The 70733-nt window shown below is 40.1% G+C and overlaps 6 protein-coding genes across 9 annotated transcripts in view; 3 read left to right on the forward strand and 3 right to left on the reverse strand.

Moving 5' to 3' along the window:
- Positions 1 to 6617: 6617 nt before the first annotated feature.
- stk16 (serine/threonine kinase 16) lies at positions 6618 to 12309 on the reverse strand. Its single transcript, XM_029498427.1, has 8 exons — positions 12247 to 12309; positions 11816 to 11938; positions 11153 to 11372; positions 10929 to 11062; positions 10143 to 10230; positions 9838 to 9966; positions 9582 to 9703; positions 6618 to 8332 (listed from the first exon to the last, which is right to left on the reverse strand). The coding sequence occupies exons 2-8, from the start codon at positions 11899 to 11901 to the stop codon at positions 8194 to 8196; spliced, it is 918 nt and encodes a 305-aa protein (XP_029354287.1). The 5' UTR covers positions 11902 to 11938; positions 12247 to 12309; the 3' UTR covers positions 6618 to 8193.
- Positions 12310 to 13450: 1141 nt separating this feature from the next.
- Positions 13451 to 21866, reverse strand: LOC115040696 (ATP synthase F(0) complex subunit C3, mitochondrial-like). 3 transcript variants are annotated; one of them, XM_029497647.1, is made up of 5 exons: positions 21857 to 21866; positions 16523 to 16572; positions 15554 to 15622; positions 14617 to 14816; positions 13451 to 13821 (listed from the first exon to the last, which is right to left on the reverse strand). In XM_029497647.1, exons 2-5 carry the CDS (start codon positions 16559 to 16561, stop codon positions 13707 to 13709), a joined length of 423 nt encoding a protein of 140 aa, XP_029353507.1. In that variant the 5' UTR covers positions 16562 to 16572; positions 21857 to 21866; the 3' UTR covers positions 13451 to 13706. The 3 variants fall into 3 exon arrangements, with proteins under 3 accessions (XP_029353507.1, XP_029353505.1, XP_029353506.1); XM_029497645.1 differs by lacking the exon at positions 21857 to 21866 and adding an exon at positions 16903 to 16955 and having other exon boundaries at positions 16523 to 16616; XM_029497646.1 differs by lacking the exon at positions 21857 to 21866 and adding an exon at positions 16775 to 16917 and having other exon boundaries at positions 16523 to 16616.
- rrad (Ras-related associated with diabetes) lies at positions 18809 to 22048 on the forward strand. Its single transcript, XM_029497644.1, has 5 exons — positions 18809 to 18944; positions 19167 to 19557; positions 20263 to 20336; positions 20446 to 20650; positions 21104 to 22048. Exons 2-5 carry the CDS (start codon positions 19185 to 19187, stop codon positions 21379 to 21381), a joined length of 930 nt encoding a protein of 309 aa, XP_029353504.1. The 5' UTR covers positions 18809 to 18944; positions 19167 to 19184; the 3' UTR covers positions 21382 to 22048.
- A 779-nt stretch (positions 22049 to 22827) lies between these two features.
- cdh16 (cadherin 16, KSP-cadherin) lies at positions 22828 to 45590 on the forward strand. The gene is made up of 17 exons (XM_029498495.1): positions 22828 to 22872; positions 22975 to 23073; positions 24157 to 24291; positions 24502 to 24631; positions 25159 to 25317; positions 27333 to 27529; positions 31595 to 31720; positions 34320 to 34470; positions 35148 to 35360; positions 35952 to 36028; positions 38407 to 38598; positions 41465 to 41706; positions 41805 to 41935; positions 42465 to 42704; positions 44405 to 44521; positions 45085 to 45201; positions 45490 to 45590. The coding sequence occupies exons 1-17, from the start codon at positions 22828 to 22830 to the stop codon at positions 45588 to 45590; spliced, it is 2472 nt and encodes an 823-aa protein (XP_029354355.1).
- Positions 45591 to 57596: 12006 nt separating this feature from the next.
- Positions 57597 to 63819, reverse strand: ca7 (carbonic anhydrase VII). Its single transcript, XM_029497974.1, has 7 exons — positions 63703 to 63819; positions 62378 to 62575; positions 60697 to 60815; positions 60298 to 60393; positions 60008 to 60070; positions 59752 to 59907; positions 57597 to 58546 (listed from the first exon to the last, which is right to left on the reverse strand). The coding sequence occupies exons 1-7, from the start codon at positions 63737 to 63739 to the stop codon at positions 58427 to 58429; spliced, it is 789 nt and encodes a 262-aa protein (XP_029353834.1). The 5' UTR covers positions 63740 to 63819; the 3' UTR covers positions 57597 to 58426.
- Positions 63820 to 70322: 6503 nt separating this feature from the next.
- nae1 (nedd8 activating enzyme E1 subunit 1) overlaps positions 70323 to 70733 on the forward strand; it is a 6098-nt gene continuing 5687 nt past the window's right edge. The window contains exon 1 of one of the 2 annotated variants that reach the window (XM_029497920.1): positions 70323 to 70407. In XM_029497920.1, the coding sequence (XP_029353780.1) occupies positions 70358 to 70407 (50 nt within the window). In that variant the 5' untranslated portion in view covers positions 70323 to 70357. The remainder of the gene's footprint in view (positions 70408 to 70733) is intronic. The other variant, XM_029497919.1, reaches the window with a different exon arrangement.

Here is a 70733-nt window from a genome sequence, read left to right on the forward strand (position 1 = left end):
AGGAAGGTAATCTGTTTGTCTGACAGCATCAAAGCAGCTGGCCACGTTGATGCAGTGCCAGACTGAGGCGTAGCCACAGTGGCTCCTTCCACTGTTTGCGAAGGTTTCATATGAACTTGTATGTTGACATGCAGGTACAGGTAAAGAGAAATGTATGCGTATAGAAATATCCACCAATTACAAGAAATGTTTTAATCTTGTCCTTATAATTACATATTGTAATTAATTTCAAAGTCCATTGTGAGTTTGGTAAAAGGTGTAGCAGATGCATCATGGATTGTTTTAAGGAAAAGTGTATTTTGCATGTCTGCCTTTGAAAAATGCTTGTTCAAGTGCGAACAGCACGTGTTATGTTTTATCTCTATCAGCTGATGGTGATGTTTAAGATGGATTGGGTGACTTTGCTTTGATTGCAATAGAGCAATGTCACCATTCACATGTAGTCCTGTTTGTGGGATCCTGGTGAAGTGAAGTTGAATATTCAGCCTTCTTAGAGGGATTCTAGGTACATTTTCACTGCTGCTGAACATAGTTTCTTTTGGTAACTGTTACCAGACATGTTGTTTGACCAATGTTGAATTTACAAGACAGCAGCTTGGCTAGGTAGCAATAGCAGAAATTACAAATAACTCCCATCATCTCTGAATTTGGTGTCCATCAACTCCTGAGGGAAATATCTGTCTCTTGAGCTGATTAAAGTTCTACTAAGTTTACTGGCCAGTTGCCAGAATTGTGCGATGGGCACTGAGAGGAGTCAGGGAAAAGCAGAGGTAAATAAGAGGAACTGAAAGTCATGGTCAAAACTTTCAGTAAGTTCATAGTCACCCCTTTGGGACCCAATGACCCCCAGCCCCCCCCCCCCCCAAAAAAAAACCAAAATATTTGTGGATATTGTAACAGTGTAGGATTGCCATACGAGTAAAGACAGTTACAGCCACTAGGTTTTTACATTCAGCAAGATTGGACAAAAAAAGTTGTGTTGTCTTTCATACACATTCTGAAATCTTTTGGATGCTCCAGTTCCTCATTACCTCCAAAAGAAGGGATTCAGGCCATTTTCTAAATTTGTATTCTATTTACATAAAACTAAACAGACAACAATGTGTCTGAAAGCTTACAGAGGGTCACGTCAACATCTCATTTATGTAATGGCTCCACATTTATTGCACCCTGACATGATTGACAGTTGAAAATAACGCCACTAACATTTAAATTGTTGTCCTTCCCTGTGTAAAGCAATACATCCTAAGTGATGCATATTCCACCAACAAGTTATTTCTACACTAATGTACTTCATCTTTACTTCACCGTTCTCAAAAACGCACACACAAACAGCTTTAATCCCGCTTTCATTCTGCATCTCATTTTACTGTCCCCACAACCTCCCAGTGTCACTGTGCTATCCAATTGGAATAATTGAGGCAGGTCAGATGATAAAGAGACCTATAACAATCGATGCAGGTGAAATAAAAAACAGCTCCCAGTTATTGCTTTTGGCCTTCTCCACCGTCAATCAATGTTATCCCGCCCCATACATATGCACATATGTTTAGCTTGAACTGCGATTGTTATATTCATATGAAGAAAATAAGACAACATTTGACATCTCAGAACAAGTGAAAAGACGCCCGGAGGTGAAGGCAGCAAAGAAAAGCAGTTTCAGCAATATCAGAGCTGAGATAGATCTAATGTGACAGGCTGCCACTCCTCTCATCAGCATGACACAGCTGTCACAGCCCTATTTCAGGAAAATTAAACAGCCTTACGGTAAACTGGTCTTGCCGAGGGGGGAGGGGCCAGAGAAGTGGGGTCTGTGCGTGTTAAAATGAATAAGCTTGTAGTATGCAGATGGGCTTTCTGCTTTCCTCATCCCCCAGTCTGTTCTCCTCCTTTAGCACCATCCTCTGCTTTTGACATGGTAATGGCTCTAAATTGATGAAGACACTTCACTCATTCAGTGACAACTCTACATAAACACTTCTACCACGCCTCCTCATCCATCACTCATGAAGTCCCTCCCTTCTACCTGCCTGACATTGTGTCTCAGTGGGAAATTGTTTAATCAGCTAATTTGCTCTTTTTTGGCCATGGTTAATGACCATGCCACCTCTGGATTATCTTGTCGTCCCATTCTTTTAATCAGTACTGATGAACTGCTCATCAAACTATTATCCTCCTTTTGCTTTTGACACGCTTAGCAAAGGTTAAAGGCTTGTAGTTAAAACTAATCTGTTGGGTCACATTCCTCTCTTTAATTGGCAGAATAGAGGGCGTTTAAGCAGCACTGGCAGTGGCCACTATCTCAATTCTCATGGGGGTGCATGTTCAGATAATACAAGCCAACAAAGAGAAAAAAAGTACTTATAAACAGAAAACATCATGCTCTCAGAAGCAGATAAGGAAATGGTGCATCATCTTTTTGTTTTGATTTTGAGGCTATTTTTCCCAAAATTCTCCCCAACTGTATATGTCTATGTGTATCTTCCTTTTGTGTACAGTGGATACAAACACTTCCTCATAAAGACATTACAAACTGCAGTCATATTCCTTCTGTGCATAAATAAGCTTAGCCAATAAAGCAGGTTCTGATTATGATTTATTTGTGTCTTCTTAAATAGCAGTTTGCTGAGCTCTGTCAGCCACAATATATTTCTGTAAGGAAGGTAAACTGCAGGAAAACAAATCTGTCACAGAGACTGTTTTAAACAGCATAACAGACAGAAATGACATTATCGTTTACTATATTAAATTCTAATTTGGGGTTAGAGGCAGGGAAAATGGCTAGACCTTTATCTGTAACAGTCATGACCATCCAAAGCCCCATTTTCATGTCAGGACAGAGGAAATGGCGAATGTTTTCTCAGTTTTCAAAATATTACCAATGTAAAGTAAAAGAAAATGATGTCATTGCTTTGGGTCAAATGCTATTCATTGATATATAAGCACAAAGGTAATAGTTGTGAGTTATTGCTATTGTATGTCTTCATTTTAGCAACATATGTTTGGATCTGGAGAATTTTACTGTAGCAATTTTATATTAAGTACTTAAAGCATACATCTATAGGTTTTACTAACACGGTTTGTGCACAAAGTAAAAGGGGACGTACTGGTCAGAAACACCAGTTCGGTACCAGTGCCAGTGAAGTCATATGCAAATCAGGTATTGACCATGATGTGTCCAATTCACATTAAACACAGTGTCTTGGGCAATGTCATTGAAGCTGCTGATGTGTGATTTTAGTGATCTCATGTTACCTGAAGTCTAAAAAGGAAAAAGTTGGAATAGTGTCCTTTAATGTACTTGTTTCACTAGGTTGAATTTCCTGTGAGAGTTCATTGAAGAGCTCATTCATGGACATTTTCTTCTAAGAAGAGCCAAACTGTGGAGAACATCTTTATTTCTTTTCCCACTTGAATATCCCCTGAAATTAGTAAACCATTACTATATGGATTTGTTGTCTTTACTGAAAAATATTGGTTGTGGTATCAATTGACTCAGTGGATTCACCATTTATTTTTATATTTGGTGAAATGATTTATAATTGTTGAAGCGGTTGACTTACGCCTTTCTGTGCAGAGTGTGCATGTTCCCCCTGTGCCTGCATGGGTTTCCTCCCACCAAGACATCATGTTGGGTTAACTGGTGACTCTAAATTGTCTGTAGGTCTGAGTGGTTGTTGGTCTCTGTCTCTGTGTGTTGGCCCTGTGATGGACTGGTGACCTATCCAGGGTGACCCCACCATCACACGGTGTGAGCTGGGATGGGTTCCAGTACCCCCCACCACCCGGAAATGGATAAGCGGTAGAAGACAAATTAATGAATGAAGTGATGGAACTTATAGTTTTAAGTGATATAGCTACAACCTTTAATAGAATGTCACTAATACAAAAAATGGAAACATCTCAAGAGTGCGTATCCACACTGGTAGGGAAAAGATTCAACACCTCGCTGAGCTCTGAAAAATCAAGGGAAAAAAGTGGCTGTGAGGGAATGTAGCTCATTGGGTGCTGATTTGTGTAGTTCAAGTAAACTAGATTATGACTCATGAGCTACAGATCTCCTAGATGCCTGTTAACCACCTTTTTGCTGCCTCAGCACAACAATCCAACTATGCTGTAGGTGAAAGAGTTGTGATGCCTTTAAAGAATTCATAACATCCAACCTGTACTGACCTTATACGGCAAATAAAAACTATCGATCCTGCCTCCCCAACTCCCACTTTAAAAGACTTATTGTGGAGCTCCATTTCATCTAATCACTTGGCAAAAGAGTCCAGGGTCTAAATAAAGAAAGAATAAATAAAAAGTCCCTGGGCCAACGTGTTGCTCTCACCTTTGCAGATGAAATTACCCGAAAAGCTGTTACAAATCAATATAATCAATGCAATCAGCTAACTGACACAGGCAATCTCCTGCCAGTAAGTAAAATACCCCCGGTGGAGATCTTTCAATCTCTGGTGCCATAATCACCCCCAAGGGCGACGTTAGGGTGTAGCATTTTGTACACTTAATTAAATTAGTGAGCTCAGTGGACAGGGTGGGTTGCCGATCTCACGGAAAACAGAGAGCTCTGGCCCTGTGCCAGTAATTAAGACAATACCTTTACTGATTACGCCAATCCCCCTTAATGAAGTCATTATGCATTTTAACCCAAACACTCCCATGAATTAATGAGCACAAAGAAAGGTCCTGGATGGAAACACACCAACTCAAGCCATAACTCATCCCTTCAATGGGGTAGACGTAATGTCCATATTTCTCCTGCGTCCAGCTGCAGCCAAGACTAATTTGGACTTGAGTGACAGCAAAAGTTCTGGGTCTGTTCACATAAAGCTTTAAAGAAATAAGATCCCTCGTCTCTTGAGTAACAACAGAAACTTTACTGAGCGACTTTCAAAGGTCTCAATGGAAACAAATCTGAATTCACTATTTAGAAAACTCATTTTGCACAAATAAAAGTTCACACTCACACCAACGTGGGGTGCATATATGTGTAAAATGATTTAAAGAGACCTAGGAGCACTGCCGGGTGGGAGCAGCTCTATGATGACCTATAATGCTTTGCTAATTAAATAATTCACTAATTGATTCATTGCCAAACCAATAAAGACACCCGATGGTTTATGGTGTGAGAGCTCAAGTGTGTTTGGGTTACAAATGAACTCACACATGCATGTAGACAGAGACACACAAATACATACATGAAACGCTAAGATGAGGCAAACATCAAGTTGACCTTGTGCTTGTGTTGTATGACATCATTTCACGCGCTCAAAGGCAAATGATAGCAAATACAAAGAAGTGGGGGGAAATTGTGACAGTTTGTGTGTGGGCAGTTGTTGAACTCATGAACACAGCTCCAGTCTGAGCCAAGTCCCAGGAGAGTCTGGGGTTTGTAGGTGGGCCTGAAGAAGAAAAGAGGCGGTTTATCATTAATTAAAGTGTAATGAATCCTGAGTGTGTTTGGATATAAAAGGCCATCGGCACTGTAAATATGTGGTATGTTGTGTATACTTTATGACTGGTCATTTGAATGTGTGCATTTGTGCCTGGTGAGGTAGAAATTACCTTTGAAAGTAATTGGGACAGCAGTGAAATGTGGCATTTCACTGAGCTGAGTGGTCACATGGGTTGTAAATCTAAAACTACACAAGCAGTTTGATATTTGTTTTCAAGGAAATCTGCACAAACACACACAAACATAAACACACAAAGAAATTTCCACAAGGGCTTTAAACTTTCAGTTGAAGGTTGTGGTTGTCTGCCAATTCAGATGAGACCCAGAAGGCCTTATTAACATATTTCTCATAAAATTTGACACAGTACTTATATAAAAAAAACTAGCTTGTCATTTCAAAAGCTTTGCATTAATAGTGTCTTTCTCAAAAAATTAGACACATTTGTGTCTGAATGCACACTGCATTTCTAAGAAGTGAATGCCACCATTTCTAGTGCCTTGGCTGAATGTTATATATATTTTCTGCAGTGAAAGAATATCCAGATTTGGGCCATTCAGCAAATGATGTCTGACACAGGCATTGGGCAACAGGGATGGGTGTACAGTCGATGGTCCAATTCTTTCTTTCCAAGGTTTTGGGTGGAATGAAGCTTAGGGGTCTTTGTGGACCATTCAAATGAATCAACACTGCACCATTCGTAGAAACATCACCTAGAAAAAACTGGAAAGGGTCTTCCCCAAACTTCTGTTGTAAAGTTGGAAGACACAACTGTATAAAATATTCCCTTATCTGAATGCAAACCTCAACCCAGCTTCCACGACTTGTACTTTATTTGAGTAGCTCCATTTCATGCTATTTAATATTTCTACCTGCTAAATTTGATCATTTAAAGTAGTAAACAAATACCTGGGGAAGATAGAATGGTAGGCGGTAGAATGCATGCTTTGCAGGCAGAGGCCCCAGGTTCAAACCTCAGTCCCTGGATAATTAGGGAAGGTGGGGGCACAAATGACTTCTAGCACTAAAAACTTCGGCCAAATTGAACAGGTAAGTGACAGAGCTGATTTGCTGTAGTGACCCCAAATAGGGGAAAAAGCCAAAGGGGGAAGGAGAGGGGGGGAAAAAAACAAGCCAAAACTTTTTATGTTTTGTATTTCAGGCTGTGTGATTCTTATTTGATGTTTATTTATCCATTCCTGTGCAGAAAACATGATGAGAAATAGTTTCAACAGAACACTCCATAATCAAGTTCCTTGGTTTACCTGCATTAGTTCACCATCAACAGTACACAAAAATTCATTAGCATTTGATGAACCCAAACTTGACATTAAAAGATAATATTTTAAAACTGTATGACAATTACCTTTCAAACAAATAACTGTTTGTGTTAACCATCAAGAATCTCTCAGTTTTAATATGGTCCCACATCACAGCATTACAGAGTCAAAACATTATTAACCGTACCTTAAATACCTACAGTTTTAGTTGCTCAAATAATAGTTTTAAATGTATTGTTATGTCTAGTCAGACAGATCTTCGGACTGTGAGATGTGGGTGAACCCTGAGAACTAAAATGTCAGATAATGTTTTGCCAGGAAATGACAGGAAACCTTATATATATATATATATATATATATATATATATAAGAATAGCCGGAATGGAAAAAAGCATTCAAAAACTATACTGAGAAGTGAAGTAAAAAAGGCAACATCGCAATAGTAAATAGAACAATGACTTCAGCTTACAGTTCATAAAAAACATTTCTTAAATTAATGTTCTATTGATTATGTGTGAAATATATCACCTGACCTTTGTCCTTGATTTTTTTCCCCCTTTTTCTGTAGGCAGATCTTTTTTCTATGTTTTACAAAGAACCCATTCACAACTAAGAGTACAGACAGAAATATGGTCAATCACAACATCTGTATGGGAAATAAGAGTGAGACTGTGATGCTGGAGCACCTCTGTGTGTTCAAATGCAGCACTACAGGAGAAGAAAGCTCAGCCTGTTAGCTTTTCCAGGGAGAGTCGTATGAAAAAAGCTAAAGGCTAAGTAACACAATGAGGATTTCACAAATTCTACTATAACGTGTGGCACACACAAAAGTCAGGGATTGAAATCAAAGGTAAAGGGAATCAGACCATATTTTTTCTAATAAGTGAATGTAATCTGATATGTATTGAACTCAGGTAGTTTGATTCACCAGTGGGTTAAAAAAGCAGGTTTATTATGACCCTTCTTATCAAAACCTATATCTACAGTCAGATGCCCCTCCATTCCAGTCTTTATGTTAAACTAGTGGGCTGCCTTTAGATAAATGCGCTGACATGAGAGTTTCATTTATTTTCTTGTGTAATGAGCAGAGAATGTGAAAATGTGTATTTTTCATAATGCTCCACTGCCCCTTTAAGATTACAGGGTTAAGTCACTTTGTTGTTTGAAGGCATGTTTGACCCTCGCCAAAATCCTCCCAATGCAGGGTCAAACTACACTTAAGCCCTTTCAAATTCTTCTGATCATTCTGTAAGTCTATAAGGAATCCGAGAGTCCAATATGGTTTGCAGGCTGGATCAGATTAGTCATACTAAAAGTGGATATTGTTGCCAAGGTCATCAAGCTGTGTGAAAGTCTATCCATAGGCTATTACATTAATAAATAAAAGAAGTATTTTCAGGTCTGAAAGAGAAAATGTCCATTTTTTTTGTCCAAAACATCCAGTGCACTGTGCAAGGTCAGACCATGTTGATGTGTGTGTTGGGGCTGCGACTCTGCAGGTCCTGTACCTGGTCAAGAACCCAGTTGATGTTTGGTCTCTCTCGAGGGTTAGACACCATTATGGAGCTCAGCAGCATCTGCAGGCCCTCTGAATAACTGAGCACAAGACAGACACCAAATTAGGACAAACTAAATGTGATCCACATTTACTTCTACAAACATAACTGACCTTTAGCACAATCGGGTCAGAAGAACAAATTCAATTATCACTCTTTACTTGAATTGTGTTTGTTTTACACAAATTCAACAACTTAAAAGAAATAACACATTCATGTAACACATTGCAGTCTCAACTTCATTCTATAGTTTGGACAACAATTGCAAGACAAAAAATTGATTTGTGTAAGAATCGCAATTTTCATTTACTATGATTCAGAATCGATTTAAATTGTCCCAAAATCGATTGAAAAAACAAAACAAAACATCCACAGGCTGTCTGACTCTATTTTGTATGCAGGACATCCTGACGTCACCACAGAGCCGGTTCTGAAATATATGCATGCGTGGTAAGCATCAAAACAAGGGTTCTGGTCTATTCTCTGGAGGTCCAGTCTCTGGTCTAGTCTGGTCTGTTCTAGGAGCTGGGGGGTCACCGTTCCTTGCTGTAGCCCAGTCCATTACTCCTCACCAATTAACTTAGATATGTAGACCAGACTTAGACTAGTCTCTGGAGGGTCCGGTCTCTGGTCTAGTCTTCACTCTCTGGAGGGGTGCTGTCACCGGTGTCAGAGCTGGGGGGGGGGGGGGGTCCCCGTTCCTTGCTGTAGCCCAGTCTATTACTCTGGCCGGGAATCAAACCGCGCCCTTTTTATTGTGGGGTGACAGCATTAACCACTACGCCACCATGCTGCTCAGGTCACCACGTACATTTACATCAAGTCACAGAATTAACCTAGACATGTGCAGGTGCCCCTACTGCACCCACTACGCTCAAGTCACCACATTCATTTGTTCGTTCGTTCATTCATTTATGTATTTATTTACTTTATATTGTGGGTGGGGTGGGGGGGAACGTTTATGTAAAATGTTGGCCAGTTCCATGTTGTTCCATGTTTATAATGAATTAACTTTTTTCATGATCACGGATTTTATAGGGCCCTATTTACCAAATGCCCGGGAAGACAGAGCTTGACACGAGCTTCAGTCTGCAACACTTTATTTTATTTTGTTTTTTATAGACACTTTTATTTTTGTAACTTTTATGGAACAATTCCATCTAAGCATGGATAAATGTTTAAAATTTAATAAATGTGAAAAAGACACTTTAACGTCTCCATTTGCAGAGCAAATCAGAGTAGATCATGAAGATCTTGATGAAACTTGATGAAATTGTCTCAAGACTGACCTGCAAGACTGTGGGATAGCAACTGGATTCTGAACAGCAAGGGCAACACTGTCTCCCTTCTGAAATACCAAGTCATATGGCCCCTCCAGCATCATCATGCAGTAAAGCACACAGCCAAGTGACTAGAGTATGGGAAGACAAGATGATAAAGAGAGAGGAATGAGAAAAAGTAGCCAGTGAATGGTTAACAATAACAAAAGAAAACAAGATACACAACATGTATAAGGCAAAGGGGATGAAGAATAAAAGGCTTTACCCAGATGTCTGTGCGCTCATCTATAATGCAATGGCTCTCTACACTGAAAAGTTCAGGAGCTCTGTAAGAAATGGTGCAACGCTGGGCTGCCCAGTCCTGTACAGTCATGGCTTCTCTGGTACCTCTAACCTGTAAGTTACATTTTGTTCAGACTTTTCACAGGGTAAAATTCATTTAGAGGACATAAAATTCAGAAGCATAGGCTTTCACAACACAGAGCAGTGACAAAATCATATATAAAGAAAGAAAGAGACAAAGGAGAAAAAAAACAAAAAAAAAACAAAACATAGTCCCTGGACCCTTACTTCAATCCTGGCACGATTCATAGAGCCCAGATCCATCAGAACTGGCCTGTCATCTTCATCAAGAAGCACATTTGTAGGCTTCAGATCTCTGTGAAATCATAGCAGACACAGCAGACATTGGCAAAAGTGAGTAAATGATCACATGAATATTAAATGACCTGGTCCTGTAAAAAGGATCTCATTGATGGGCCTCGCATTACTGTTCCTAACCATTTGGATTTATTTTTTTATGTGAAATGTTGTTTACAATACACTGTAAATGTATTTTACAACCTGACAAATAAACCACACTTTGTAAGAAACCTTTATTGGGATATCAACTCTAACACAGTATCCTGAACTAATCCTGAGTGGGTGTCCTGTATTAAGTGCCCACTGGCAAGATTTCTTTATAGTACGCATTCATTTTAAAATGATACAAACTGAAGGTCACAAACTTATACACCAACATATATATATATATATATAAAATTTCGGAAAAAAAAATAAGAGGAAAAGGTGGAAAATGTCAAACGTGGGAATGTTTCAGGTTGTATAAAAACCACAATATTGTGCAGTGCATCCACTATAAAATGGAACTTTCAAACCAAACAGCACGTCTTCAACAATGCAACCAAAACCACTGAAGTTCACAGAGTGCAGTCAATACAAGTTAAAAAAAATTGTTTGGGTGAACCCATGGAAAACAAACAATTCCATCATTATGCATTGGCTTCCATTTAAGATTATAGCGATCAACTACAGCCTGCAAGTAAATGTTTATTATGTGTACGTGGGAATGCTCACCTGTGTGCATAGCCTTTCTCATGAATGGATTTCAGTCCAGAGCAGATGCCATGGAAAATTTGCAAAATCAGTTTTTCTGGCATTGAGCTCCCTTTGTCTCTTAGCTTCTCCAGAACAGACCACAGACTACCCTTCTGTTAACACAAATACACCAGCATATCAGAGGAAGAAGCCAAATTCTTCTTAAAGTTATTCTCGTCACATTAATGGCTGCACCAACTCACACTAATATATGGAAGAAGCAACCAGGCTTCACTCTTGCCTCCTCGGTCGACAAAGGTATGTGCAACCAGGCTCAAGATGTTAGGGTGATTAAACATTTGATGCATCTCCACTTCTGTCTGAGCCTCTTGGCGACCTTCACGATCATGGCACAAGATCCTCTTCAGGGCATAGAAGCGCCCATCTTTAACGCCTTCTACCAGATCAACATAACTGAACCCGCTGAAGAGAAGACAAGGAGAGTTCAGAGTGCATTGGTCTACATCAGGCTATAAAAGATATCGCTGGCGACATTCCACATTTTAGATATTGCCGAAAAGGAAAAGACCAATACCAATAGTGAATCAATTCTCTAAATACGTTCCTGTTTTCCAAGTCTGTATGTGCTTCTCAGCCACCAATACAATTTGTCACCGATGACGCAGTCATTTGATAAAAAATGATTGTCAAAGATACAGTCTAAGTATATATGGATTTGTTAGATTGACTCATAGATATACTTAGAAATGAATTTCAGTCACAGGTGGGCACAACGCAGAAGGTTATGGACAATAATGGAGTTCAGAGCAATAAGTCAAAGCATCATTTAGCATGTAGGACTACATTTGCATTGGTTAACGGGATTGGACACGTTTAGCAGAGAACATACAAACATCCCATCTTACCCTTCGTCTAGTTTCTGGATGAAGTAATATTTTTTGTTGTCGATGGTGATGGAGCCACGGGAACATAAACACACGGTCTGCCCCATCCTGACTGGCTCATTGTTCAACAAGCTATTAACGGACCTGGGAGAAAAAGGGACACACGGTTATTCATCAGACAGTCGTGGAAACACACTAGGATATTTAATTATATGTTTGTCTTGAAAGCTAACTTCAAGGCTGTTGTTGGACTAGAAAACAACACACGTTGAGACTCTCCCCAGAGTTGGGGGAAATAAACAGTTAGCTATCTATCGTGTATCTAACATCACGTTTTAACGTCAGGTCAATGTTTAATGGACCGTCCACAGAAACTGGCCACTAAACACAAGTTGCCGATTATACAATGAGTGTCGTAATGGCTTCATAATGCCAATTCGCTCTCTGTTTACCGAGTTAGCTACGTGGAAGAGCCTGCCACCATTTTCCCTTTTCCCTTATCTTCCTCCTCCTCCTGCTTCTTCTTCCTCCTTGTGTTTTTTTTTTTTTTTTTTTTGGTGCGTGCCGCCATCTATCGTATTGGAGTACGTAGGACGTGATTCATATCGATATATATTTCTCTTTTCTTAAAGAAATAAAAAGGAAAAGAAAACTTACCTACTGTATACTATTGAACTCAGTCTAATACTCTTTCTGCCGGGCCCGCCTTGCTCCACAGACATCAACAAGCCTGGGACCAGTCAAAAATGAATATTTATATTTCATATATAAAGCGAGTGAACATCATAATCTCTCAGGCCTATTACAATTCTTTTGATTTGAAATAAATCTAAAAGGCAAGTTCATAAAGTAATTTTATTTGACTGCAGCCGAAATACACTAGTGAGAACGGCCCAAAGAACTAGTAAATAAAGGATTCATCCATTATATATTTACTGAACAAACAAGCAATGGCTTTTCATTTGGATTGGTCATAAATAAAATAAAATAAAAACGTTTGTTAATCACATCCGTTTCATGTTGATCCTTCTGTTATAACAATACATGGGCAAAAATTGTAATCTCTTGATCATATATGATCACCAATGGTGATTAATCATGATTACTCCACAGCTACCCCTGAGATTAATCAGATAGAAATAAATCGCTTGACAGCACTAGTTAAAATTTTAGTTTGCTCCTTCATAATAAAATCTGCAGCTCGTTCCGTCTTCTCTATGGTCCGATTGGTCGTGTGCAGCAAGCCCCGCCCCTTTTTATGCGAACGCGCACTGATGTAAATGCGAATATCTGCTTGTAATTAGCTAGTGGACAACCGGCTTCCTGAGATCGCTCATCAGGATTACAGATGTTTGGATAATTGGTGCTAGATAACTAAAATAAATCCCGGGTATGTTAATCCAGCTTCGTGATACAGGCCTCAGGACTCAAACCCAGTTTGGGTCCTGCCTTTCTACCTCCAGACTGGAAACAGGACCCTGCTTATACAAGCTGCTACTCAATGACAGTAAAATCATGTTTCCCTCCTTTTTTTAAGTTGGTTTATTGATTTATTTTAAATAACTTACTGTACTATATCTACATATTTATCTGGAAATGTTGAATGTGCCAGGTCAAAGCTAGAAAAATAAAAATAAAGAAAGATACACACAGAACTGAATTATAGAGAGTTTACTTCTGTTACTGGTCATGTTTTTTTAACAAAAACATTAGATTGAATATACAGTATAATGACAAATTCACCATTTAAAAGAATTTGTATTGGCCAGTTTCATACATCAGTATGCTCACACTGATGCACAATCATGACCAACACAACAGATTGAGATCATTGTACCATTTAAGTACATCTCAAACTAGTAATTTTCATTAACAGTGTATTGTGTCCCTTTACAGTGAATGCCAAACTTGTTTACATGGCGAACAGAATAAGGAACGCAACCATCAGACAGAAGAGACCCATAGCTTCAGACAGAGCAAAACCCAAGATGGCGTAAGAGAACAGCTGCTGCTTCAGTGATGGGTTCCTGTGGACAAAGATAATGGCAGCTCAGACAAGATGGTAGAAAGGTTTTAACACGAAGAACGTGTATTTAGTTTCATGCCCACATAAACATACAAATGGATAGCTGCTCACTCTCATCACAGTTAGTTGTTATGTTTTGCTAATTTCACATTGACTAAATACCTGCAGTTCTTTTAATTTTACACAGGTTCTGCTCAGTCACTCACCTGTGTTCCTGCTATTTTCTCGTTGAGTTATAAGTTGATTGAGATGAACTTGTTACTCAGTCTATGCAGATGGTTCTAGATTCTTTCTCTCTCGTGTGGTGTCTTGGATTAATAAATTAAATATCTCAACACAAAATTGAGATTGTTTTTGTAACTTCATTGTGGAGGATTCTGGCATTTTGCGCTTCAATTATGTTTCTCTTTTCTTTGACCCTCAATTCTGTTCACTAATGGGAGTTAATGTCCATCCATACAAAGCAGGCTAATACTAGCCTAATACTATTAACATGTATCCAGTCAGAGGGTTCTGTGGTGTGCTACTGCATCAGAGTCAATGTAGCCCAGATATAAATTATTAAAATGGTTAAAGCAATAATATCTTAAAAATAATGACTGCTAAATTTCAGAGCCAATATTGGCCAGGCCGATGATAAATTAGTCCCCATACTTGACCAAATCATTATTTATTAAATAACATAAGATTGTATGAAATTGTAGCTTGCCCAGACAAACAAGTCTGGAAAGTTTTATTCTCTCGTTGGTGGAGATTTGAAAACGTCCTAAAATCACAGATGATCTGGTCAATATACCTGGCATATCCAATAATGAGGCTACCGAATACGGTTCCAATTCCAGCACCAGAACCAGCCACTCCCACAGTGGCAGCTCCTGCTCCGATGAACTTGGCAGCAGTGTCGATGTCGCGGCTCACAGCGCTGGTCTGAAAGCCCCGCATGACCAGCTGCTGCTGGGAGGCTGCAATGCTCTGTGGGGCCAGGAGGGAAGCAGTCTGAAATACAGAAATTGACTTAAGTTAATTAAAAAAGACAAACACAAACAAACAAACAAACCAAAAAAAAAAAAAAAAAACAACTGTACAGGCTCACAAAGTTGCACCCTTTTTATTCATCATTTAGAGAAGCTTACATCTAAAACTAATCATTGCTTACATTACACATATTCATATCATCGCAATTATTTTTAAGAATTTCCTATTGCCATTTTTTTTGCTGAAATTTTGTCAGTCAAATCAGATTTGACTGTTCAATATGAAGGTTCAACTGTTTGTTCCCTTTTTTCACATTGACTATCTGACAATCAGAAGATCTGTTGCACTGCTCTTATTTTGAAGTGAATGACCGGAAGCCTTGCAGCTGTTATGGTATGACAGACCGGGTCCTCTTTTAGGACTGTGTTAATGCATAATTGTAATGTGTGTCCAACCAACCAATTTATATTTGTTATAACAATGACAACCTAAGTGCAGCTAACATGTACCCTAAAACCCATCAGACTCAAATTAACATTTAAACATTTAAAGTAAGGCATGCCACGTTTTGCTTTCTAATCCTGTCCTCATCTCAGTTCTGTTTGTGAAAACGAGTTGGAGCAATTTTTGAGTTTGTTGGCTACTCGCTTTTAAACAATAGTATAACATGCAGCCTTGGGTAATAATAATGTTTAATTAATATATAATAATGGAAAGATCAACGAATGTTGATAGAGTTTCAATAAGTTTGTTCTTACCTCTGCTTTCCTGGCATCTAACACTGCTGCTGAGAGGGGTCTGTAGAGTGCCTTGGATCCAGCACGGACCTGCAATATAAAACAAGCAAGGCATGTTAAATATGGCCCAGGTAAGATGATTAACTGACATGTGTCTGTAAAGTTTTAAGTTAGCCATGAACACATCTCATTTTCGTTTACTCAAGAGCATAAAACGTGCAATTTCACCTACTGTGACAATCACCCTGGAGGGCTGGGATGAAAATGACATTCACTCAGCCCTTGACTTAAATGAATCTTACTGCAGTCTTCTCATGCAACTTTTTCCTTCTACTCTGTTTCATTTCAGAAGGAAACATGCTGGTGCATTTTTACCCCACTGCATTTATCTGTGGTTCGTTACTTTTTGCATACAAAGGGCACAGATGTGTGATCCTCTAACAGAAATTAAACTACCCAACAGCATAAACAAGTACATTTGAAACAACCGGTGGTTTTACAGAATATTTGTGGCAACTAATCTGAAGTTGGCAAGTCATTTATAAAACAAATACCAGATGTGTGCTGCTTAGCTGCTGTCACTCTAAATTAAATTATTTATTTAAAAATCTAATCTCTAAAAAAAAAAGTTGTCACTTTGGGCCTTAAGCAATATCTCAGAACACATTCTGGGGATTAGTTGAGAATATAATAAGCGGATCGATAATGCATCTATTTTTTCCAACGTCTCTAACTAAAGGTATTAAACCATATAATTTATCTGATATGAGTACACATTCATTTGTAAAGGTTTGTCCTGATAATGTTCATGACTACAGGACGTCCTTGCAGGTGGGAGCACCAGCTGACTGAGGGTCAAACAGGCCACACAGCTAACACCGGTGTTAGCAGGCTGCATCAAAACTGACTTCTGCAGATTATCCCGAGGTTAGTTATCGTAAAGTCCATGTATTTATTCATTCATTCATTCATTCATTCGATGAAACTCACCAAACAGGGCGTGGAGACGAATTTAGCGCAGGCATACATCACGATGGGACAGATCGGTGTGGTCGACCACAGGAACCGGTTCGGAGTCGGACGTCTGCAGAAAAGAAACACATGCAACAAAGTGTGATGCATGTTAACAAAACCAGCCACAGGTTCGATTCCCCGCTCAAAGTGAAATGGTCATACAGGAATAAGGTCAACTTTAGCTGCAAACCGAGCAATGGCGCTAAAATACAGAAGCCGAGGACAAACCCGCGGAGCTGGGCGGTTAAATGGTCCCGACTAAAGCTTCAAAGTGAGCCCGTTATACGGAAATGTCCAGGTTAGGTCAACAATAGCACACTGAATCACAGTTAAAGCCGGAGAAGGTCTGCTCTCACCGTGTAGCTGTAGAGGTCGAAGCCCAAGAGGTCTACGCATGCGCAGTGGCACATTTAAAAAGGGTTGCTCTTCGGTTTCCTTCCGGGTTTTATTGCTTACTGCTCTCTAGTGGTAAAATGAACAAAGTGATATAATGTCAGTGTGCACACTACATTTGCATCCTAAACTTGATTTTTCCCTTGCATGTTTTGTTGATTTATATAAGCCCTGTAGCAAACAAGCCTTTCTTCAAGTCTGCTCCAACCAAAGACTAAACAGGTAACTCTGAAAGATATCACAGTTTGTAAACATTTTCTGTCGCTAGTCTTTATGCTTTTAGGACTTTGTACCATCTCCTCCCTCACTTTAACTGGTGAAATACCTGATATACTTTTGGTCAGAGTTGTTGCACGTTCAGTAAGTTTAAGAACACATTTGGATGGTTTAACTGAATGTGAAGTGAAGAAAGCTTTCCAAATACAGAATCAAATAAATCTAATGTGTGCTCGATTTTCATTAAATTAATGTAAATTTACTCTCAGAAGTTCTAGAAAGAAAATACACAAAAAATCCCTTCTCTTAAGAGGAACAATAAATATAATTGGTTTTGGTAGGTCAAATTTAATGAAATGTTTTTATCCATCAATCTATCTATATAGAGAGAGGCTCATATTTATTTACTTGTTTATTTAAATAAACTAGGTTTATACATAAACCCGTACACAGTTCCCTCTAGGGACAAAGCAGATACAGGAAGGTATTAAATGCTTGACAACTCCTCTAACACCTGGGCAATGAATGTGGAAAAATTCAAATGAAATCTATCAACTAAAACCACCAGGGGGCAGCAACACACCATGCATGTCAATGATGAACACCGGGAAATTAAAATATGCCTGGTGAGAGCATCCTTCTGAATGTTATCGGCCACACTGTGAAGAAGAAAATAAATGTAAAATATCCTGGACTCACAGTAAAACAATAATTGGAAGCAATGCAGAGGAAACTGGCCTAAAGCCATGAGTTCTTAGAGGTCGACTTTACAAGTCCTTTAAAAATCCTTTTATTCATTTACAGACTAAATCGAGAGCATTTCAACATTTTTCAGCTATGGCATAGATCAGTAAACTTGAACATTATGTCAGGTCAGGACTGTCAGCTCAGCAGGATTACAACTGCAAATGCAAGCAAAAACCTACATGATCTTATACCTTCAGCACTGCCTTCAATTTCTCAAACAGCAATGTAGTGGCTGGAAAACTGGTGATGAATGATAAATGAATGTCACTATGCATAAAATTTTGATGTGCATGTGACATTTTCACTATCAAATTGAAGTATTTTATTTTTGTATTGCATTAATTCATTTATGTACACACACATATATAAAGTATACATTTACACACACACACACACACAAACATTTATTTACACGTATCCTTTTTTTCACCAGTCACAGCGTATAGACCTGAATTTCATTTGTGCATTGAGAATGAAATTTGAATTTGAATGAAATCATCGTGACAGGAGGGCAGCATACTGTAGGACTCCTCTTGGCTGACCGTGACCATGAGGCGAAATGTAATAATCAATTGAAACAAAGGCAAGCGATCATATTTCCATAAAAGCATCAATGCGGTCCAGCCTTTGCACATTTATGTCTTGCATAGCGAGGATATCCCACCACCATCTCTCTAAATCTGCCTTCTAAATGAATATTAAACATTGATATCACTTTAGCTTTAAGTGGGCTTTCCCTCTTCGAGAACTCATCCATGGCCGCCCCCTCGGCGCTCAGCTCCATTTGCTGATGCGGAAGGGAGATTCCTCTGCTCTTCCAGTCATTCGCCCCCTCCTCTGTGTGATGTTACCATTACGCACCCCTGTAATAAGCAGAGACGTGACTCTTCAGGGCAAATCCCTGGCCACGTCACTCCTGCTGCTGTATAAATAAGTTGAGCGGCGACTCTGACCAGACCAAAGCAAAACTGCTCTTCGGGCAACAATCCACAAAACTAAGGATTATAGGATTGCCATCGTTGGATTTAATTCCCAGCACCGGGTGAGTGTCTATGTCATATTTGTCTGAGCTTTATTGGTTTCTCTTTAACGTAGAGTTGAATGTTCATGTTGTCAGTTCAGGTCAACATAAAAAAAACAACAAACATTTGGTTGATATTCGGTCAGATGCAGATCCAGATGACATTAATCTGCACTCACGATTACGCCTTCCACGTGTGGTTTAACCAAAAATTACAAATACGCATGGCGCATCTGTCCACAGATCCTCCGTATCAGGACAATGACATTGAACAAGGGGGACAAACTGCGGAACATGGACAAGAGGAGAGGAAGCATGCCGTTTCCAAAGAATCTCCCCAATCTCCACCGGAGGAGCATGCCCGTGGACGACCGGGATCTGCGCTCGACGATGCCTCAGACTGGACAGACGGACGAGCTGTCCAACCTCCTGCGCTGCACGTCCTACTCTCCCAGCGAGCAGCACCGGGGCAGCTGCGCCTCCGACTCCTCCGACTCAGTCATCTCCACCGGCAGCGAGGCGGACTCCCAGCTGTACAAGGTGGTCCTCCTCGGGGAGCACGGCGTCGGCAAGTCCAGCCTGGCGCGCGTCTTCGGGGGAGTTGAGGATGTTGGTCACGACTGCGATGAAGCAGGTAGGTGCTGATGCTGAGGATGAGTCATCCACCCTGGCAACCCACTCACAGACAGATGCCCTCAGGATGTCCATTGTCTGTGAAGGCATAAACTGTGGGATAACTGAGCCCATTTAGGGTCATTTTAGCCAGCATAATGCATAATTACACGGCTTTGCTTGTAACCTGTGTTTGGGGATTGAGGCAGTTCTGAGATATTAAAAGTCACTTAGATGACTCTCTAATTCCGTCCTTAACCTTTGAAGTACCTCCAAAGATACATTTGTGATTTTACATGCGATTTTTTTTGTCATAACAAAAGTCACACGAGGGCTTCCAAGCTCTCTAATTCAGAATATTTTTCATCCATGAGCCTGGTGATGAAGCCAAACCGATGGATTCGAAAACACAGTGTTCTTATTTTTGCACGCAAGAGTGTCCATGCATTGATTATTGCTATTTCCATCTACAGCGAGACACCAGTCCTGCCCTACAGCTATCAGAAACACACCCAATAGAATATTGTGATGGGAAAATATGAAAGTCCAAAAATGGCTTGATCACAGGCTGTGGTTAACTTTTTTATTCAGTGTGTAGATTACAGAGGAAAACAGATGTACCAAGATCAGAGAAGCAACATCAGAGATTCAGAGCAAATGACTGTTTGGATTGATGATCTCTCCTCTATCAATGTGACACGATATTCCTTTTTTTTTTCTTCCTCAGGAAACACTTATGACAGATCCATTGTGGTGGATGAAGAGGAGGCATCCATTGTGCTATACGACATTTGGGAACAGGTGAGATACATTTCACTTTTAGGGCACATTTCTTCTTGCACTGACACATGAATATTAGATTTGGAAAATGTGAGCTCATCTGAATGTGGTACCTGTTTCTTTTCTGAAGGATAACAGTCAGTGGCTGAAGGAACAGTGCATGAGGATGGGAGATGCATACATCATTGTGTATTCAGTGACAGACAAATTAAGCTTTGAGAAGGCGTCAGAGCTGCGAATTCAGCTACGCCGGGCCAGGCAATCAGAGAACATTCCCATAATCCTCGTGGGCAACAAGAGTGACCTGGTGCGATCCAGAGAGGTGTCTGTGGATGGTAAGTCACTTTAACTAACCTACCGCTGAACTTAAGCATGTTTAAACAGTCGTGGGACATATTAAGCTGATAGGAATGTTCTGGGGGAATGGATTTTAGATACTTTAAAAACACCTAATCATCTGCAGTTTAAAATCTAATCTTGAGGCCTTTTCACGATCACATCTGAGAGAGCTAGTTCAGGTTGACCTGCTTTGCTGGGGTCAGGCCACATTTCTCGCTTGACTACTCAAGCTAAGGCCAAGCAGACATTCAAGAACAACTCCAAACAAAGACTATCTCACCAAGTTCCATGATTACCAAAATAGGACTAAAATATCATCTCTCTGGCTACTTAAGACATAAATTCTCACTTTAAGGCTCAAAATAATTTGAGCGTCTACCTTCATGTTTTCTAAATTGTATACCAGCTCCTCAAGCCCTCTAATTTTCTTCCCCTTTTTTGCATTGCAGAGGGAAGTGCCTGTGCAGTGGTGTTTGACTGTAAATTCATTGAGACGTCTGCATCCCTTCACCACAACGTGCAGGATCTGTTCGAGGGCATTGTCAGACAGATCCGCTTGAGGAAAGACAGCAAGGAGGAGAATGCACGACGCATGGCTAACTGCAGGCGCAGAGAGAGCATCGGTAAGAAGGCCAAGCGGTTCTTGGGCCGCATGGTTGCACGCAAGAACAAGAAGATGGCCTTTAGGCAGAAGTCAAAGTCCTGTCATGACCTCACAGTTCTCTGAGAAGAGATGGGAAAGCTGGACTTTTTATTTTTCTTTGGCCTCTGAAGACCAGATGCTGTGTGTTTTTTTAACACTAACCCTAAAGGACTAATAGAGCTGTATAGAAATATATTTTTATTTTTTAGACACCAACTGAAAGTCAAAGAGGACTGAAAATATGACTGACATTATTGAAGTCATAACGGTGACTCCCTGCATGAATCTTTGCCAACATTTTCTGTTATTTTTGTCTGCCTTAAACATATTGCTGTAATATTATGATCAGTATGTATGAAAACTCCTAAAAGGCTTGTTATTTCTAATAAGTTAGAGAGATTGCCTTGTGTTGGGTTACTGTTGTGCTCCTTTATTGGGAGGGATTGGTGTATATACATATATGAAAGATGCTGAATGCAACATTGATCTCATTATTCTAAAGGACATGGTAAAGGTTTACAGTACTAGGTCATCTGGAGTCATATTTACTAGAAATGTGGTACGCAGGTTCGTGCCTCAGCCAAGTTACTGAAGACAAGTGGAAGATAAGAGAAACCCTGGATTATTGTGTGGTGTTCAATAACATTGACTTCAAATCGCGAATGTATGAGTAAAGCAATAAGTTTAAATCGTGTTGTGATCCATGACATTATTTGGAAATCCTTTTGTTTACGTTGATTCCCTTTTTCAATAAAATATGAACTGAAAACATTAAAGCCTATCTGTTGTTTCTCGTGGAGTAACATGTACAACTGAATGCAAGAGAAAAGAAGTGGCTGTATTTTAGCTGATCTACATCTCCATAAATATTCATTTGATCGTATCAGTGCAATGGAACCTCGCTGGCCATTGGTTTTTCAGGAAGGAAACAAGGTAGTTAGGCATACGTATCTGAAGGTGTTAACCATTAAACCACCAAAGGAGTGTGCAATTTTTCCATCCAATTTATACTCGCCTCACAGCACCCAGAGAGAGCACACACAACTTTCGGAGAAGGTAGGATGTACAGCTTGTTTTGTTTTGTTAGTTATTTGAGAAGTAAAGGCAAAGTTTTCCCTCTCAACACTGTTATGTTTGCTTTGTTGAGCTACATTAGATGTAAAGCTTACTGTTATATTTTAGTGGTTGTGGTCAACGTAAAAGTCAAAGTATTAAAAAACAGATGTGTCTAAAATACATTTTACAGACATTTAAGCCACCAAAGATATTATGTTATTTAGCTTTTACTTCCAAATCAAAGTGGCTTTATTGGTCCCCTGTGCTGTAGTGACTACAATGGAAGCTCATTTGTTACTTTAAACTGTTTTATAGGCTGTAAAGCCTTCAAATCAAAACTAATGTGCATATAACCAATGAAATCTTGTTTTGACATGAAAGCGGTGGTGAATCAAGAACAAGAAATTGTGTTGATTGTGGGGCTGAGCCCATGCCATTTCAAATAAGGCCAATATAACACATTTACAGGGACTAATGGTTGACACAGCAACCACACCAATGCTGATCACAGCCGTCATGGTAAGATGTTACATATTCTTACTGGTGATACTTTTACATTTACAAGAGCAAACTACTGCATGGACGATATCTCAAGACAACACTCAATATCCTGTCTCATAGCTGGTGACTCTCCACACATTTGCACCATGCGCTGGTAAAAATCTTAAAATTGGAGTACCTGAAAACTACAATGGAATTTTCCCATGGTATCTTGCCAAGGTAAGGCATTTCAATTTACTCAAATAAACCAACTATCTTCTCTTGCTTATAACCAAATGTCGGCAGAAAGCAGATGCATGGGTGTTCACACTGGAAATGTCCTTGGCATTAACATTAATCTAAATAAATGTATCTTCTCTGCCTCTTTTAGAGAAAGAGGCACTCGGTATGAAGACCATCATAGCTTTACTGGTAGAAATTGAAGGAGAACAATGAGCCAGAATTGCGTCAGTCCCTTCTTTTGTCTACCTTTTGCACTCAAGGACGAAAATGTATGAACATGCTGCCGTCATCACCAGACTATAATTGGAGTGTTCCCGAAGCTTTTCAGATGTTAGGCACAGCTCCGACAATTAGTCCAGCTGGGTTGCAGGAGGGCTATTCATACATGTCACTCATACAACGTCTGGATTGCGCAAAAGCATGACTATATGGCACATTAATGGGTTTTATTGTAATTTCATCTGTAACATCGTCATTTTGCTGTCTTTGTGTCACACTGAGTGTCATTAAGACTCTTGAAATAGCATGTTAATGCCCTAGGGGTCGGATAATAACACAACTTTTAGGAATTCAGGTCCTATGTGGTCTGAGTATTAATAAGTTTTACATTTCAGCACCTTGATGCATGTATGTACCTTTTGTGGTTGGTTTTGGTCTTCCTCATTTTCTTCTTTAATGCAGGACTAGTCAATATTAGCTGCAGCTAATGTCTGTGCTGCTGTGTGAGACTATAAATGACAAATGTCATAAAAGTCAACATCACCATGAGAGAGTAAATGTTGGCTTGAACATATTACTAATTCAGCTGAAACTAAAAAAAAAAAAAAAAACCTATCGCCCAGGTAAGGTATTTTCAATGTTTAAAAAATATTACTAAAGTCATTTTCTGTTTCTCACATCATTCAATTTATGTATTGTGATTAATCATGTTTTTTTTTTAATGAAGATTAGAAAGTCACTGGTAGCTGCAGCAATTATCCTCCTCTACCTGTCCAGGCCTCTTTTTTGTTTGCGGACATGGTTTGTTTTTAAAAAGGACAATAAACTGAAGCTCAGTGAATTCTGACCTCATCTATACAGCTCCAAGACCTGCCTGGTAATTACAGTGACCTGGTATTAACAGGGGATGATGAGGGGATATTTGGAGTTGATGCTCAGTTTCTGTTTGCCCTTCAACCACTGGACAGAGAGAAGCAGCCGTCTTACTCTCTGCAGGTATTCTGCCACATCATACCAAAGTCATGGTAGCATTTTTCCATATGTGTCTGTTGCTGTCATAAAAACATGATTTTGAGACGTCATTACATGAAGTTTCTGCGCATATTCAACTGTGTTTGAAGTCTCAATAAGTCCTTCAGTTGTCATTTAAGCCATCTTTCTTCAAGCAGATCTGGAGGGTATATGTAGTTTTTGTGTGCACTGCAGGTGTCCTTCAGAGCGTCGGCACACATTCAGAGCTTCACTGTAGAGGTGTGTGTCATTGACAAGAACGACAATGTCCCCACTTTCATAGAGGAGAGCATGAGAGGCAGCGTGCAACTTGGCCTTCTCAAAGGTACACGAAACTTCAGCTCTGTCGCTATCTTGCACAACTAATTATATCTCACACTTGACAGCCCAGAAATACAAGAGCTACAAATATAAATGCCCCTGCGCATTAAAAGACTTGACTAATAAATCTCTGAAAGCTACATTTAAACATTCTCCACAGGATTACAAATGACATAGCAAAATGGAACAGATTCATTTTGCTTTGAAAAAACCAAGGCTTAGCAATGACATTGGATGAGATCCAATATCCCAAATAGAACGTCCTCTGTGCTACAAAGAAAATATTACCATTTTTACTAAAATGTTTCAAGAAAATATGAAAGCAGAGTACATATATGCAAAACCGTAAGCCTAACCCTAACCATGAGTCAAATCCTTCTATTTCTTTTCTGTTATTCCTCCTGATTGTTAGAAGCCATATTCTCACTCTTTTTATGAAAGTATTGAAAGAGTGTGGATTTAGGATCGATTGCTGCAATATATAAACAGTCACATTTCAGATTTCTCCCCATTTGTGTGTCTCTCTGTCAGGGATACCATTCATGCAGGTGGAGGCGCTGGATCGTGATGACCGCAACACAGCCCATGCTGAATTGCGGTTCAGCCTCCTGGAACAGACACCCCGGATTCCCTCCAGTCAGATGTTCTTCATTGACTCCATCACTGGGGAGGTTTCCCTCACTGAGGATGGTCAGTTCCAACTTATGGGAATGGAAATTATTCCTTTGTTTTTCCCCAGAGAAACATTTTGCTATGGATATTTTTAGTGGACAGCTGTGGTATTGGACAGAGGTGGATCATTAGCAGTGAGTTTGAATTTTCATGTCTGATTTCCCCGTGCTCCCGTGTTAGCACAGGTCTTAGCATAGGTTGAGAGACTGCGGAGTCAGATTTTTTTTCTGGGAGGTCAGAATTCAATAAAGGGCAGTACTCTTGACGAAGGAGCGCACGTTCGTTCATTCAATTGCTTATCTGTTTCCGGGTTGTGGTGGTGCTGGAGCCAATCCCAGCTCAAACTGGGCGAGGGTGTGGTCGCCAGGCCATCGCAATGCCAGGAGCACACATTACATTCCAATTTAAGGGTTACCCCCTGCAACTCCACAGTCATGGTCTTTTCATACACTGAAGTTATTGACTCCTCATTTCTTTGGTGGATGCCAATTAACCAACTACACAAACCAGATAACAATATAAAGAGAACCAAACTTCATGCAATTTAAAAACAGTGGGTATCCTTTATTATTAGCAGTGTTAACAGTAAGTCTAAGAGCTTGCGGTGTCCACGTGTCTCAGACATTGGAGACACAACCGACACCTTCACCTGAATCAGGAAAGGCATTGTGGTGCTGAATGACAGCCAGAAAATACAGCGAAGGTATACACAGCAGGAGAACACAATAAAACAGAGCGAGAAAGGAGGGAGCCTTGAAAGATCACAGCTTAATTACACAACCCGACTGGTAACCACATCCAAGTGAGTCTCTGGTGGAGCAGTCCGTCCACCCCAGAACCAGCAGTCTGCCTTTCTGGGTGACAGGGTTTGTGTAACTCGACAGCTGCCATCCTAAACAAAGTCTCAGCTTACACCAATTGAGTCTGCATGCCAGAGACACCCGTGGAGATTAGAGGGGAGAGACGGGTATGGCCACACCTGTAAATGAGTATGCAAAGCCATGACCATCAGTTAGCACATCAGGAAAGTCAACACGGTGCCAAACAGTAGCTGGGAGCAAACGGGGCCCTCTGCCAACCATGTCAGTTTTGCACATATATCAACATCAGCAGAAAGAGCAGCAGAAACGGAAATTGCGATACAGAAATATTCAAAATGTATCTCAGTATTCCTGCTTGCCACATTTTTTAAAGAAACTTATTTGAGGTATTCTAATCATTGTTGGTTTATGTAATTATAAAAAAAAATAGTCAATTATCAGATTTCTTGAAATACATAATGTCCAAATTCCAGCATTTGTCAGGCTCAGATAATAAGTGCACTGCTAATTTGGAAAACTCTGAAGCAGACATGTTTATTGTGTGTCAGGAGTAATCTGTGGTCCTGCTAGAAGTAGTCAGGTTCTGTGTGCCAATGCTCTTTCTGGTGCTGCCCTCGTTTATTTTGGTTTGGCTGGAGGTGGAAGACTTACTGACACATGCTAGTTCCATCCAGCCATCATTGCTGTTGGTTTCCACACAGCTTCATAAGAGCAGTGAAAATCCAAAATTACCTCCTTGATTTTCCCTTTTTTCCTAAAGCCAGCTGCAACTAAACATTACAATTGGCGTCATAGAGGATGCTTATATAATTTCTAATCTAATCCAAGCATTCATTCATTCATTCATTCATCTTCTACTGCTCATCTATTTCAGAGTCACGGCCATTTAAGCATTTCATTTGGAAATTAAATTGATGAGACACTGAAGTGTCTTGGGAAAACTTGTAGATGTTACATTTAGCATTTGAGTGTGTCATTTTTAATTCACTTCAGGGAAAATACAGCTGTAGATGTGGTTCCATATGCATTCACAATATTATTTTGTTTGCAATTTTTTTATTTCCTTTCCTTTCATGACAATGCAGTGTTATGTCATAGCAAGCACAAAATGGTTGAGTATAGATATTTTTGCAAAAGTGATTAATTCTGAAATTAAATTGAAAGAGTGATTCTTGAAACGATATTTTCTTGCATTATGTATCCCAACAACAGGGGCCATTACTCTGGACCCAGAGATGTGTGGCCGTTATAAGCTCTCGGTGATGGTGAGGGACATGGCCGGGAAGGCGGACGCCTTCTTCACCACTGGCATTGTTACTGTTGAGGTGACTGGCAACACCTGGGCATCACCCGACCCTGTAAGACTTCAGGAGAACCTCCCAGGCCCCTACCCCATCCCCATCTCACAGGTGAGGAAGCAAAACCGTGGTCAACCTGTAGTCAAGTGGGAACACAAATCCACAGCTTGAAGTATTTTTAGCTACCAGCATTAAATCCACTTTTACTATATTAGATTCTTTACCATAAATAGTGCAAATAACTTGGGATAAGTGCTGACTTCACTGCCACTGCAGCTCCAGTTGTTATATCATATTACAATAAAACAAACTCTGTCAATAGCCTGGATTGAGTAAAGTGGCATCACATTGCCAGTTGCTGTTTTTAGTGCCTCTTGGGTTCTTCTAAGTGACCAAATGCTGAATTATTGATGCTGTTCAAATGCCATGGATCCTTTCAGGCTACCTCCTGACTGAGCCACTTTAACTCCCATGATCACTCACTGTCCCACCCACCCATCAACCATCATTACTGCCACCATTCAAAGGGGTATTATACAAATAAATAAATAAAGAATCTAAAAATGCACTTCATATATGCTGTGCTGTTTTTTTATTTTACAATCCCACATCCCCGTCCGCAGGATTAGCTGCCTTTTAGCAATGAAAAGGATTAGATTCATTCCTTCATAGTAATAAAGTTAGTTTGAAATATCTTAAAACTGAACAATGTTACAGGCCCTGGAAATCTGGAAGTCAAAACAGTGGATTCAAATCAAAAGCTAGAAATCCTTTGTTCAACATATTTGTTCAGCTCACAGAGTCAATCATTATTCACTAGGGACCAACTTCAAAGAGTGTCACCTGATGATATCTGATCATTAAACAATGCTCTGAGTTTTGGGTGAAAGAGATATTTTAAGGAGTTAACATGACTTTCCTGCATTATTGTACTGTGGTGTAACATTTCCCTCAGCGTCTGCCGTGCTCTCTCTGTCTATGTCCTTGGTCTTGTCTAACCTTTTCGTTGTTATAATATTAGCCATATCAGCTACGTGTCTATAAATAACTCAAAAGCCCTTAGAGGCTTTGTAACACATGGGGAAAAAAAGAAAACACAGAACTCGCAGTAGCATTCATCTTCTGTGAGGAATCTTTACCTGAATATGCTACTATGGCAAAAAACAAAAACAAAAAAAAATTCTACTGGGTGCTGTGGAAACAAAGAGGCTAGAGCTGATTGTGCAGCTGAATTAAATGTATTGTGCAGGTCCTGAGAGTTACTGCGGCCAGTAGATACATCACAATACCTCCCCCCACTCCCTGTTTTCCCACCTCCCCCTCACTCACCCTCAGCCTCTCATCTCTCCTGTTCTAACAGTCCTTTTCACCCACTGAAAACGTGTGGATTCCCAAGTGTAGGCACTTTAGATTTTTTTTTTTTTTTTTTTTTTCATATTTTCAAAGGCCAGTTCAAATGTACAATAAAATTTGTAATTGTGTCCTGCAGATTAAATATTTATCTATTTGATAGCTTTTGAAGTATATATTTTAATATCAAAGAATACAATTTGTGTCTTTATATTTAAATTAGGTTATGTGGGAATATTTCATTGAAGAGACTCCCTTTCAGTATCTGCTTTCATTTCTGATGAGAAATGCGTTAGGAGATGTTCCACCCATCTGAATACCATTTAGTTACAGTGCTCCGTTGATCCTCCATCCAGACTTTAAATCACACAAAAGTGGATTAGGTGAGCACGGATGTTTACTTGGGGAAAGCCTGTTTCGCCCACACTAAGTTATTGTAGTGCTCTGCTCAGTAGGTGGTGGGACTAACTGCTGTTATGACAAATACAAAAATAGTCATGTTCAAAGACACTCTATAGATCTCTGCCTCCCTCCTGTCTCAGATAAATGGAGCAGTCATGTCCACATTCACTCGTCTATAGCGAATGTGTTGACATTGTCCTTGCTGTGATGACACTTTGACAGATTCTGCCAAGGCTTCTTTGTGATCAACTTCACAGATTTAGCAGTGGGAGAAAGACGAGCTCTGATGGTACTTTTTAAACGCTGAAAAAAAAAAAGAGGATCCCACACACTGCTGTCGTTCAGTTTCACAAGTTATTGATCATCCTAATGTTTTCACTTTTCTAGACCTATGTCAAAAATCCTTTTCTTTTTTGGTACTTTTTGGGCTTTTTTATTCATTTATTTCAGGCAGTAATTGGCAGAGACTCTGAGAGGAAACAGGGAGAGAGGGGGCGGCCAGGATGACTACATGGAATGCCCGCTAACCACTTCACCACCCACATTGCCAGAAATATTTTTTTAAAGAATATTGATCAATAAATTTGGACACTGAGCAAAAGAAGTGTGCAATTTTTTATATATATATATTTTTTTTTTTATTTTTACTTTCTAATGCATGTTTCCAAAGCTTTAAAAGGAAAATTTAACTTGTAACTATGATTTTTTTTGTCAGTACTCTGACAACATTGGGGGTTTTAATTTAATTCTTAAGAACTTTGATTATACAATGTAATCATCAGAATTACTTGAAGACAGTAATGCAATAGATTGAGACTTTGCAGTGAAGGAGAGGCATCAGAGCTTGTACATAAATGAGTGAAAGCTTTTAGCTGCATTGACTTTTCACAATCAAGCGGAATCTGATTGTGAAGAATTGGTTTGAACCCCACATGAGCTTTATCATGTCCTCAAAACCAGCATTTAATATTGAAAATGACACTTGCACCAACATGGTGCGTCATCTAACATTACTCATCAAAGGCGACCCTGCATTGATTGCAGCAGCACAAAATGTAAAAGCTGCCATAGTCGGTATTTTCACATCAACAGATAATTATACAAAATGTGAAAAAGTGTCATTTGTGTTGGTGAGCCCACAGTTTTCCTCAGCTCCACAGAGCCTCTCAGCTTCTTTCCACTTCGGTGTTATTTTGTAATTATGCATGAGCTTTTAATCTCTCCGGTCTCATCAGTTTTCAACGAACAACTTAAAACATGTGGTGTTCTACCTGTCCAGAATGAAACATCAAGGAAATTTACTGTAATAGGAATGTTGCGGCAAAAGTGTAGTATTTCTACGCTACAGAGGAAGATGTGTCCCTCAAAGGTTGGTGCAGCTTAAAGTGTGCTTAATGGGAACAGCAAGGTGGTCGATAATGTAAGTTTGCTGAATGTATTTGTAAACTAGTTTGATACCAGTTATTGTAGGTTTAATGTTTTGAAGCCCATTAAGCTGCAAACAATTAATGTAAACAGACTGCGACAATTTGTTGATTATCTGAATGATTGCAATTTAATTTTCTACCAACAGCCTCGTTGATTAATCAACTAAATAATTAGTTGATTAAGCTGAGCATTTGAAGAGTGTCTGGTTTTGCGTGGGCTTTTTCCTTCAGTTCCTCACCCTGAGTACTGGAGAAAAGCACACACGCACAAGCAACCATCAATCCAGCTCAAACATTCGCTACCAGGAGAGACAGAACATGCAAGCCCAAACACTGATGGAGGCAAAACAGATGACTTCATAGGTGTTGTGTAGAGCTTTATATAGAACAGTCAATGGTAATTAATCAGGTCTTTAAACATATTTAATTTTTTTAAGTTCAGAGATCACGAAAGGCGGCGTAAAACACAGAGCTGTGTGAAGCTGTGTGAAGTGGCTCTGTGTATACAAAAGCATGGTGTCTGAGCAGCCATCTCCAAAACAAGGGAGGAGTGTGTGACAGTGAGTTGAAGAGATACACATGCCCACAGTGTGCATCAGCTGTGCTGTGACTGGGCTCTTCTCCTTGTTGGGTGCTGTTTGATGACTATGAGGGCCCTTTTCAGCTCCACTGCACAGCCCTCTGTTCAGGGCTGTAAAGCAGAGTGGAAAATCCCATTCAGCCTGCAAAGTTAGTTTTGGCTGTGCTCTCTGTTCCACATCATTGGCTACTTATCATGTAAACAAATGGTAACTTAACTTTGTACTTACATATCATGCAGGCCCCATTGCAAAGCTTCCTGGCTTCACAGTATAGGTCTGGTGCACCTCAGGGTTATGTCACTGTCAGGTGGAGACCACTTTGATTTTTCTCATGTTTACTAAACTTAGATGGAGAGATTTTCGCGTTCATATATGTTTTGTTGTTTGTCCGTCTGTGTGTTTGTGTGTTCATCTAGGTCAAATGGAGTGGGAGTCAGGCTGAGTACAGTCTGGAGGGGGAGTTCCCAGAAATGCTCTTCACCGTCAGCAGAGAAGGAGTCATTTATCTCAACGCCCCTTTGGACAGAGAGACACAAGACCAGGTCTGTACAACTGCAAGCTTAACATCTCCTGTTCAAAATGTCAAAACACAAGAGCTGTAGGGGCCATACTGTGACTCAATGAAAGAGGGCTTTACGGTATATTTCAGTTACATTGTGTGACAATAGATGTTTGCATATAACACGATGCAAATAAAGTTTGTGCTGATTTAAAAGCCAGTTGTTTTCTGGTACACACAGGATTCTCCCATTAAAATTAACAGGATGTTATTTCTGTTGGCTTCAATTTTATTTACTTATAAATTATTGTCAGCAACTGCTGCCTGTGACCAACCATGTGAATTCACAATGCTGAAGAAAATCATCACTAAGTAGAAACTTTAATGGCAATAAACAATTTCCCATGTTGTTCCTTTTTCAAATTTTCCTTTCAGCTTTATGACCTTAATGATTTAATTAGAGACCCTGGTACATATTATTCCAACAACATTGAACACAGAGGACAGTCTATTTTTATACAGAGGTAATTAAGGAGACCACCCAAAACCAGAAAAGCACAGCTTTGCTCCCTGAATATGCGCTGCCTGACTGTATTATGGCAAGGATTATGAAGCTAAAGGCTTAAGAGAAGGGTCATCATTTGAGCTATGATTACTAATTAAAGTCCATTTTTGGCATTTTACTTTTGGGTTTTATACAACCTAAACTCCTCAGAGCTTTGAATGGTGCAAATACTCAAGTGGCCTACAAATAACAAAGGAAGGCTGAGTCACATCAGTGGATGTGAATAGTCTTTAAACAAGTGCTTGTAGCACATTGCTCTTTCTGCGTCCTGTAGTGACCATGTAACACAAGGCTGAAAATGAATCATCAGCCTGATAACCAATAGTATTGGTGTTGCTTGTAGCTGAGAGAACATAACTTCAGATTTTTTACTTTATTGCTCTTTAGGACATCAAAGAGGATGAATAGTTTATACAGATCAAATCGAATCAGGTTTATTTATATGGTGCCAAATCATAACAAAGCTACATCAAGGCACTATACATACAGAGCAGGTCGTGACCAAACTCTTTGTAAATGATTTAAAGAGACCCAACAGATGCACCGATGAGCAAGCACTTGGCAACAGTGGCAAGGAAAAACTTCTTTTAAGAGGCAGAAACCTCGAGCAGAACCAGGCTCAGGGGGCGCTTCCATCTGCCTTGACCGGTTGGAGAGAGAGAGAGAGAGAGAAGTTGGGTGGTGTAGGGAGAGAATGGGAACAGGAGGAGGGGATATTCAACACAGGTGCCAGCAGGAACATGAAGTTCATAGAAATGATGCTGGATGGAGTTCATAGAAATATGAGAGCAGCAGGTGTTGCAGGAACATATAGTAGCGATGTTTCACCACCTACAGGATGAGGACAGGGAGACAGAGGAGAGGAACTGGGAGAGACAGAGACTTCGGTGAAAACATGGTTAGTAAATGGTTACACATGGTTAGAATTGGGAGAGACAGGGATTTCGGAGAAGCATGTTTATTGGGTATGTCAGCGAATGTAATGGGGAGAGAGGGAGGGAGAGAGAAAGGGGGAGGGAGTGAGAGAGAGAGAGAGAGAGAGAGAGAGAGAGAGAGAGAGAGAGAGGTGTTTAGTACTTCCCCCAGCAGTCTATGCCTATTGCAGCAAAGCTAAGGAGTAAGTGAGCTTTGACTGTTTAACTATAAGCTCTGTCATATAGAAAGGTTTTAAGCTTGGTCTTGAAAACTGCAAAAGAGTCCACCCCCTGGGCTGATACTCAACATTGGTTCCATAGAAGAGGAGCCTGATAACTGAAAGATCTGCCTCCCGTTTTACTCCCCAAGTGATACCATCGAGACTCGTTAGATCATTAGATAGGGTTTCTCCAAGGGGCTTAGGGCCGAACTTCACTTTTGTCAAACTTAGAAATAAAAAGTTACAGATCATCCAGACTTATGTCTTCAAGACATCTGTGCAGTCTGACTATCTGACTAACCGCAATTAGCTTCATTGATAAATACAGCTAAGTGTCATCTGCATAGCAATTTTGTGCGTCCTGATAATGTTGCCTAAAGGCAGCAGATATAAAAGTGAAGAGGATTGGTCCAAGTACTGAGCCCTGTGGAACTCCATAGTTGGCTATAGTGCGTGAGGAAGAACTATCGTTAACATGAACAAATATGGGCACGAAATGTTAATTGATGTATGTTCACAAGACAAAAGAGAAAAAGGCAGAGCAGTCATTTTTGCTATTTGTTCTATGCCCAGGGATTGAAAAGCTTTAGACACATGACCTGTGGCTGATAATTGATCAATGTGCAGACTAACAAGAAAATACCACAAGTCTCTTATAGCCATTAAAGTCCCATCAAATAGTTAGTGTCTTGCTCAGGAAGTTGTTTCATTAGAGGCCAAAATGATCCATGCAGAGATGCCCATTTCTCACTTCCATCCATCCATCCATCCGTGAACTACGCCTGCTGGTAACCTGCTCGTCAGTGGATTTATCCTTTTTTTTTACCTTCCATAATATAAATATGAGTGTCAGTGACATGAGGCTGATGTCGATGAGCTCTACAGCTTAGGTCACAATGTGAAGTTGGTTCTTTAATACTGTTTCTCTTTTGGTTTTGTCAGTTCCAGATCAGCATTGTGGTTGAGCGTCCAGATGGCAGAGAGATTGCCAAACCCGTGGAGTTGAGGGTGATGGTGGGTGACGCAAATGATAACAGACCTACCTTTCCACAAGCACAGTATCACACTGTGGTCAAGGAGCTGGCTGCTCGAGGTAAGCTGACAGCTTCGTACGTATTTATCTGACCCCTGTTTTTGAAAATGCATCCATATGGTTCTCACTTGTGCATATAAAGCATTTCAAATTGCTAGAGAAGCGATGTGACATAGTAAAATACGATAATGATGCCTCTGAGTAACAGCCACATTTTCTTTGTGTGTAAATGAGAATATTGCGTAACAACAAGGGAGAAGGACACTGTTTAAAAGACATGGCAGTGATGAAAGAGCTGAGGGTGCCGGCTATCTTTTGTAAAAGCAGACTGGGATTTTTGCCAGGACATTAAGGGGAAAGCACCCTTACTCCTACCGGTACTCATAAAAAGCACATAGTGTGTTGTGACATATCAGGACAAACGTAAAAGCTTTTTTGTTGACGCTGAAAATAGTTAATTCTGGGAAATGAATTAGATGGGAAAATCTGTTAATCTAAATGGAATCACTGAGTTAGGATTAAATCAGAAAGCTATCGTCACATCCTTATATCCCTACATACCAGATTCCAGTTGGGTGTTGCTACATCTTATTTTATGTGCATTGGATGTATTACAGAAACCTAGAAAACCTGCTGAAGTGAAACAAAGCAAACAAATTTATATCAAAGATTTTATGAATGCAAATCAGTTAGATGTGTTTGTCTGGTTGTACTCTTCACATCACTGGTGTTCACAGGGACTGAAATCCTGACCGTGCAGGCAGCCGATAATGACGATCCTAAGACAGACAATGTGCGGATCTTCTACCGTTTAGTTGGACAAATTCCCGAGAGCCCTCGAGCTCTCTTCAGGGTGGACCGTGACTCAGGGGTCATCTCTGTCCAAGCAGACAGTATGGAAGGCACAGCACCTCAGTACACACTCACCATCACTGCTGAGGATGCCAAAGGTGACTATGGATCAACAAAAAAACCAACCCCTCCTCATTAAGTGATTTTCTTTTTATAACCCCAATAAATGTCACAAGTATTTTTAAGTTACTGGTATTTCCTGTTCCTCAAATAGAATATTACAGAATATACACTCTAAGACAGATAAAGTAGCAGTAGTCACTACTGCGTATTAGAGATAAGAAATTTAGAGAAGAAACATAAATTGGTCTGTTATTGAACGAGTGATGCTGCAGACTAAATAGGTAATTACAAGATACATTAAATATGTTCAAAGGATAATGTGAAATTTTGATATTATATGAGGATAATAGGACAGAGAAAGCTATAAAAATTATTTTGAAACAGTTCCTGTGTTAAGGTATGACATCATGCATGCTTGTGTAAAGCAGCTATAATAATGGCTTATTAGCTTCATTGATGCCGTATTATCTGGGGATGTGTGCATGCTAGCCTCTGCGGTACCAGATGATGTTGTCTGCATGACTCACAGAGAAAGATGAGGTACTTCCTGTTCCCTCACCATACTTTAGTTGTGTGATGGCCTGACCCTGACTCACTAACAGAAGCTGTGATGATGTCCCTGGCAGGTCTGAACAGTTCCTGCACTGTGGTTGTGACGGTGCAGGATGAGAACAACAACGCACCAGTCTTCTCTCAACATGAGGTACGAGAACGCGTGTTCGAACGCACTTTTGGAAAAAACGTGAAACAAACAATACAGGCCATAATAAGGGGCTATTGGAGTGCAGACTGTGAAGCCGGTCTGCAGGTTGTTGATCTAATTTTCCTGGCGGGGACTAAATAGGCCCTCTAATCGCAGATTTATGGCAATGGCACCATGTTATTGGAGGACTTTTATTTACTTCTTTGTACTCTATGTAGACAGTGTTTTTAGAGTTTAATCTAATATGGCTTTCTTTGAAAACTAGTTTCTACTCATTTATTTATGGCCACATCTGCATTATAACCACCCAATGGCATCTAGTGTTACTAAAAGGAAAGAAATGTCACAAATGATGGAGGAGACTGTTGTACCAGCTGTTACAATCTCAAAAGAAATGTCTGTATCAGCTTGTTCTGACCGGCATGAATCTATGAAAAAGTGCTTAAAGTGACAGAGTGCATATAGTGGGAACAAAGAACAATGCTGACATGTCCTCACAGTGATGTCTTCCAAGTAGAGAAAAAAATCCAGTTATGTTCCACCGGTGCAGGCTTAAACTACACCTCTTTGCGTACAGCTCTGAAAATTAAGAGAATGCCATTCCCCATTGCCTTCGTCCCTCGTTTCCTGTCTCTTCTTTAGTTTCACTTGCCTAATGGGCAGACATTATAGGAAAACCTAATTAAAAAGCTGAAAGCAGTTGCATAAATGCAACAGTTGCTTGCATTAGCTATTACTGCCTTAATTACTTTGTTGTCCAGCTGAATAAGACATCTTTAATGCCATGGCATGAAATGGGAAAACGTGTTCCCTAATATTGGTCTGGCTCCTGGCATGATAGATAAGTAGGCTAAAGATAGGAAGTAACCGAAACTCCCCCCCCACTCCCACCTGGATATGCTGCAAAACAGAGTAAAGAAAAGTCACAAGGGTTTGAGTTACGTGGAGAGCCGTCATGTTGTCATAATAGGGAAGCAGTAATGGGCTGACCACAGTGACACAGTGGGCATAGACATTATGAGCTGCAAATGAACATTTTATTTTGAGTGAGAAATGTAAGTAACTTTAACATTAAGAAAGTGAAATTGGATGTGGAGCTTGGACATTAATATCCAAGCCGACAGCCGACAGGCTCAGCAGTAAACTACTGTTCAATGTCTTTGACAAAATAATTCTTGTCTTTATGTCCACCCATTAGACACTCCAGTATTGTAACGCTGAGTTTTTCAAACTGAGCCCTGCTCACTACTCATTTGCTAATAAATGTGCTCAAACAACAACACAAACACACACACACACACACACACAAACTCCAAACACAGAGGTGGAAAATGCTCTTGAGCAGGTCACGCCTGAGTAGTGCAGCTTTTTCCATGGCAATGTGAAGGCAGCGCTATAGGGAGTGATGTGGGAGCTGAGTGGTGACAGGGCTCGGGTTGAGAGACCCTGTGGATGGGGCAGCCAGATCAGAGGAATGGCTGCTTCACTAGAGGACATCTGTGAGTGACAGATTAAACGGCTGTCCAAACACACAGAGGTGTGTGAATAAAGGTCAGCTCACACCAGAAGGGCAAAAGGGGGCAAACATATACTAACATGTGGTCACATGTAGTCACATACAGCCACTGTGACTGTTACTAAAAACCAAATGACACCATGAACAATTCTCTGTCAGAAGTCCAGGGCTCGGTAACTGAAATGAATATTTATTAACGTTGAATATAAATATTAAATTGAGTGGCAATTTACAGGTTATGGCCCTGTTACCCAGAACAGAGAGAAGCAGAATTTTAAAGAACCAAGTAGCTGTCATATGCCATCAAATGACTGCAGTACACCCAGATAGTTATTGGCATTGATGTAAACACTATGCCTGGGTAATGATGCTACCTTTTTGCTTCTTCTTCTGCCAGGGCTAGTAAGGTGATAGGAGCTGTTAGTTACACTTCCAGTCTAGTTTTTGTTTGATTCAGATCATAGCCTTATTTTTAGATATAGTCCAAATTTTTGTGTCTCTGAATAATTGAGCATGAGCAAATGCTTAACATGGCAAATATTTATCAATTCACAACATCCACTTTTATCAGATATTATGTCAGATTTTGGTTAACATTTGTTACCTGAACATGTTCAGGCTCAGATGCTCAGATTTGCTTCTCCAGACGCACACTTTTGGGTGTAGCATTTGTGTAATGGGTCATGGCCAAACTATTCGAAGCCCCTTACCTTAGGAATGCATTTCAAATGGCTGTGTTTTTCATCCAGCCTTTCTCATTTTGTAACAGAATTTTGTTTGTCAAATTTTATATCCATTGAAACCCATCTACAGAATTTATGTTTGTCTTGTGATCATACATTTTGTGTCACTGCTACGACAGTATGGTCCCTTTCACATCCCAGAGGATGCTCCAGTGGGCACCACGGTAACAGCTGTGCTGGCAGGTGATGCAGATGTTCGAGGAGGAGACAGTTGGCAGGTGGACTACCGTTTGGAGTCTGGAAACGAGGAGGAGGTCTTTGCATTAGTGACAGACAAACAGACCAATGAGGTCTCGCTTGTGCTGTCGAAGGTAAACAGCATAACACATGCTTTGATGCAAACACACAGACTTAACACAAAAACCAAATGTGCTACTGTAACAGGCTAACTGTTTTCTTTATCTTGTTGAATGGGCGACAGACTATAGAAACGTTTCTCCTCTCAGGGACTATGTCAAGAATTTCAATTTTTGGGAACAATAACTTGTCAGTCCTTGTGTTTGTCATTCAGTAGCTGCCGGTAATAATTTGTCCTGTCCCTGGGGCACAACACCCTTCATCTGCTCCCTATAATCCAACACAATGTTTCAGAGATGTTTGTTTCTGTCTATTTGTGCATGTGTGTCTTTGTGTGCGATCAAAGTAATTGTAATGGTCTGTTCTCCATGAGATGGCCAGACAGGAGATAGTTTATTGTATTCAGCCTGTCTGTGGAAGCTGACAAATGCGATTGGGCCATATGTCCTTTGAGATAAAGCAGGAAACATTAAAAAGCTAAAAATGGACATTTTATTATATCAGTTCAACACATGAAAAGTTCTATTTCTTCCATTTTTAAGTGATAAACATGTTAAAATCTTCTTGCATATTGGCCTCATGAAATATGACTGTAAGAGCAAAAAGGAAACTGTTGTTTGTTGAGTTTACTTAAGAAAAAAAAAATTCCCAAGTAAAGCTCCAGGGGCTTAAAATGCAATAACACAAATCCGTCAATTCATCATGTTACAAAGAATGCTAGGCTAGTTTTATTTTTAGAAATTACACACTACTGGCAGCCCCAATTAGCGATTATGTGTGAACACTTGACCACCGCTGCAGGAAATGTATCGTGAACTAATCAATCAGGGTTAGACGTTAGGAATAAAGTGAAAAAAAAAAAAATCTTATTTAACTCTTTCTTGTTTAAGTGAAGTGAACTCTTTTAATTGTTCAGTTACTCATTTAACATTATGAATGAATGAAGTCACCAAATGATTGATACTGATTCTTTAGCGATCAACTAAATCTCCTCGCATGGTATGTTAACCTGAACTAAAAACAGATTTCTGTTCTATCTGATGAGCCAACAGTCCTGGACCTGCTCCTTGTCAGGTAGGTAAACTATTAGACTTTTCAAATACTGGCATTTTTAAACTAGAATTAGAAATATAATCAAATTAAAAAGCAATGCAATGCAAAATGCAATGCTTGAACAGTTAATTATGTTAAGTGGCTATCCATGTATAGCTGTTCACCTATAGATGGACACAATTGTTTGTTAGCTAGTGCATATAGTTAGTAATCAGAATCTGAATGAGAAGATGGTTGAGACCAAATCAGAGTTAAAATGGCAGTGAGAGTTCTCGTATTTATTAGTAACACAAACAACAGGACTCCAGTGGAATGCTAATGTTGCCATACATCTGCTGGACATGTAAATAAATAAATTTGTATGCAAGCAGTTGAAGCAAAACAACTTAATGGACACAGGATGCAGGTGCTTTGCGTCCAGCTTATGTATACTCTACTGAAGTGGGCAGAAAATAATGTCTGTTTTAAATAAAATATTGAATGTAATTGGTTGAATTATCGGAAGTGCAAATGAGACAACACTCAGTTACTTCTCTGAAATGTACAGTATGATTATTAGTTTTACTGTTGATAGACGTTTGGAAGGTGTTTAAAATGTGAGTGTGATTGTGACAGTAGAAGTGATTCGCATTGAAAAGAACTCAGTGAAAAAAGAAAGTTCATGTTTTCAGTAATGAAGTGGTTCAGATGGATGAATGTAGTCTCCAGAGTCCATCTGCTGTACTGATGCACACACTGAGTAGTTTGATGCATCACTTCCAGCACTCACGCATCCACCATGGTCTGTTTCTTCTGCTTGGCAACAGAGCAGCATGGTGTCAGCCAATGCTTCTTTAATGATGCCTAGCCTTTTGGGGCCGAGAATTAAGGACAAACCCGGCAGGAAATACAAGCTTCGGTCAGAAGTGAGGAGACATCAATAAATTATATTAGAGATTCAGATATGAAGAAATGCGATTCCTTTGCATTTGCCTTGAATTATTTGAAATATTTTAATGTCTAACCAGCATTCAAATCATCGACTGCACCATAAACACTATAATAACTGCAGCTAATCTCCCCATACCCCCTGTATCTTTCCGTCAAACAAAGTCAACAGGTCAAAGCTAACTATTTTTAGTGAGTTTCGTGAGTACTATTTTCTGGTAATCCAATCACTGCTACTAGCAAACATTTGGACAGTAATGTAGTACTGTACATCACAGGGAAGATGGAAAAGTGCTAACATTTATGAATGCATCCATTTTTATTTGCTCATATATGATGTTTGTAATAAAGATCTTTGTATTGAATAGGCTGCAAACGTCATACATTTGTGCCTAACAAAATGTGCAGCTCACACAGGGATATTTATTTGATGGTTTGATAACAGTTACATTTGTGTATCATCATGGAAAATTTGTGACATGATGAATCAGTTCAGGTCCTGTGACCACGATGTCTGCTTCGTATTGGAAACTACAGCAAAGCCCTGCCAGTAAAACCTGTTTCCTTGGAAGTACAACAGCAATGACATGCTGTATCTGTGTGCTATGTGGGTGTTTGACTGTCTGTTTGTGTTGTTATTATATCTCAATGGCGCGTTAGAAATTCAAGAACTGGTTTTACTGTCATTCACTCTTTAATTTTCAAGTGTTTTCAAAACCTCAGTGTTCAGGACTGATACGTTTTCTGATTTGTTGATTAAAATGAAGTTCCTTCAAGTTGTTGATTTTCCAGATGCAAAATTTAGCCCTGATGGATGTTGGCACTGCCACTGAGGTAAAGTCCCTACTAACGTTTATATATTCTGTCCCAGCATCAATCTGTGCCCACGTGTTTTCGCAGGTGTTGGACTTTGAGCGTGAGAGTGAATACATCCTCGTGCTCGGTGCTCAAAACCCTGTGGCTTTGGTCCGCGGCCGATACGGACCTGCGTCCACAGCAACAGTCTCTATTTATGTTGATGATGTGAACGAGGGTCCAATCCTGTCTCAGAGCCATTACGAGGTGACTGTCAGAGAGGGGGAGGAACCAGGACGGGTTATTGCCACCATTCGAGGATATGACCCTGATTCTCACCCAATCAGGTAAACCTTTGGTTAGATGAAGAAACTTTACCACAGCAAGATAGAGCCATGAAGCATTTTACAGAGGTCCTTTTGAGCCTTTCTTTTTTTTTGAGCAGATATTCTCTTCAAGGAGACACCAAGAAATACTTTTCAATAGGGAAATACTCTGGAGAGCTAAAGACTGTGCAGGCCCTGGACAGGGAGGAGAATAGCACGTACACCATGGAGGTCATTGCAGTAGATGGACGTAAGATCACTTCAGTATTAATGCTGCACAACTGTTTGATTAAAAGGACACAAGCGCCAGCACAGTTTTCATTCGGTGAATTTCATGTTTATCAGGGTTTTATTTAAATAATAACACGGTTTGATCTGTGGATATTTTACAGATTTTCTTAAATCTAACACGTCATTGTTTTGCTTTGCATTTTGTGTGGAAGAATGCAAAAGCACATATGCCACAGTGAAACGCGTGGAGGATATAGATGTTGGTGTTTCAACAGCCAGATATAAATGAACATTTACAACTAAGGTAGCATCATAAGGGAATGTAAATGAACATTTACATCTGGGCAATTAAGCTGCAGCATTTCTAAAACTCCCTTTCTTCAAACAGTTATTTACATTTTTCTGAGATAATGAGTATTTTAGTATTGGTAATGGGATTAAAGAGATCGAGCTTTGCTGATGATTTGTGACTATCTTGTAATTAAGATTTTTTTTTTTTTTTTTTCATTAATTACCCTTGGCTCAACTTTGTCTCAATCTCTACTTAGGAAACTCTTCTTTATCTGCATCTACCCTGGTGACTGTCCAAATCCTGGATGTAAACGACAATAGTCCAGTCCTGGTCGGAGACTACTCCTGGAAGTATCTTTGCACACCTCGCTGGGAGGACCAAGCCCTTGTGCTGGCCTCACGGGACAGTGATGGGCCACAGCATGGAGGACGGCTCAACTTCTCCTTGCGCAGCGATGCCACAGTTTGTCGTAACTGGAAACTAACACCTATTAATGGTGAGCTGAAGACCTGGTGAACCTGATTGACGCTAATTCTCGTGTTAAGAATCACGCCAAAAAAAAATATAGGACGGACAACTAAGGTAACATCATAAGGGAACACTGATTTGGTCGCTTAAACGAGCTGAGATTTTCCGTAGCCAAGCAGACTGTCAAACATGGTCCTGTTGTAATGCAGCTTTAATCACTATCAGAGTGCTTTTAAATAATATGGGAAGTAGGGAAGATAATCTACTGGAGGAGTTGGTATCAGCCAAAGACAATGCCATGCAGCATCCCATTACTGATAAATCAAACTTAAAACGCAGCCTGGGGGCTCACAGTTAAACACAGAGTCCTAAATGTTTTCAGTTGCTTCATCCAGAATGATCTTTCTTAGTAGATCTTTGAAAGAAACAGAGTGATCTCACCCTGAACATGCGCCCTGTTCTGCTTTCCTCACGTAGCATTTCTTCACACCAATCTGGGGTGGGAGGTATAATGTAATTATCCTTTTTTTGCTGTTGTAAACACCTGGTGTTAGGACAATTTAATGCAAACAATTTGCTGCTATGACGTCTGCCATTAAATCAATCAAACAGCTAAACCAATTCCTTCTCAGGTTTTTCTCTCCCCTCCTTCACTCCCCTAGTCATCTGGTATTGATTGAGCCCAGCTGTAATTATATCATCTGTGTAATTTCTTTGGCGTCATCACTGGCTTCCTGCCAGGTCATGGAGGCTAAAAGAAGACTCTCCCATAGTGCTTTGCACCTGGTCACAGCCAGTAATGGTTGTACCAGTGATGTGTGCTTATGCCACCATAATGTCAGCTGTAGACCCATGTTACCCATTTGCGTGACACAATCACAACCTACTCATGAAAAGAGCACGTGTGCATGAGCATTCATCTCAAGCCTTTTAGAGACCGTGTTCCACTACTAAAAGTTCTTTTAAATACGGAAATTCACTCAATGGGACAGGCCTCTCCATCCACTCATAAAAGCTGTTTATTGCAGTCATTTAATACCATTACAAAATAAAAAGACGCCTTTGTCATTCTCAGTGTTTTTGGGTAGCTTGATACTCTCTGATCCAGTCTGAGAAACTGTCACATCAGAGGCCAAACAGTGCATATAGAGGATAAATAGATCAACAGCCTCTTCAGATATGCTGCACAGCTCCTGCTACCCCAGCTGACAAATGGAACATCAAGGAGAGTGATGGTAAGGTCCAAGCGTAGAGTCTAAGACCCCAGATAAGGCTTCAAACAGTTTGACGTAACGCCTCTAATGGCTTCGACGTCACACAGCCAGACATGTATTTTAAACTGATTTACAGAGATAAGATAAAGAGTCACACACTCCAGAACACTCCGGGGCTGAATCAGCTGCTCCAATGCTGTGTGATGTGCAGTTATGCAGCTATATGTGATGACTTTTTCATTAATACAATCTTGACATGTACTGGTGTATCGGAATTTTCTGATCTGTCATGCACTGGAAAATACACTCGTAGATATACGACTGCAGAGGGAGCAATACATTTAGTAATTCCATCAAGTGCAAGTACAAGGCAGTAAACTTGGAATCATAACTGTAAAGCAAAAATGAAAATCCTTTCTCTATCGAGTGGTTGTATACAAGTCTCAGTTTACATTTTGATGTGTCAAACAAAAAGCGAGTGTTTTTTTTGTTTTTTTTTTTGTTTTTTCTTCAGATACTCACACCAACCTGTCATTAAACATCCATTATCTGGCTCCTGATGTCTACACTGTTCCCTTCACCATCTCTGACAGCAGCTCCCCTCCCAGGAGCACATTTATAAACTTGCCAGGTAATGCTGAGACGCCTGCTGAGTGAACGTGAGTACAGGGTGGTTACAGTATGTAACAGTAGGGTCTGAACAGTCAATAGAGATCAACCCCTGTTCTTGTTTATTAATGTTACTAATTATTTTTCCAGGCTTCCAGCTCTTAAGACTGTAATCTGCCCAGCATTATCTTCTGACACCAAACATACATTAGACAAAACTACACGCAGCTTCTCATGAGCAGGCAGGATTAAAAGTTAAACATTTGGCTAAGGACATAAACTGTATAGATGTACATCTTGCTATCTGATGTTTTAGTATATGATGCTAAGCAAATGTAGTCAAATGTTTGGGCAGGTATGTAGTTATGCTCACCAAGAACATTTATCATCATCTGTAAGTAGAATAGAGGTTTTTTTAATGGTTTGAGTAAACATGTTTGCAATCGGGTTATCTTGAAGAATCATCCATCAATTCCAAACAAACTGCTCTTCAAAGACTTAAATTTCCTGTTTTGTCAGAGCCACTCCGTTGCAAGATGATAGAAAACGCTGGTCTGTGATCTTGTTTTTGTTTACTCCTGTTAGTTACAGTGTGTCCCTGCAATGTCAGAGGGAACTGCAAGATGGCTGCCAAGCAGTTAGAGGGCATGCCAACTATTCAATCTGCAGTGGGAATTCTGCTTGGCACCTTTGCAGTCATAGGTAAGCAGAGAGGGTCACACTTTGAAACACTTCTCAGTTACACACAAAAATGCAGCATCATAAACACCTGTATAACTGAGAATGCACTGAAAGCACAAATGCGCGTATGATGTGTTAGTCATGTTGCAGGAACATTGTACTTGCTGGATAATTTTTTGCTGCTTTCATTACAATGCGATAACCTACAATATTTCACAGACAAATTAGAATTGACACAGCAATGTTGTTGAATATCTCTGCACTTTACTGTCATTATATAGTTGTTTTGTTTGCTTTTTCTGTTTCCAGGAACTATCCTCATTGTTGTATTTGTGAGGTTGTCCTACCAGAATCCCAAAACACCAAGCAAAAGTAACCAGGAGAGAGTTCCCCTAAAAATTTCCATCTAATGTAGGTGATTAGTGTATTGTGTTTTTTTTTTTTAAGGCAATGAATTCATCAACTTCTTATGAACATCCAAAAGTGAATGTAGCTGTAAATTGCTCTTTTTTTTTCGGCTGACAGTCTCTTGGTTTAATGTATTTGCGTCCCAGAGAACATGGACAAAAGGAGGTTCCTTTAAAAGAAGAGGACAGTAAGTCATCACTGGAAGCAGTCAGTTATTATTATTAGAGGTTACTCTGAATTAGTCATCAATCGGTTTCTGTAATTAGAAAATGCACTTATCATCCCATCAGTCAGTTTAGAGCAGGTCTATCCAATGTTTTGAAATTAAAGTCATAATATTTAGCAAAAAGTAATATTTAAACTTGCAAAGTAAAAAATGTGTATTTCTTGTAATGTTCCATTTCCATCTGAAATGATTATGCCTGGTTTCCCCTAATTTTCAATCTTTACTTAATAATTACTGAATAATAATGACGTTGTCTTGACTCCTAATTATGATTAAACGCTAAACAGAGATTACTGTAAAACCAGAAATTTGAAGAACATGCCTGTAAATACTGAAATGTGATTGAATTTTACCTAACACTTAAACAAAATTAAAATTTTGCCAGCACTCCATATACTGTACATTACTGCATGTAACCTTTTGTTTTCCATTCTTTAGCTACGGCGATGCTGAAAATTAAAAGTTAATCTAATGAAACATCCTAAATTTATCCTGTGTGTAACTGCATTAACAGTTCCCTCCAGTCTCTGTGATTAAGGCTTTAGAAACGCTGACCCGGGTGGCCACAGCCCAGCAGATTTCTATTCAGACCTAAAAGTTGCTAAAAATAGCTCAACAATAGAAGAGCCACCAAATGGCATTCGCCCATCGTTGCCCGGAGAACTAATCCCCCGCTGCATTCACAAAAGGCAACGCTTCTAATTAAATGGATACTATGTGCTCATCCAATAACATGTTCTGGCAAAAACATAATTATGATTTATTATTACTGCTTGACTGTGATACAGAAAAGGGGCAGCAACATCCTCAACAATGATTCATAAAAATTACATCTGTCTCACAGGCACCATCTTTAAAAAGGAAAAAAGCTCCCAAACTAAATTCTGGGATTTCCCAAATTGATAAATCCAATGGGAATTATGGCCCCATCCCCTTCCCCTCCTCCATGGGAGCTTATTAGCTCTTTGTTTTGTTTTTTTCTGCTTTATTATGTAGCTTTTGTCAGCCAGAATTGAGAGGTAAACTAGTAGCAGTAGCTGTTTTTCCCCAAAATTGTGTGGACACCAGGCCATTTGCTTTTCCATTAATGCAATTTTATTAATACGTGCTATTACATTATCTAAAACAATTTGGAAAGATTATGATATGATAGGACATTGTTTAACTGTGATGTTCTTCTTCCGTCTTTGAGTCCGACAAAATCAGTCAGTGCAGAGTCATAATTGTAAATGTTGTTGACATGAATCTTGAAACTGGAGCAGGTTCAATCATGTCAGCAGCTCAATTTATTTTTTGTTTTTCTCAAAAGTTAGAGTTAGTAGTGACACGGAGGGGGGAAAAAACTAAACGCTTTTTCAGATGCTTATCATCTCTGTTGCTCCAATAAGCAGGAGACTGATATTTATGGAGCAGAAATAAGATGACAGATCCACAAATAACCACATTCATCCAGTTTTTCAATGTGCAATGACTCACCAACTATACAGACAATGCTACTGATATTCTACACACCCACTGTCCATTTATGCTGTGGTTATTTATATCTCTGCTTACCGTTCCAATCAAAGCACAACATAATGCCAAGTAAAAGAAAATACACTGTGAGGACCCAGAGGGAGATGAGGGAGCAGAGGGGGAGGGATTAGCCTGTGACACAGGGTCAAGCGTTATGTTAGGAGGCAATGAGCATCCAACTTTAGCCTCGATGTCCTCCAAGGACAGAGATGGTTCAGATGGCCGATCTGGGGTGCAAGGCCACAGGGATGGATGTGGTTGAAACTTCCAATCACTCCAAGCAGCTTGGGAAATGAAAGATAATTCACCATATGTGGAAGGACACTCAGGGACAGGCGAAGTGGAGCAGCGGATGGTTTTCCATTGCTCAGTTACCAGCAGGCGCGAGTGTTTATCCTAATCCCGCCTCTCTCTGTTCTGAGTTTCCCCACAGCTTTGGCTATTTTAAGCTTCTTTTAAGATGGTGTAGTTTCACTTTGGCTTCAAACTTGACAGTTTCCACATCTGAAGCTGTTAAAAGGTTGGTACATATCTGCACTGCTGCAAGTCACCTCCGATAAGTTGTTTATATATTTGACACGTAACTCTTTCTTGACCAAAATACTAATCTAAAAATACTTTTCACCTGAATCTCGATGAGCCTCTGAAGCAGCAACAAACAATATTTCATATCAACATAGATCATATGGCAGCTTGTATGCCACGATGCAAAAACGATTACACCAATGTAATTCCTTTTCCACCTCTTTCTGGGGTCTTTCAGCTTAATGTTGTGGTTTTGTTACCTGCAGCTGTGTTGTTTTTGCTCATTTTCACAACCAACATCAGCATTATTGTCGGCCCCAGCTAGTCGGTTTTTATAATAAAATACCTCTGGAGACAAAATCCACACCTAAAACATTTATCTTAAACTGAAGTTTTTGAGTGTCCTAATTGGAAATTTTGTAAATTACAATGGGCTCTTCTCAAGAGTTCAATCAGGAAATTCAGTCTGATGTGATACAAATCCATTCAGAGACAGAGAGAGACGTATCTATGACTTCCATTTCATTGTTCATTTGAGTAATTTGCTCCATCTCCAAACATTACAGAGGCGTGGAGATGTGGCACAGATTCATTTACAGCACTCATTTGCATTTTGATTACAATATGTTTGATCCCGTGTCATCTGGAGGCGAACATCGGTGGTTAGCGCTGTTCCCCCACAACAATGTTCAGTTCCCGGCCTGGGGCCTTTCTGTACAGAGTCTGCATGTTCTTCCCCTTCCTGCGTGGGTTTCCTCCGGATTCTCCCGTTTCCTCCAAGCGTCCAAAGACATGAATGTTTAGGTTAAGTGGTGACTCTAAATTGCATGAGTGGTTGTTCAGAAAGGGAAAAGATGGATGGCTGGGCATTCATTTGCAGAATAAAAAACGGCTGTAAAGCGTAAACATTCTGACCTGTGGTAATAATTGTCCAGGGGCTTATCAGAATTAAGTTGCTCTTAGCTGTTTTAGCATCTCCTGTTGTTTCAGTAAATTATGTTTGCCTAATGTTGACCGTCTGTAATTACTGGCAGCTGAAACAGGTCAGAGGCAATTGGGCTTTTCCACTTTCACAATAAATCTCATTCGCTGACAGGAATGGTGCTGCACAACAGTGACACTACGCACTGGTGAGTGATTTTCTCCAGCTGTCCATTTTTACGGTAAACATAATCGGTCTGGCAGAAACTTTTAGAGTCACTTTGGCATTGTGACAGTAGATGGTCTTCCTCCAGCTTTAAAAACTGGCTGAAGATGAGGTTTGGCTGTGGGAAGCTTTCTTGTTTTCCATAGCACCATCACCGGCAGCATGAGAAGCTATTCATCCTGTTTACTTCAGCACTGGGGAATATAAATCCGCACATTTATTTATTTACTTGTTTACTCTCTTTGAGGAAAGCATTGTACTTTTTGCCTCATTTGTTTTTGATTCCTTTATCTTTCAAGAAGAGGTCAAACAATGCCACTGGATTATACTGCTACAGGCTTATTTGGCCTTGCGTGAAATTTATTTTATGTTGGTTAAATGTGCATTAAACTTTGGTAGGTAGTGCTCTATAGCTGGCTTTACTTAGCTCAGCATTTTGGCTGCATCATCTCTTCATTAGCGTGAGACAAGATACACAATGAGAAGAGAGAAGACAGGATGCAACAAATCACAAAGAAACACTATCAGTGCGATTATGACATGTGACAGCATGTGACATTTAATTTTATCTCGCAGGGGCTGCTGTTTAGGACAACTTAAAGTCCCATTTCTGCACATTTTGATTAATCAATTATTACATTTAATATTTACCAAGTTAATTCATTCATTCATCTTCTATCGCTTATCTGTTTTCCCGAGTTGCAGGGGGGTTAGTTATTCCAAAGACAGCCAAAGAACTAGTCTTCAGCAAATGTTACCCAAACAGGAATCAATAGCTGCTTTTAGACTATTCTGAATTAGTGCACTATTGGCTTTTTTCGGCTGCAGATTGAACCAAAATAAACTTCTCATGCTCAGAAACATCTTAGCTCTGTCGCTGATTAACATGTATTTCTCCTGCCATGGAGCTCGAGTGAATTAAGCTGATCTGTTGGTAATAAGAAAATGTGACATCTCACCTGGTTTATGCCGTATGTTAATTCAACACAATTACATTCATCAGACTGCAGGACTGCATATCTATGTTTATTGCTTTAATGTATTCCTCACAGCGCCTTTGAAAAAGCAACATGAGGTTGAGTCAGATGCACTGAATGTAAAGAGCGTTTTATAACTGGAGAGGCCCATCGAAGAGAGAATCACAAAAAGGGTCTTGACATGGATCAAGCATTGTGAAACCTATTATTTTACAGTAAACACACAGCTCACATCAGAAAGAGCAGAGCAGAGCACGCGTGGAGGGATAAAAATGAGCCTGACATGATGAAAGAAGGAATAAATGGAACGTGCACAATAAAACTCAACAAGAGCTTTTTCTCTTTTTATCTCTGTTATCCTGACTGGCCTCCACTTTCTGTGAAAAGGAGTTTGTGCATATTTATACTTTACAGAAATGTCCAAAATTACACTATTACACAAAATGCTGGACACATTCAACAATATCAAGGACAGTGGTGGTATATGTGGTTAGAAAAGAATTTTTATCGATACACGATCCATTTCACTACATTTTAGAGGCATAGATTTGACTTTACTTTTTAAATCACTACATTTATTTAACAGTTATTGTTACTAGTTAATAGATCCTCATTCATTTCATATAAATAACATATAAAGTCTCTAAATTTCCAACATATATGTCTTTATATTTAGAACAGATATAGTTACTGTTGGTTATAGAGGCTATTATGCACGAGCTGTAGTTTCTGCTTTTAATGCTTTAAGTAAACTGAGATACGAATGCTTCTTTACCCGAATAGCATTTAAGTTAATGACCTTGACTTGCAATGGATCATTTTTATAGTGTGGCCTTGCTGTTTTGAGACTAAGGCACATACTTTCTGAACTTCTTCTTCCACTGAATAAAGAATATTATATTCAATTGAGAAAGACTACAAATTAGACACATACATACACACATTACATACATACAATTCATGCCATAGGTTACCATTTTTATCTATGCTGCTCTTTCTGCTGGCATAACTTGAGAATTTGATGTTTTGTTTTGAAAACAAGAGCTGACAAACCAATATTTTCTCAGTTTATTCAATTTAGTACCACGTTAAATGATTCTGAAGCAGAGACTGGTCATTGTACAAATAATAATAAAGTACAAATGGCTGCATTCAACTGCTCTAATTACTCATTCCCCTCAGACTCACTCCTCCCACACATCATCCACATGCACTGACACGTCTCCTTCTTGGTACAGACATTTGCATGATTGCAAAGCTACGACTGCATACAGATCAATGCATAATTCAGGGTATATAAATAGAAATGATGACCACCTTTGCACTAGGTAGTTGAAACAATCATCTGATGCGGATAGCAACGGGGTGCTCGTACATCAAAACGTGGCGGCCTACACATTTGGGGGCTCTGATGCTTCAGTATGGCACAACTGTGGCCTTGAGAGGAGAGTAATAAGCCTACACACGGAGACGCAGATGTAGACACACATACACACAGGTCCACCTACACGATCTCTGTTCACTGTGAACGTGGCCTGTGCCATCAATCATGAACTGAAGATTGAGTGGGATGACACCTTAGTGTCCATGTGTGGGCAAACTTGCTCTGAAATATTCTCAACAAAGCACATGACAGGATTCAGAGAAGACGAAGGTAAGATGCTGAGGCGTTTTCCCACTGGAAGTCGCAAAGGCTCGCTGACCTTCTCCTCAGGTCACAGGGCGGGCTGACCCAACGGTCCCAAAAGATATAGCTTTCTATTTGTTTTGAACCAGCCCATCCAGTTAAGACTTTCAGAAGTGCTGCATCATAATCACATACAGGTTACATCAAGGCTTTGCAGCTGTCCAGGTTATTAGGTGAAAAACACATTTAATATAACACATTCACCTTAACTACAGAGCTACTCATTTTAGCATCTCACCTCAGATAAAACATATTTATTTGAACTCAGTCTATATTTATCTGTATTTCATCTTTGTCTGTATTGCTCCTGCACTCATCTATTAGTCCTGTCATATCTTCTATGATAAAAATCATACGTACTGATAACCCTGACAATGAATTCCTGAATAACGTGCCGTTGCCTTGACTAGTTTTGATGCTGTGACAGTAAAAGCTAGAGGGAGTGAGTCTGCTACTGAGATCGTAGGTAGATGTGCTTTTCTAAATGATGAATAAAAAAGATAGTGAAAAAAACGAGCTACATCAGTCATGTAAAGCCACGGTTCTTTTCTTACTATTTTTACAGGTCTCATTTAACAAAAGTTCCTGTCATGTGACAGTTGTAATCATGCCAATCATCATTTCACAATAGTGGACATGCTTATCTCTCATCAGAGCAGAGCTCCATAAACACTAAGTGGATGGAAAGAATCTGGGGGGAAGAATCATCAAGCCGTTAACTCAGCAGCTGTTAGGCGGATTGTTTCTGTAAGGGACGCAGGCTGTCCAGCACTGTAGGCCGACTGATTACTGTTTTTACTTGACTGTCCTTTCCACCGTCGGGCCGAGGGCTCGGCACACATGTGACCTATTGAACAGTGACTGGAAAGCTCTGCAAGTGGTGCTGTCAACACCAGGCATAAATAAAGCTAAAGATAGGGTGATGTGGCTTCAGCCCAGGTTTCTGGTCAACTAACGGCTTTTTATAGAAACACTCTGATTTATAAAAGGCTAACAGGGACTATTTTTGACTCATTGGGCTAGAGGGATAGGGATCTTGGAAACTTGCGACGCTTCTGGTTGCATGACTGACCCCTCTGACTTGAATGTGTTGGCAGTGGTTGGCTGTGGGAGTTGCAGCAGATAGCAGATGTGGCAGGCATCAAACCGGTCATACCCCTGTGATGTTTTTGGAGGAAATCCAGAGAGACAGACAGAGAGATGATCACATGGGTCTACCCCAGTCAGACCCATTAAATTATCAGACCACACTTTAATGGGTCAGGCAGGGGATGGAATTCATAGAAATCTTTTATTCACTCTGCCTCGTTTAAATCAAAATGAAATAAATAATATTGAGTGAATTTTAAGGACCAAATAATTCAAATAATTTAGTTTGTAAATGTGGTCTAACTGTCTTATTTTATGATAGCGCAAACATAAAAGCCCAACTTAAACTGACAGTGCTAACATTTAACCAATCCATCCATGGCTGTTTTTTTCTTTAATAAGATTTTCCTTTTCTGCTTCCCTTGTAATTTATAACTCAAATTTATATTCTAAGTGATGTTGATATCGCGACTCATTGAACTGCAATATTACTTTTTGTGTTGCTTGGTTGGCCCTTTTGGCTTGAGACTTGACTTTGATTTAGTATCTCAAACTATTGTATTTGATTGCCACGTTCCGTGCAGACTCTCATTGCCCCCAGAGGATGCATTTTACTGACCTTGGCAATCTGGTTTCCTCTGGCAACTCAATGACATTGAGATTTGTTGAGTAATGACTTGAATATTAGCTATTAGATAGATTGGAAGACTGGTAATATCTTTTGTAATCTCTTTACTTTGTATCCAACACCATCATTAGCTCAAAATTTCGATTTGCCCAGTGCTGTTTAACATAATGAATAATAATAATAATAAAGAGACAAAATTGGAACGATGGACCAACTGATCAGCAGAGTTTTGACAATAAATTATATAACTTATATACTATACAAACTTGACAACATTAGCATTTGGTTTACTTCATCACTGAATGCTTAGCAAAGTCTAACAAAGCGCCAAGCCTGTTAACTCTTTGTGTCATCAGTCAGAGTAGCTCACCCTCATTAAAACTTAATTACTAATTATCCATGTATAGGTATGTGCCCTCTTATAGGCTAAAAAATTCCTATTAAAATGAAAATTATATGGTGTCTCTTACAAATACCACAAAAAAGATGCCTAAACTGTATCAAGTGTAGTCAGTGCAGCGAAATGGTTTATTCTGACTCCAAGGAAAAGACACCAATAAGCTAAAAGGTTGCCTGACCAATTCAGGCTTATTAAAATAATGGACTTCTGTGACCACTCGTTTCTATCATTGCTCATAATCTTTGATTGAAATAAGTCTGAATGTAAATCTGATTCTCAAGTCTCCAGGAGTCCATTTTATGAATCTACTCAGACAGCCAAATGTTTCCGACGCTGATTTTAAACAGACGTGTATGAAATAAATGTGGTTTGACTGAGCTCTGGTGTAGTGCTGACTCTGTGTGTTGCTATAGACACTGTGTGCAAACAGAGGGTCCTGAATTGACTCAAGGGGGCCTAAAGGCTGGTGAGTAAGGCCAGGCTAGCTCCCTGAGGCACCCTTTAGGCATTTGCTGCCCACTCAGAGTATTTCATTTCAATTCTGAGCAACTGAACTCAGATGTCACCTGAGACTGGGTGTGACTGTCATACTTGGTTTAGTGAGTAGTGTGAATCTCATTCAACATTTGCTCAGGCAAAATAAAATAAATAAATGCAAAGGCCTGAGGAGATACTTTAAAGGAAAATAATCTATAGATGAACACTTTTATGGAGCATGAGTTGACAACCAAGTATAGAATTACAGATCATGACCTCTCCTCCATGACAGCAAACCAGAGTTTCCTTTAATTATCATAACCGACCACCAACAGTGACAGGGAACTTCATCTCCTCTTCTGATGTGATTTACAATCCATCCACTGAACCAAGGCCACTGCCTGACAACCTTAGTCTCATTTGCTGTATATACACAACCCATAAAATGTATATTGTTTGGCAAGTTGTTATGGTTCTACCCTAAAACCCAATCCTGATCCTTGGTGAAGGCCAAACATCAGCTTCCAGTCATCACAGCTTATATGTGGCTGGTTTGAATGCAATAAGTCAGAGATCAGGGTCCAGCGTCCTCACAAAATAGATAACATGTCGCTAAAAACAGCTCTCTAATAAGCAGTGAAACACATGTCGCCGTAGGGGAAAGAAGCGGCAGATACTATTGTATTATGGTTTTATTTTCTGACAGGGTGATGGCGATGGATCACTGGCTTATAGACAAGTAGGGGAGATATGAGCTGGCCAACCATTTCTGTTGTGTTACGTGTGCTGTTTGTATCCATGGCAACTGCACCACGGCTGTGGTCGCTGATTGCCAGATAGAGTCGCTGTCCTTGACAATACAGAGAAACTTCCAGCAATTTATTGGTGGAAGGTCCTTTATACAGCTTTACTACTACGAAGAAGTAACTGTGTGTGTGTGTGTGTGTGTAGATGCCATTATAAGTACTGAGATTCTGAGGTCAGATACAATAATTTGGTTTAGATAACTGTTTTAATGGTATGTTGGGCCTTGGAAATGTCATACTTGTTGAACATAAAGTAGTGTACAAGAATGAAACAGAAAATTAAACAGCATTTAAATGGGCTCTACAACAGTTTCGTACTTTTCATTGTACCATAATTGTTACTTATTATGGCCCAAATTCCAGAAAACAATGGATCCCACTCCTGCCACAATGCATATACAGTATAAATGCATAGTAGCTTTTTATATCTGATAGCTGTTTCTTAAACGCCTATTATGTTCCTGCTTATGATGAGCTGTAATAACTTTTGCTCAAATGCTCTGCATTACCATTTTGAGGGATGTGTACTTTGGTGTTTTATACTGTTTTCCTTATGTAACACACTTAAGAAGAAAATCTGAATTACATTAATTTAACAGCTATAAACTAAGCTACTGTGCATATTCAGTTATTAAATACAAGATCGTGCTTGTAAAAGAACTATGAATTACATAAGGAAACAATAATAATAACCCAATATTATTTAGGTACTAGAAAACACATTTCATCTTATGAAACAGTAAGCAATTTCAAAATTTTAGGCAACCGTGAAATTAGAAATTTTCTCACTCTTCGCAAAGCTCCATCGGTGCCAAAGTAGAAATTTTACAGCAGGGTGACATATTCTCTTCATAACTTAATATCAGAGGGTCCTTTTTAAGAAAAACCACTTATTTTTTTAAGGGATTGGCTAGATGATCTCTAAGCCACTGTGTATTAATTCATCATTTCATGATCACACATCATTCTGCCATTCTCCCAACACAACCTTCTGATCAAAAACAATTTCCGCTGCATGTTTGTCCTGCAGATTCATGTTTCACAAAATGCTCAGATGTTGCTGCGTCTGGGAAAAGTCACTACAACAAGCAGGTAGGATATCCTGCTGCTAAAAATACATGTGACTGCCTATTTCTGAGGCCTGACTGTAATATCTTATTACATGGTACATTGATTGCGGCTAGGGATGATGTGCCTGCTCAGATATTCTGTCTCACTAAGACTGCCTCATGCTATTTTGGTATGATTATTTGTTAGGTGTTAAATATAATTCAAATTGATTTTTTTATTCATCAATCTGAAAACCTGGATTTTTTTCACAAGCATTAGTAGTTTGACAGAAATGTAATCCCGGCGTAAAATAACTTCTTGATGTGACAACACTTAGACAGTGGCAAGGATCACAGATAAATACAAAGTCAATTGCAATTGATAGCAAAATAAAAAAACAAAACAACCCAAGTAAAAAAAAAAAGAAGCTTGGACTTAATGTGTTCCGCTTTGTGTGTGTAATACAGAAAGCAGATGCTGCCACCAACAGGATTATTGATGCAGTGCAAATAGAGTATCTTAAAAAACCAACAACAATGTAGAATTTAGGCCGCCACATTTTCAAGGCAAAAACAGCCTACAAGGTAGAACAACTCACAGCAAATATGTCTTTGCACTTAGTTGCACATTTATCTATATATATATATGTGTGTGTGTGTGTGTGTGTGTGTGTGTGTGTGTGTGTGTGTGTGTCTGCCTGCGTTTTATGTCACTGACCTTACACTGCAAGTGACTTGATGTCAATTTTAAGGGCAATTTAACCATAGTCTGTTTTTCAAAATAGGTTGCTTCTAAATGAATGTGGATTTATAAGGTTGAATTTATTAATTGATATGGTCTGAATTGAGTTTATTGAAAAGAAAATGGTGTTTCATTCAGAAATGAATGTATTGAGCCAAAGAGTCTTAACGTTTTCTTTCCACTTTAATTTATATTTCAGTCTCACCCATTGCAATTGAAGGGCCAAAAAAAAAAAAAAAAAAAAAAAAAAAACTAATTCAATGAGCAAAGTTGGTAAATAACTGACTATGAACCCTACCAAGTTACAACCTGGCTACTAATTACCTGAACACCAGCTCTGATCAGTGACAGGTTTAAGCATTTGCCTGAATGATGCCTTCTTTGAAAACATATGGTTGATTCCAGGTACAAAGTTCAGCTAGATAAAATTTTAAGTAAGCAATATATGTTTTTTGGTATAAAAACTGACTTTATAAAATCAAATGCCTTCTCGTCAGGTGCCATTTCCCAGATTATTAAAAAAAAAAAAACAAACCCCAAAACATTTTATCAAACCACAAAACCAATGTTGTACATAGTTTGGCAGCATAAGAAATGAGCCACAATGAATTCTGAATTTTATTTGAGTAAACAGGTATATTAAAAATTTCAATGCATGAAAACATTTTTGAACAGACCATCTCCTGTGGTGCCTTTATTCATTTGTGATGTCTGGGAACAAAATAAGTTTATCCCTGCCACATAACTCTGCATTAATGAAATTTAGGTCCATCTAAATAGGGACCAGGATTACACAAAGCTGTTTTAGCTCTCACATGAGACAATGGGATTTCCATTAGCATTTACATAATAGACTACACATGCATTTTTCTTATGACTTAACTGAATCAGGGAATGAGATACTTATGGCTCCAGAGATTGATTGAGGGGGGAAAGCCTTTATGTGAAAAGGTTTAACATTAATGTGTAGAGCATGTTAAAAAATAATAAATCAGCCAGCTGGGGGCAAAAATCTCAGTTTCTTAAGCTCTACAGGACCTGAGACTTTCATGCTTTCCAGCGAGTCAAGCCCTCCTCCAGTTGGGATTTCTGGAGTGGAAGGGCACGTGTGCCTGAAGGACTGTGAATTCACCAGCAATAGGCTGGATCAACAAGGGATCAGTTGGGTTCAGTATGGAGGCTGCTTAGTGGTGAGATCCCACTGTCCGAACAACAGACTGATATGTGGATTTACCAGGTTCATACATATAATAGCACCTTCGTGTAGCACTTATTAGTCAAATAATAAACCTGCTGACACTTGTATTGCTTCATAGCATCCATCTTTATTTCTACCTAAATCAGAATGTGATCCCCCCTCTGCCAGTGAAGCGTCTGACCAGCAGAAGGAAACATGAATCTTAATCTGACAGCAGTGCTGAGAATTACTTGCTGTACCTTTTCCTTCTTCACGAACTCCATCAGAAATCCTCCTCAGGACAAGCTACTATGAGGTAAACATTACAGTCTAATGCTTTCACTCTTTAAATGAGCTTTTGTTAATCATGATTTCAGAGCCCCTGAGGTCACATTAATTGGAGGAGCGCACTTTCCTGCCTTTGAGAGGCTGGGGAGGCCTGAAGTTGTTTTCCATGCGTATCCTCTCATCCTCTTCCTCTCCAGTGAACAGAAGCATTCTAAACTTGCCCAGCTGCATAGAGAGACAAAAGTACAGAAATTCCCTTTAATATCTTTGCACAAGAGAAGAAGAAAAAAAAAAAAAAAAAAAAGAGAGAAAAACACAATGGATCCCTAATTTTGGCAAACAGGAAATCATGCATTTGTTGGAGGGTATTTTCAGCAGCGGTTGTTGCTCTCATCAGTATTCGTAGTTCAACTCAGAGACATGTTTAACAGTTTTGGACGCCAAAGGCAGAGTGGAATAAGGTCTCATGCTTTGACTATTCAAGCAATGCCTATTAGTATGGGCATTTTATTTGTTATGTTATTTTAATGGAAGTTGTTGGCTGGACACATATTGAATATCATTCAATCAATCAATCAATCAATAAATAAATAAATAAATGTCCCCACTGAGGGATTGTCATATCATCTAACACATTTTTCATTTTAGTTCTCTTATTATATGGGGTTTTGAAAAACAAAATATCCTGTTGCATAAGGGCTTTTCCCTGTTGCGTTTCCATGCAAGCGTTTCTCATTTAAAGCCCTGTACCCATGTGGTCATCCATCCATCAGGATAATCAGCAGAAGGGGATCAAAGGCACAGACTGTGGGGCCAGTTGCCAACTGATACCTCCAACCCATCCAGGCTACAAACAAATCTTTCATGACTACACCAAGAGCTCGCCTCGATTACAACTCCTGCTTTGTCATGTGTAGTCCTGTAGTAGAAGAAGACTAGAAAAGATCAACAGTGTGTGCATAATCCAATAGCTGGCATTGTCGCCAAAGGACTATTCCACAGGGAGACTTAGAAGGCATGTGCTGCACATATCCAGTTAGTCAGCTTAACTTGTCAACAACCTGGGGTTATCAGGCCTCAAACTTATGATTGCATTTAGTGCTTAGAGTAGTGGTAAAACCGTTGCAGAGCATCCCCTATAAGTGATGGTCTGCTCAGTGTTGCGGCCTCTAAATATAGCATCAACCTTTCGCCAAACATTTCTGGAAATGCAGCAGCACAAAAGTAAACAGCAAAACCATATATACTAAAGCACTGGCATACTGATCCAGTGATGCTGAGCTGTGGAGGCAGTGGATCACAGCCAGCAGAGTATAGTGGAACAGAGCCATTAACATTACACAGGCCAGAAGGAATGGTTTCAATAACTGTCTGATCACGTGCAGCTCCCCTGCTTTCAGATGCAAAAGGAACATGCATGCAACATGCACCTGTTTTTCAGACACGATGATCGGCTCCTTCAGGACAATCCAGATGACACTTTCATGTAGGGGGGGCGTGGTCAGCGATCCCAGGTATGTCCAATAGTGGAGGCTGCTGGGTAGGAGGCACTTGGGGTTGAAAGCTTTGAAATCTGTGACACTGCCCTGTAATGGAAACAACAGCTTTTATATTGCTCCAATAATGCTGAGAGCTGGTGATAAACACTTGCAATAAAATCCAGTATCAATTAACAACACTACTGACCTTAAACTTGACCATGTACAGAGCATCTGTGATCATGTGGAGCCATCTGTGGTCATCACCTGTCTTTCATAACAAACCAATCATTTTTGGGATTTGATCAGTGCCCTTTGGAGAAAGTTCACATCACATACAGTTGGTATAATCTACAAAATCTCACATCTCCTCTGTGTTTGTTGGCATGATGTCATGTACACGTAAAAGCTAATTGCAGCACTAATACAAACCAGAGTGAAAAGAAAGCACTGGGACAGAAAAAAAAAAAAAAGGACCACACTAAAGAAACATCTTACTTCTAAAAAGATGCCAAGGACAGCGAGGCCATCAGGAGCAGTAGCTGCCTCCCCAAATGTCTTGTATTTGACAGCGTTCCAGTGCACTAAATGTAGCTATAGAGTAGAAGCAGTAGGTCAGAAAGGTAACCCTCCCCTCCAAAAAAATAAAGAAACAACAACAAAAAACAAGCTTTATTGTAAGTAAAAAAATTTTTTACATTTCCTACAATTATATACCCAGCTCTAACTCCTATGATGCACAATTTCTTTTGAAGAAGGATTGAACAAAAAAATCTTCAGACATCAACTTTATATATTTTCATTATCAAGACTTACACTTAGCTACAAAAGTGGTTTAGCCTGTGCATCGCTTATCAGACGATGACACACTGAAGAATTAAATCTGAAAACACTCACCTCAGACGCGTAGCTATTTCCTGACACAGTGTGCTCAGAGCCATGACAGCCCTTTCCTCCCCAGTGGAAATGAAACTGCTTCAGTCTGTAGGGATTGTCAAGAGGGCCTCCCAGGATCACTGGTGATGATGAGATGTTAAAAAAATATCTAAGGTAAAATGACGGTATTGCATCGACACAGACCAGCTCTTTGACTGTTGTTTTCAGGACAGTTGCACCAGAGAGTGAGTCAGCCTGGTAACACCCCTTTTAAAAATGTAATTTCTCACCCAAAACTAACACACAAACAAAAGCAGACAGACTGACTGCTTCAACAACTATCATTAGAGCGGTGATGAACTGGCTGTTGTTTGAGATGCAAATGCACAGTCCTCTGCCAAATAACAACCTATGCTGAATCCACTTAAGTTGTATCTAACTTTGTATGGAGGTTAATCTGCAAACAAATATGAATAGAAACTTAAATGCATGTCCTAGTTAAAAAAAAAAAAAAAAGAGCATTATTGGGACAGTGTAGACTTGTCCAGGATAGATCAACAAGGCCGAAAAAGGCACAAAAGGAAAAAAAAAAAAAAAAAAAAAGCACTGATTGTGGTGGGAGGGGTCATGGAACGCCACTTAAAAATAACTGATGTGCTGATTCAGCCAGTTAAAGTGATAATAATGTTGTAAATCCTGACCAAGGTAACGCTGACATTAATGACTGCCAGGGCAATTAATGCCTTATCTTCCAACTATGACTTGTCTAAATTCCAAACAGCCAAACTGTTGCTCATATCATTACATTTTATATTGTCGGCATTTTCCTGCTTTAAAGAAACTTCATGTAATACTATCCTTGTTTGTTTTGTTTTTTTTTTTTTTACTTGGGTAAAAAACTGACACGGACGCACTCATTTCATGATATATGCATGTGTACACCAAGACCCAGCTGCACACTGCAAACTGACAACAGCTGCTTTAAAAAGGTTTACCAACCTCTGTCGAGCTATGGGAAAACACTGAGGAAGTGCATTCGTTTCCTCACCTCATCTCCCCTGTCATTAATTAGCTGCTCGATTGCTCTGTGGTAACTGAGCCTTGCAGCCCAACTTTTCTGAACTTATCATTCATGGTAATGATGAGGTGGGTAACGTGGATCCACCCAGTGAAAAAAGCAAACAGGGTCATAATAACCACTGATCAAAGTTATTATATCCCTTGTCCAGCAGACAGAAAGTCATACAGTTAACTGCTGGATGCACTTTCCTGCTGCATAATCAGGAGGTTTACTTGCAACCTTTGATTATGGGCAGTTATGCACATGGTTTGCACTTTCTGAAAAATCAACGTACTTTCACCTTTCAATATGGAGTTATGTTTTAGTACAGTCTTTGCCACTTGTGACTGATAGCAGATATCAGAAGTAAGAATATTTCTGACCTATCACCTCTGTCAATAATTCATAGCGGTAAATATTTTAAGACCATATATCAGTCATGCCAGAGTGATTTAACATAGTCTCTGCCAAGACTCTAATCGCAGCTCTGTTATTTTAACTGGATCTACACCAAGGTGTTTATCCCAGTGGATTTAGGGCCAGGATGTATTTAAATTGACTTGTTGGTGTATTTGAAACTGTAAAAAAAAAAAAAAAGCTTTAAAATGAAGTAACAAATAAACAAGTCCACATTTTTCTTACCTGAACGGTCATCTGGGTCTTCAAACTCTACAACCACTGAGTGTCCATTGTTGGTGATGTTGATGGAGGTACACTGATCGTAGTTTAGGGTGATCGGTCCCAGGCCAGGATCATGTGAGGTCTGATGAGGTATGATGTCAATAGGAGACTGTCGATTCCCCTGGGCAACAGGGTAGTTTTTGTGCCATACAGGGGGACCTTGACATACAAGACAGAAACTAATAAAGACTTGAACACACCCAACATATGCATCCAATTGTATGACTTAAAAAATAAAATAAAATAAAATAAAAAAAAAAGGAAAATGGGAAAATATTTCGTTATTTCAAAAGAGCAATACTAAGGGGGTTTCATTTATATATATATATCTCAACAGTCACTTAAGACTTGTTAATGACCACACTGAAGGTTGCTACTTAGTGAATAAAAACAGCTAATCTTGTAAGCATTTTATTGGGAGCATCATACTTTCATTGGGGAGTGCCAGCCTGTAACAGCAAACCAGCCTCGGCTCATTATGGTATAGCACACAAAATGATTTAGTGGCATTTAGAGGCCCGATGTACAGTAAGTAAATGATCCCCACAGCACCAGCAGCTGTCTGCATTGAAATGAGAGAGGTTGGGGCAATGGATTCAAGTTGTTCCTACCAGCAGAACTCAATTCATGTTGAGTTTGGATGAGTCTGTGCCAACTGCACTGATTAATCAAAACAACCAAAAAAAAAAAAAAAAAAACAGACTGGCCATTTTCCTTTGGCCTCTGTTTGCTTGCACCACTGTGTAAAAAACCAAAAGGACGAGTGTGAAAAATCCCAAGAAACCAATCAACACCTTCAGAAATACTGAAACAACTGGTACCAACTATTTTTTCATGTGAATATCAACAGAGGTCCTGGCCTGTACCCTCATGGCTTCGAGCGTTTCCCTGCTGCCACATGATTGCCTTACTAGGTATTTTTAAATCAGACGGGTGTCTTTATAGGCTAAACCTGCTTATTCCCCATTAAGAGCAACGTGTTTCTAATGGAAAGCTCACTGAGCGTGTATTTGACCAACCGACGCATAACAAAGTTGTTTCCCTCAGGAGCCCGGGGCAAATCTAGTGGCAAGTCAGCTTGAGGTTGCAGCAGTCATCCCTTGAAGGACGGGACTAATGTCGCATTACCAGCCTTGTCAGCGCCTGTCACGATCCTCCGGAGGATAAAATGCTCAGCAAAGCTCAACAGCAGCAAACGCTTTCTGCGCAAAGGATCGACTGACTCCTCTGAGGATGCACAGCAGCGCAGGATCCTCCCGGAGCTGAGAGATGCTGTGGGACCTTACCGTCCTCTTTTCCGTATCCCCACCGATTCCCGGTCATTGTCTCTGTCTGCGGATCCGCCGTTTGACTCCGGTGCGCACGTGCAGGACAGACACTTCCATTAGTCGGTGCAGCGATGTATGAACTTTATGTGGTGGCCGAAGGGGAAGGGCACTGTTCCTTTTGTTGACACGCCTCTTCACGCCCACACACACACAGTCCACCTGGGGGGCAATCCCTCTATATCCACACAACCATCTCCGAATTTAGCCTCAAATCGTCCCACTAACGCAGTTCAGCCAATTGTTTAATCAGCAGAGTTGTGACATTCACGAACGAATCTGTTTGTGGTGAGGACCGGTTTCCCCACGGTCCCTGAATGCAGCTAAGTGGGGGCCTGGACAGATCCCTTCATTGTGTACAGGGGGCAAAGCTAATTGGTTGTTCGTGACAGGTTGCCACCTGTTGCTGTTTTGTCTCCTACCTCACATACTAGCCTTAGGTTGTCGATTTAGTAAATACTGGCTTCCTGGGACAACTGGTTTTATAGCTTAATCTTGTTTCTAGTGCTGTTCTTTAATTCAGTGGAGCTGCGGGCCAGTCACCCTGGATGAGGTCCCCTCACTGTTTGTTGTTTGAGACGCACATTGTCTCCATCATTTGCTGTGTGAGTGTGTTAAAGTCGCTGTGACTGCACTGTGGTAGCACCCCTAGACAAACCTGAGCAGTCTGCCACCCCACCGGCCGGCTCGAACCCGCATATGTTGTTTCGGTTTACCTTTGGATTCAAGTATTGTAAGTATACTCTCCATTTATAAATAAAATTATTTCATTAGAAACACGTCTCTGTCCATGTCTGTATGTGTTCCAGTTAAGAATACGGCCACGATGTATAATCCTCATCCTACCTGGATTATCGGGTCATTCTACATCATACATCGTGGCCGTATTATTACCTGGAACACGCATTTACTTGTAGCCAGAGTTTGGATGTCTTCTGTGGACATCACTGACAACAACACGGTCCGACTCCTCATCACAGAATACAGGTCTGTCTGCCTGCAAACACACACACACACACACAAAACATTAACAACGAGTAATGTCGCGGTCCTTGTGTGTGTGTTGTGTCTGAAGCGGTGGAGTACTTCTACATTTGCGGTCAATATCTTTGTGCAGAAATAAAGCCAACATGTTAAATAAATTCCTCTGCCCCCCATGTCCCTGTCTGTTACCTGACTGCAGCTACAGCCCTCTCCTCTCCGTCTCTTCCTCTCTGATGGAGCTCCCAAACTCAGCTGTTTCTGTCAAAGATAACGTTTTGTGTCTGGCTTTAATACAAGCTAGGCTAATGGACGTTAGCATTAGAGCTGTTCAGTTAACTTACGTTACAAGCTAACAGCCCTGTTTCTTAACTTGCTCTACGTTTCTCGTCCCAAATTCACCGTTGTATAGAAAATTTCTCAACCCTTTATTTTCTTATTCTTCTTTCATTTCCTTTCTGATCACCGGACTGATGCTGACTGGACATTTTCCTACCGAACTTCAGACAACAGACAATTAGCTAGCATAGCAACAGTAACCAAGGGGGGCGGGGCTTAGCGAAGGATCGGTGGCCAAAACATTTGTTTGAGGGGGGGTTACAATTAGGAAGAAACTTTTGTAAGTCAAATATTACAAATCATCTCAGTGTGTGATTCCTTCGCTCTTTTACTGGTCTAGTCTGTGGACGAGTCCTGTCTCCGGTCTGGTCTCGGTCCATTCCTGGAAGGGTGCCGTCACCCGTCTGGTCTGGTTCGGCCTAGGTCCTGGGGGGGGCGCCGTATCTGCATTAGCCCAGTCCAATACTCGCAACCAACTAACTCCGTAGACATGTTCAGGTGCCCACACTGGGAATGGACCGTTACATACATATTCAACATTACATTATATACATTTAGGGTTACAGTAAGTCATACAATCACCATTACATATTACATTTACATCATGTATACATATTAACATTATCATCACTAACCCCGGGGTAACATTACATTATACATTCACTTCACCTACCCTAGCCGGGAATCGAACCCCTCTCACCTAGGTGCGGTAACGCTGCGTCACAGCGCTGCTCGAGTTGCAGCATACATTTGCGCTACTTCACCATTTCACATTTACGTCACCTGACCTAACCGTGATGACGTGACACCCAGAGTGGGCTTGGATTGGCTCCAGCACCCCACGTGACCTCTTCCTCTTAGCGCCGAGTCCACGCTGTTGATTTGTTAATGTTTATGAGTAAATAAATACCATGCTTTACTTTTCTTGTGTATATGCTACAGTTTAACTGGTTGATCGATCAATGATAATTATGTAGACCTATAGCCTATTTTATGGGCATGTCGTGCAAGAGATAACAGATAATGTGTAGGCTTTCAGGGAAAAAATAAAAAAGTGTTCAGTGAATGGATCATTGACTTTCGTATCAATCATGCACTTACTTGGAACCAACAGAGGGCATAAACTAATTCCCAACCCAGTTTCCCAAAGGGCGGCCAGGATGAGCGTTTGTTCTTTATGGTAAATGGACAAACGTGTGTTCAACGAGTTCGTGAATTATGAAAAATACGGACACTATCCGGTGGGTGCTTCCGAGGAGCAGAAATATGTCATTCGCAGGCGCTCTGCCCGTTTCCAAATGAACGGTAAGCTAGCTGTCCATTTCGAAGCGACTAACTAGTGTAAGTGATCCGGTGTGTCAACCGATTTGGTTCCCCCCAAATTCCTGTTCCCCTTTACGCCGTGTGCGTAGAGTCGTGCATAGTCGTGCGTAGTTGCTAAGTTACCGTGCGTACTTAAGGAAGAAACACAAATAGAAACAGCTGGGTGTACGGAAAGCGAAATGGAAAAGCCAATGTGTAGGTTACTGGTACGTTATTTATTATATAAAAAAATAAATTGAGAATGCATTTGTTCGGCCATTCTTTGTCAATCTTTGTGTAAACGGATACCAGCTAGCATATCTGTGCGAGAGTAGCCTACGTTAAGTAAACCTCACTGCCAGATCACGTACACTAGTTAGTCGCTTCGAAATGGACTGCTAGCTAACTGGTTAGCATGCTCGACTGACGAACTGATGATAGTGTCCGTATGTTTCATAATTCACGAACTCGTTGAACACAAGTTTACCATTTTAAGAACATACACTCACATGACAAACGCTCATCCTGGCCGCCCTTTGGGAAACTGGGTTGGGAATTAGTTTAGTTTATTTTTACACATTATCTGATATCTCTTGCACGACATGCCCATAAAATAGGCTATAGGTCTACACAATTATCATTGATCGATCAACAAGTTAAACTGTACCATGTACACAAGAAAAATTCAGCAACAAAGCATGGTATTTATTTACTCATAAACATTATCAAGTCAACAGGCGTGGACTCGGAGCTAAGAAGAAGAGGTCACGTGGGGTGCTGGAGCCAATCGCAGCCCACTCTGGGTGACAGTTAGGTCAGGTGACGTAAATGTGAATTAGTGAAGTAGCGCAAATGTGTGCTGCAACTCGAGCAGCGCTATGGCGCAGCGGTAATGCTGCCGCCCCGCACCTAGGTGGGCTGGGGTTCGATTCCCGGCTAGGGTATCGAGGGTAATGTATACTGTAATGATGATGTAGTGTAATGTAAAGTGTAAATGTAACGGTGATTGTATGACTTACTGTAAATGTAACGGTGATTGTATGTAATGTTGAATATGAATGTAATGTGTATGTAATGTTGAATATGAATGTAATGTGTATGTATGTAACGGTCCATTCCCAGTGTGGGCACCTGAACGTGTCTGCGGAGTTAGTTGGTTGCGAGTATTGGACTGGGCTAATGCAGATACGGCGCCCCCCCCAGGACCTAGGCCGAACCAGACCAGACGGGTGACGGCACCCTTCCAGGAATGGACCGAGACCAGACCAGAGACAGGACGCGTCCACAGACTAGACCAGTAAAGCGAACTATTTTAGTGAAAAGATTATGTTGCTATGCTAGCCTGTTGTCCAGTCGGCATCAGTCCAGTGATCAGAAAGGAAAATAAAGGGTTGAGAAATTTTCTATACAAATGTTTTTTGAAAAGGTTGTGACGGTGAATTTGGGACGAGAAACGTAGAGCAAGGTAAGAAACAGGGTCTAAGCTAACTGGACAGCTCTAATGCTAACGTCCATTAGCCTAGCTTGTATTAAAGCCCGACACAAAACTTATCTTTGAAAGGAAGAGACGGAGAGGAGAGGGCTCCAGCTGCAGTCAGGTAACAGACAGTGACATGGGGGGCAGAGGAATTTATTTAACATGTTGGCTTTATTTCTGCACAAAGATATTGACCGCAAATGTAGAAGAAGTACTCCACCGCTTCAGACACAACACACACAAGGACCGGGACATTACTGTGTGTGTGTGTGTGTGTGTGTGTGTGTGCGTGTGTGTGCGTGCGTGCGTGCGTGCAGGCAGGCAGGCAGACAGTCAGACCTGTATTCTGTGATGAGGAGTTGGACTGTGTTGTGTATGTTCTTAAAATGGTAAACTTGTGTTCAACGAGTTCGTGAATTATGAAAAATACGGACACTATCCGGTGGGTGTTTCCGAGGAGCAGAAATGTGTCATTCACAGGCGCTCTGCCCGTTTCCAAATGAACGGTAAGCAATAGTTACGTTATACGTCAAATCTAATGTCATCAGTTCGTCAGTCGAGCATGCTAACCAGTTAGCTAGCAGTCCATTTCGAAGCGACTAACTAGTGTACGTGATCTGGCAGTGAGGTTTACTTAACGTAGGCTACTCTCGCACAGATATGCTAGCTGGTATCCATTTACACAAAGAATGGCCGAACAAATGCATTCTCAATTTATTTTGTTATACAATAAATACCATACCAGTAACCTACACATTAGCTTTTCCATTTCGCTTTCCGTACACCCAGCTGTGTTTCTGTTTGTTTCTTCTTTAAGTACACACGGTAACTTAGCAACTACGCACGACTCAGCAGTAAATCGGCGTAAAGGGGAACAGGAACTTGGGGGAGAACCAAATCGGTTGACACACCGGCAGTGAGGTTTACTTAACGTAGGCTGCACTCGCACAGCCATGCTAGCTGGCATCCATTTACACAAAGATTGACAAAGAATGGCCGAACAAATGCATTCTCAATTTATTTTGTTATATAATAAATACCATACCAGTAACCTACACATTGGCTTGTTCCATTGCGCTTTCCGTACACCCAGCTGTGTTTCTATTTGGGTTTCTTCCTTAACGCACGGTAACTTAGCAACTACGCACGACTCAGCAGTAAATCAGCGAAAAGTGGAACAGGAACTTGGGGGGAACCAAATAGGTTGACACACCGGCCTTAGTTTTCGAGTTCAGTCGATTAACATTAATCCTTACATTTCCTGGAGTTTGCCCCCAGGTGGCGTTGTTGGCTCCCTCTCATACCCTCCAGTTCCGCCCCATACTGAACAACTTAACATGAACGGTGGGAACCGAACCGAAGTTCTTATTATTATTTATGTATTTTATTTGTCTTTATTTTTTTCTGTTTCATACACGGATGAGTGTGCATCTGCAACATTTGAACATGAACAACCTCATACCATTGCAGCCACTAGGAAAAAAAAAACAAAAACAAAAACAGTGTTTGGCTACTGGTGGAGGGCCTCCAGCAGAGGATCACTAGAGGGATGTACCTGATCAGAGGTCAACTCTCTTCCTCTTTTGCAGCATACAGTTGCCTTTGTGGCCCTCAGCATCTTCCCAACTGTAGAGAAATGTCCTATGTGCAAAGAACCCTAGCACAATCGCACAGACTGCATAGTGGTCTGTTTTTGTCGTACGATTTTACTAAAACCTTGTTTTTACTCTGGTGTGGTTCCAGCAGATTGCGTAGGTAAGCTCTGCTGGGCCTGCTGAACGGATATCTCTCCCATAGATATTGATCTGGGAAGGAAAGTGGGTTGCCTCTGTGTCTGAAAACTGGGGGCTGATTTTCTAAATACCCTCTACAAGATCTCGGCAGCTTCTGCCACAGGATCACCGATAAAGGAACAGGCCAAGGGAGGAAAAAGTACTCTCCTGGCTCGCTGCAATCTAACTTGCTCATGCTCTTTCTCTCTCTGTCTGTCTCTGTGCTCTGCTTTAATGTCTATCTTTTATATCTAACACTGTCTTTGGATGCACTGTCATGCAGGCTTGTCTGGATTGATCTTGATTGAATTATTATTTCACCAGCCCATCAGAAACAAAGGTCTGTATGCTGTTTGGGTGTTCATTCCATTTAGGCTTTTCATGGAACCATGCTCTTTTTACTTCAGTAATAAGCGTCGCTTGTCATTTGCATCAAAATAAATACGAAATTGTGAACGACATTGTTTTCACTGTGCTAGATGTTAATGCAATTTATATTTTGTTATATTTAGAATATATTTGCAAGTATTTTACACATGTATGTTTTTACATTTATTTTCGGTGCAAAAAGAGGAGCCTAACTATATAATCATCTGTCTCTTGATTTTTGATATACAAGTAACCCAATTTCTCAGTGAGGATTTCGGTCGAAAGTGCGAAGGTGAGTTTTTTCGCCGGTTTGTGTCGAATCTGCTTTTGAGAGAGTCAAAACGCGTCCATAGACGCCACTCTTTGGAGAGAAACCATGGCAGCCACCAGAACCTCCAAAGAACAGAAATACGACAGGCAGCTCAGGTACGTGGAAACAAACTAATCAATTTATCAGTGACCTTTTTTCATATCATTGGAGCTCTTTGCTCTGAGTATTTTGTGTGAGCGGTCACAGCAGAAACAGCGGCGGAGCGGGAATGCTAATGTTAGCTAACGTTAGCTTGGTGTTTGCGTTACAGAGCTAACACAAACACTTACAAATGAATCTGATGCTGCATGAATATTCTGCCTTTCCGTTTCATGGTGGGACACCCAGAACCCGCCAGATTGGTTTTGATGGTTAAATAAGTGTAACACTAGTTCAGTGCCGTTCAAACTGTCAGACCAGCAGCCGGATGGCAACACCTGTG

Source organism: Echeneis naucrates, chromosome 3 (assembly GCF_900963305.1).
Source record: "Echeneis naucrates chromosome 3, fEcheNa1.1, whole genome shotgun sequence".
NCBI lineage: Eukaryota > Metazoa > Chordata > Actinopteri > Carangiformes > Echeneidae > Echeneis > Echeneis naucrates.

Excerpts from the sequence above, each read along its gene's own strand:
- stk16 (XM_029498427.1), bottom strand. The coding sequence starts at position 11,901 with ATGGGGCAGACCGTGTGTTTATGTTCCCGTGGCTCCATCACCATCGAC. Across the intron at positions 9,967-10,142 it reads TGAATCGTGCCAGGATTGAA|GTTAGAGGTACCAGAGAAGC; the intron begins GTAAGGGTCCAG and ends TGTAACTTACAG. Across the intron at positions 9,704-9,837 it reads ATGAGCGCACAGACATCTGG|TCACTTGGCTGTGTGCTTTA; the intron begins GTAAAGCCTTTT and ends CCCATACTCTAG.
- LOC115040696 (XM_029497647.1), bottom strand. The coding sequence starts at position 16,561 with ATGTATGCCTGCGCTAAATTCGTCTCCACGCCCTGTTTG. Across the intron at positions 14,817-15,553 it reads TAGATGCCAGGAAAGCAGAG|ACTGCTTCCCTCCTGGCCCC; the intron begins GTAAGAACAAAC and ends TCTGTATTTCAG. Across the intron at positions 13,822-14,616 it reads CTCATTATTGGATATGCCAG|GAACCCATCACTGAAGCAGC; the intron begins GTATATTGACCA and ends CTTTGTCCACAG.
- rrad (XM_029497644.1), top strand. The coding sequence starts at position 19,185 with ATGACATTGAACAAGGGGGACAAACTGCGGAACATGGACAAGAGGAGA. Across the intron at positions 20,337-20,445 it reads TATACGACATTTGGGAACAG|GATAACAGTCAGTGGCTGAA; the intron begins GTGAGATACATT and ends TCTTTTCTGAAG. Across the intron at positions 20,651-21,103 it reads CAGAGAGGTGTCTGTGGATG|AGGGAAGTGCCTGTGCAGTG; the intron begins GTAAGTCACTTT and ends TTTGCATTGCAG.
- cdh16 (XM_029498495.1), top strand. The coding sequence starts at position 22,828 with ATGGTTGACACAGCAACCACACCAATGCTGATCACAGCCGTCATG. Across the intron at positions 31,721-34,319 it reads ACAGAGAGACACAAGACCAG|TTCCAGATCAGCATTGTGGT; the intron begins GTCTGTACAACT and ends TGGTTTTGTCAG. Across the intron at positions 41,707-41,804 it reads CCTGATTCTCACCCAATCAG|ATATTCTCTTCAAGGAGACA; the intron begins GTAAACCTTTGG and ends TTTTTTGAGCAG.
- ca7 (XM_029497974.1), bottom strand. The coding sequence starts at position 63,739 with ATGACCGGGAATCGGTGGGGATACGGAAAAGAGGACG. Across the intron at positions 62,576-63,702 it reads GGGATACGGAAAAGAGGACG|GTCCCCCTGTATGGCACAAA; the intron begins GTAAGGTCCCAC and ends TTGTATGTCAAG. Across the intron at positions 59,908-60,007 it reads TGTACATGGTCAAGTTTAAG|GGCAGTGTCACAGATTTCAA; the intron begins GTCAGTAGTGTT and ends TTTCCATTACAG.